General features: G+C 34.9%; 4 non-coding genes across 4 annotated transcripts; all 4 read left to right on the top strand.

Annotated features, from left to right (window-relative positions):
• The first annotated feature begins 45,567 nt into the window (after positions 1-45,567).
• Positions 45,568-45,686, top strand: LOC149408791 (5S ribosomal RNA). Its single transcript, XR_016305384.1, has one exon. It is a non-coding gene; the product is annotated as a 5S ribosomal RNA (ribosomal RNA).
• A 518-nt stretch (positions 45,687-46,204) lies between these two features.
• On the top strand, positions 46,205-46,323 carry LOC149408790 (5S ribosomal RNA). Its single transcript, XR_016305383.1, has one exon. It is a non-coding gene; the product is annotated as a 5S ribosomal RNA (ribosomal RNA).
• Positions 46,324-46,645: 322 nt separating this feature from the next.
• On the top strand, positions 46,646-46,764 carry LOC149408789 (5S ribosomal RNA). The gene has a single exon (XR_016305386.1). It is a non-coding gene; the product is annotated as a 5S ribosomal RNA (ribosomal RNA).
• A 1,103-nt stretch (positions 46,765-47,867) lies between these two features.
• On the top strand, positions 47,868-47,986 carry LOC149408788 (5S ribosomal RNA). Its single transcript, XR_016305385.1, has one exon. It is a non-coding gene; the product is annotated as a 5S ribosomal RNA (ribosomal RNA).
• The last annotated feature ends 24,103 nt before the right edge of the window (positions 47,987-72,089 follow it).

The following is a 72,089-nucleotide window of genomic DNA, read 5'->3' as shown; positions in this document are numbered from 1 at the left end:
ACAGTGATGAGAATAATGATCCAAATCGAAATCAGTCAGAAAATCTCACTTAGTTTGATTCTTAGAAAAATAATGATTTTTATGGACGCTCATTTCAGACTTGGGTTCGAACTTGCGAAACTGTTTTTTCGGGCTCTATGGTACCAAACGGGCTGAAATTTCGGAACAGTGATAAGAATCATGCTCAAAATCGAAATCAGTCACAAAATCTCCATAAATTTTGATTCATAGAAATATAATGATTTTTATGGACGTTCATTTCAGACTTGGGTTCGAACTTTGAAAGCTGTTTTTTCAGGCTATATGGGACCAAACGGGCCAAAATTTTTGAATAGTGATAAGATTCGTGGTACAAATCGCTTTCCTCCACATAATCTCCATAAAGTTTGATTTTTCGAAAAATCATGATTTTTATGGACGCTAATTTCAGACTTGGGTTCGAACTTGGGAAGCTGTTTTTTCGGGCTCTATGGTACCAAATGGGCTGAAATTTGGGAACAGTGATGAGAATAATGATCCAAATCGAAATCAGTCAGAAAATCTCACTTAGTTTGATTCTTAGAAAAATAATGATTTTTATGGAAGCTAATTTCAGACTTGGGTTCGAACTTGGGAAGCTGTTTTTTTGGGCTCTATGGTACCAAATGGGCTGAAATTTCGGAGCAGTGATAAGAATCATACTCCACATCGAAATCAGTCACAAAATCTCCATAAAGTTTGATTCTTAGAAATATAATGATTTTTATGGACGTTCATTTCAAACATGGGTTCGATCTTGGGAAGCAGTTTTTTCGGGCTGTATGGTACCAAATGGGCTGAAATTTGGGAACAGTGATGAGAATAATGATTAAAATCGAAATCAATCAGAAAATCTCCATCAAGTTTGATTCTTAGAAAAATAATGATTTTTATGGACGCTAATTTCAGACTTGGGTTCGAACTTGGGAAGCTGTTTTTTCGGGCTCTTTGGTACCAAATGGGCTGAAATTTCGGAGCAGTGATAAGAATCATACTCCAAATCGAAATCAGTCTTAAAATCTCCATAAAGTTTGATTCTAAGAATAATCATGATTTTTATGGACGTTCATTTCAGACTTGGGTTCGAACTTTGGAAGCAGTTTTCACAGGCTCTATGGGACCAAATGGGCTGAAATTTTGGAACAGTGATAAGAATCATACTCCACATCGAAATCAGTCACAAAATCTCCATAAAAATTGATTCTAAGAATAATCATGATTTTAATGGACGTTCATTTCAAACATGGGTTCGAACTTGGGAAGCAGTTTTTTCGGGATGTATGGTACCAAATGGGCTGAAATTTGGGAACAGTGATGAGAATAATGATTAAAATCGAAATCAATCAGAAAATCTCCATCAAGTTTGATTCTTAGAAAAATAATGATTTTTATGGAAGCTAATTTCAGACTTGGGTTCGAACTTGGGAAGCTGTTTTTTTGGGCTCTATGGTACCAAATGGGCTGAAATTTCGGAGCAGTGATAAGAATCATACTCCAAATCGAAATCAGTCACAAAATCTCCATAAAGTTTGATTCTAAGAATAATCATGATTTTTATGGACGTTCATTTCAAACTTGGGTTCGAACATTGGAAGCTGTTTTTTTCAGGCTCTATAGTACCAAATAGGCTGAAATTTTGGAAAAGTGTTACGAGTTTTGGTACGTAACGAATTCAGTCACAAAATCTCCATAAATTTTGATTCTTAGATAAATCATGGTTTTAATGGACGTTCATTTCAAACTTTGTTTCGAACTGGGGAAGCAGTTTTTTCGGGCTCTATGGTACCAAATGGGCTGAAATTTGGGAACAGTGATGAGAATAATGATCCAAATCGAAACCAGTCAGAAAATCTCACTTAGTTTGATTCTTAGAAAAATAATGATTTTTATGGACGCTCATTTCAGACTTGGGTTCGAACTTGCGAAACTGTTTTTTCGGGCTCTATGGTACCAAATGGGCTGAAATTTCGGAACAGTGATAAGAATCATGCTCAAAATCGAAATCAGTCACAAAATCTCCATAAATTTTGATTCATAGAAATATAATGATTTTTATGGACGTTCATTTCAGACTTGGGTTCGAACTTTGAAAGCTGTTTTTTCAGGCTATATGGGACCAAACGGGCCAAAATTTTTGAATAGTGATAAGATTCGTGGTACAAATCGCTTTCCTCCACATAATCTCCATAAAGTTTGATTTTTCGAAAAATCATGATTTTTATGGACGCTAATTTCAGACTTGGGTTCGAACTTGGGAAGCTGTTTTTTCGGGCTCTATGGTACCAAATGGGCTGAAATTTTGGAACAGTGATGAGAATAATGATCCAAATCGAAATCAGTCAGAAAATCTCCATATAGTTTGATTCTTAGAAAAATAATGATTTTTATGGACGCTACTTTCAGACTTGGGTTCGAACTTGGGAAGCTGTTTTTTCGGGCTCTATGGTACCAAATGGGCTGAAATTTCGGAACAGTGATAAGAATCATACTCCTAATCGAAATCAGTCACAAAATCTCCATAAAGTTTGATTCTAAGAATAATCATGATTTTTATGGACGTTCATTTACGACTTGGGTTCGAACTTGGGAAGCTGTTTTTTCGGGCTCTATGGGACCAAACGGGCTGAAATTTTGGAACAGTGATAATAATCATACTCCAAAACGAAATCAGTCACAAAATCTCCATAAAGTTTGATTCTAAGAATAATCATGATTTTTATGGACGTTCATTTACGACTTGGGTTCGAACTTGGGAAGCTGTTTTTTCGGGCTCTATGGGACCAAACGGGCTGAAATTTTGGAACAGTGATAATAATCATACTCCAAATCGAAATCAGTCACAAAATCTCCATAAAGTTTGATTCTAAGAATAATCATGATTTTTATGGACGTTCATTTCAAACATGGGTTCGAACTTGGGAAGCAGTTTTTTCGGGCTGTATGGTACCAAATGGGCTGAAATTTGGGAACAGTGATGAGAATAATGATTAAAATCGAAATCAATCAGAAAATCTCCATCAAGTTTGATTCTTAGAAAAATAATGATTTTTATGGACGCTAATTTCAGACTTGGGTTCGAACTTGGGAAGCTGTTTTTTCGGGCTCTATGGTACCAAATGGGCTGAAATTTCGGAGCAGTGATAAGAATCATACTCCAAATCGAAATCAGTCTTAAAATCTCCATAAAGTTTGATTCTAAGAATAATCATGATTTTTATGGACGTTCATTTCAGACTTGGGTTCGAACTTTGGAAGCAGTTTTCACAGGCTCTATGGGACCAAATGGGCTGAAATTTTGGAACAGTGATAAGAATCATACTCCACATCGAAATCAGTCACAAAATCTCCATAAAAATTGATTCTCAGAATAATCATGATTTTAATGGACGTTCATTTCAAACATGGGTTCGAACTTGGGAAGCAGTTTTTTCGGGATGTATGGTACCAAATGGGCTGAAATTTGGGAACGGTGATGAGAATAATGATTAAAATCGAAATCAATCAGAAAATCTCCATCAAGTTTGATTCTTAGAAAAATAATGATTTTTATGGAAGCTAATTTCAGACTTGGGTTCGAACTTGGGAAGCTGTTTTTTTGGGCTCTATGGTACCAAATGGGCTGAAATTTCGGAGCAGTGATAAGAATCATACTCCACATCGAAATCAGTCACAAAATCTCCATAAAGTTTGATTCTTAGAAATATAATGATTTTTATGGACGTTCATTTCAGACTTGGGTTCGAACTTAGGAAATTGTTTTTTCAGGCTCTATGGTACCGAACGGGCTAAAATTTTTGAATAGTGATAAAATTCGTGGTAGATATCGCTTTCCTACACATAATCTCCATAAAGTTTGATTTTTAGAAAAATCATGATTTTTATGGACGCTTATTTCAGATTTGGGTTCGAACTCTTGGAGCAGTTTTCTCAGGCCCTATGGTACCAAATGGGCTGAAATTTGGGAACAGTGATGAGAATAATGATCCAAATCGAAATCAGTCAGAAAATCGCCATAAAGTTTGATTCTTAGAAAAATAATGATTTTTATGGACGCTTATTTCAGACTTGGGTTCCGAACTTGGGAAGCTGTTTTTTCGGGCACTATGGTACCAAATGGGCTGAAATTTCGGAACAGTGATAAGAATTATACTCAAAATCGAAATCAGTCACAAAATTCCCATAAAGTTTGATTCGAAGAATAATCATGATTTTTATGGACGTTCATTTGCGACTTGGGTTCGAACATTGGAAGCTGTTTTTTTCAGGCTCTATAGTACCAAATAGGCTGAAATTTTGGAAAAGTGTTACGAGTTTTGGTACGAAACGAATTCAGTCACAAAATCTCCATAAATTTTGATGCTTAGATAAATCATGGTTTTAATGGACGTTCATTTCAAACTTTGGTTCGAATTGGGGAAGCACGTTTTTCGGGCTCTATGGTACCAAATGGGCTGAAATTTGGGAACAGTGATGAGAATAATGATCCAAATCGAAATCAGTCAGAAAATCTCACTTAGTTTGATTCTTAGAAAAATAAAGATTTTTATGGACGCTAATTTCAGACTTGGGTTCGAACTTGGGAAGCTGTTTTTTCGGGCTCTATGGTACCAAATGGGCTGAAATTTCGGAACAGTGATAGGAATCATACTCCAAATCGAAATCAGTCACAAAATCTCCATAAAAATTGATTCTAAGAATAATCATGATTTTTATGGACGTTCATATCAAACATGGGTTCGAACTTGGGAAGCAGTTTTTTCGGGCTGTATGGTACCAAATGGGCTGAAATTTGGGAACAGTGATGAGAATAATGATTAAAATCGAAATCAATCAGAAAATCTCCATCAAGTTTGATTCTTAGAAAAATAATTATTTTTATGGAAGCTAATTTCAGACTTGGGTTCGAACTTGGGAAGCTGTTTTTTTGGGCTCTATGGTACCAAATGGGCTGAAATTTCGGAGCAGTGATAAGAATCATACTCCAAATCGAAATCAGTCACAAAATCTCCATAAAGTTTGATTCTAAGAATAATCATGATTTTTATGGACGTTCATTTCAAACTTGGGTTTGAACATTGGAAGCTGTTTTTTTCAGGCTCTATAGTACCAAATAGGCTGAAATTTTGGAAAAGTGTTACGAATTTTGGTACGTAACGAATTCAGTCACAAAATCTCCATAAATTTTGATTCTTAGATAAATCATGGTTTTAATGGACGTTCATTTCAAACTTTGTTTCGAACTGGGGAAGCAGTTTTTTCGGGCTCTATGGTACCAAATGGGCTGAAATTTGGGAACAGTGATGAGAATAATGATCCAAATCGAAATCAGTAAGAAAATCTCCATTAAGTTTGATTCTTAGAAAAATAATGATTTTTATGGACGCTAATTTCAGACTTGGGTTCGAATTTGGGAAGCTGTTTTTTCGGGCTCCATTGTACCAAATGGGCTGAAATTTCGGAACAGTGATAAAAATCATGCTCAAAATCGAAATCAGTCACAAAATCTCCATAAATTTTGATTCATAGATAAATCATTATTTTTATGGACGTTCATTTCAGACTTGGGTTCGAACTTTTGAAGCTGTTTTTTCAGGCTATATGGGACCAAACTGGCTGAATTTTTTTAATAATTATACGATTCGTGGAACAATCCGAATTCCTTTCCAAAATCTCCATAACGTTGGATTTTGAGAAATTTCACGATTTTTATGGACGTTCATTTCAGACTTGGGTTCGATCTTTGGAAGCTGTTTTTTCAGGCTCTATGGTACCGAATAGGCTGAAATTTCGGAAAAGTGTTAGGAATCGTGGTATAAATCGAACTCCTTCACAAAATCTCCATAAAGTTGGAGTTTGAGAAAAATCACGATTTTTATAGAAGTTCATTTCAGACTTGGGTTCGAACTTTGGAAGCTGTTTTTTCAGGCTATATGGGACCAAACGGGCCAAAATTTTTGAATAGTGATAAGATTCGTGGTTTAAATCGCTTTCCTCCACATAATTTCCATAAAGTTTGATTTTTAGAAAAATCATGATTTTTATGGACGCTTATTTCAGACTTGGGTTCGAACTTTTGGAGCAGTTTTCTCAGGCTTTATGGTACCAAATGGGCTGAAATTTGGGAACAGTGATGAGAATAATGATCCAAATCGAAATCAGTCAGAAAATCTCACTTAGTTTGATTCTTAGAAAAATAATGATTTTTATGGACGCTCATTTCAGACTTGGGTTCGAACTTGGGAAGCTGTTTTTTCGGGCTCTATGGTACCAAATGGGCTGAAATTTCGGAACAGTGATAAGAATCATACTCCAAATCAAAATCAGTCACAAAATCTCCATAAATTTTGATTCATAGAAATATAATGATTTTTAATGACGTTCATTTCAGACTTGGGTTCGAACTTTGAAAGCTGTTTTTTCAGGCTATATGGGACCAAACGGGCCAAAATTTTTGAATAGTGATAAGATTCGTGGTACAAATCGCTTTCCTCCACATAATCTCCATAAAGTTTGATTTTTCGAAAAATCATGATTTTTATGGACGCTTATTTCAGACTTGGGTTCGAACTTTTGGAGCAGTTTTCTCAGGCTTTCCATAAAGCCTGAGAAAACTGAACCATTACCAAATGGGCTGAAATTTGGGAACAGTGATGAGACTAATGATCCAAATCGAAATCAGTCAGAAAATCTCCATAAAGTTTGATTCTTAGAAAAATAATGATTTTTATGGACGCTTATTTCAGACTTGGGTTCGAACTTGGGAAGCTGTTTTTTCGGGCTCTATGGTACCAAATGGGCTGAAATTTCGGAACAGTGATAAGAATCATACTCCAAATCAAAATTAGTCACAAAATCTCCATAAAGTTTGATTCTTAGAAATATAATGATTTTTATGGACGTTCATTTCAGACTTGGGTTCGAACTTAGGAAATTGTTTTTTCAGGCTTTATGGTACCAAATGGGCTGAAATTTGGGAACAGTGATGAGAATAATGATCCAAATCGAAATCAGTCAGAAAATCTCACTTAGTTTGATTCTTAGAAAAATAATGATTTTTATGGACGCTCATTTCAGACTTGGATTCGAACTTGCGAAACTGTTTTTTCGGGCTCTATGGTACCAAATGGGCTGAAATTTCGGAACAGTGATAAGAATCATGCTCAAAATCGAAATCAGTCACAAAATCTCCATAAATTTTGATTCATAGAAATATAATGATTTTTATGGACGTTCATTTCAGACTTGGGTTCGAACTTTGAAAGCTGTTTTTTCAGGCTATATGGGACCAAACGGGCCAAAATTTTTGAATAGTGATAAGATTCGTGGTACAAATCGCTTTCCTCCACATAATCTCCATAAAGTTTGATTTTTCGAAAAATCATGATTTTTATGGACGCTTATTTCAGACTTGGGTTCGAACTTTTGGAGCAGTTTTCTTAGGCTTTCCATAAAGCCTGAGAAAACTGTACCATTACCAAATGGGCTGAAATTTGGGAACAGTGATGAGACTAATGATCCAAATCGAAATCAGTCAGAAAATCTCACTTAGTTTGATTCTTAGAAAAATAATGATTTTTATGGACGCTCATTTCAGACTTGGGTTCGAACTTTTGGAGCAGTTTTCTCAGGCTTTATGGTACCAAATGGGCTGAAATTTGGGAACAGTGATGAGAATAATGATCCAAATCGAAATCAGTCAGAAAATCTCACTTAGTTTGATTCTTAGAAAAATAATGATTTTTATGGACGCTCATTTCAGACTTGGGTTCGAACTTGCGAAACTGTTTTTTCGGGCTCTATGGTACCAAATGGGCTGAAATTTCGGAACAGTGATAAGAATCATGCTCAAAATCGAAATCAGTCACAAAATCTCCATAAAGTTTGATTCTTAGAAAAATAATGATTTTTATGGACGCTTATTTCAGACTTGGGTTCGAACTTGGGAAGCTGTTTTTTCGGGCTCTATGGTACCAAATGGGCTGAAATTTCGGAACAGTGATAAGAATCATACTCCAAATCAAAATCAGTCACAAAATCTCCATAAAGTTTGATTCTTAGAAATATAATGATTTTTATGGACGTTCATTTCAGACTTGGGTTCGAACTTAGGAAATTGTTTTTTCAGGCTTTATGGTACCAAATGGGCTGAAATTTGGGAACAGTGATGAGAATAATGATCCAAATCGAAATCAGTCAGAAAATCTCACTTAGTTTGATTCTTAGAAAAATAATGATTTTTATGGACGCTCATTTCAGACTTGGATTCGAACTTGCGAAACTGTTTTTTCGGGCTCTATGGTACCAAATGGGCTGAAATTTCGGAACAGTGATAAGAATCATGCTCAAAATCGAAATCAGTCACAAAATCTCCATAAATTTTGATTCATAGAAATATAATGATTTTTATGGACGTTCATTTCAGACTTGGGTTCGAACTTTGAAAGCTGTTTTTTCAGGCTATATGGGACCAAACGGGCCAAAATTTTTGAATAGTGAGAAGATTCGTGGTACAAATCGCTTTCCTCCACATAATCTCCATAAAGTTTGATTTTTCGAAAAATCATGATTTTTATGGACGCTTATTTCAGACTTGGGTTCGAACTTTTGGAGCAGTTTTCTCAGGCTTTCCATAACGCCTGAGAAAACTGTACCATTACCAAATGGGCTGAAATTTGGGAACAGTGATGAGACTAATGATCCAAATCGAAATCAGTCAGAAAATCTCCATAAAGTTTGATTCTTAGAAAAGTAATGATTTTTATGGACGCTTATTTCAGACTTGGGTTCGAACTTGGGAAGCTGTTTTTTCGGGCTCTATGGTACCAAATGGGCTGAAATTTCGGAACAGTGATAAGAATCATACTCCAAATCAAAATCAGTCACAAAATCTCCATAAAGTTTGATTCTTAGAAATATAATGATTTTTATGGACGTTCATTTCAGACTTGGGTTCGAACTTAGGAAATTGTTTTTTCAGGCTCTATGGTACCGAACGGGCTAAAATTTTTGAATAGTGATAAAATTCGTGGTACAAATCGCTTTCCTACACATAATCTCCATAAAGTTTGATTTTTAGAAAAATCATGATTTTTATGGACGCTTATTTCAGATTTGGGTTCGAACTTTTGGAGCTGTTTTCTCAGGCTCTATGGTACCAAATGGGCTGAAATTTGGGAACAGTGATGAGAATAATGATCCAAATCGAAATCAGTCAGAAAATCTCCATAAAGTTTGATTCTAAGAAAAATAATGATTTTTATGGACGCTAATTTCAGACTTGGGTTCGAACTTGGGAAGCTGTTTTTTCGGGCTCTATGGTACCAAATGGGCTGAAATTTCGGAGCAGTGATAAGAATCATACTCCAAATCGAAATCAGTCTTAAAATCTCCATAAAGTTTGATTCTAAGAATAATCATGATTTTTATGGACGTTCATTTCAGACTTGGTTCGAACTTTGGAAGCAGTTTTCACAGGCCATAAGGGACCAAATGGGCTGAAATTTCGGAGCAGTGATAAGAATCATACTCCAAATCGAAATCAGTCTTAAAATCTCCATAAAGTTTGATTCTAAGAATAATCATGATTTTTATGGACGTTCATTTCAGACTTGGGTTCGAACTTTGGAAGCAGTTTTCACAGGCTCTATGGGACCAAATGGGCTGAAATTTTGGAACAGTGATAAGAATCATACTCCACATCGAAATCAGTCACAAAATCTCCATAAAAATTGATTCTAAGAATAATCATGATTTTAATGGACGTTCATTTCAGACTTGGGTTCGAACTTTGGAAGCAGTTTTCACAGGCTCTATGGGACCAAATGGGCTGAAATTTTGGAACAGTGATAAGAATCATACTCCACATCGAAATCAGTCACAAAATCTCCATAAAAATTGATTCTCAGAATAATCATGATTTTAATGGACGTTCATTTCAAACATGGGTTCGAACTTGGGAAGCAGTTTTTTCGGGATGTATGGTACCAAATGGGCTGAAATTTGGGAACAGTGATGAGAATAATGATTAAAATCGAAATCAATCAGAAAATCTCCATCAAGTTTGATTCTTAGAAAAATAATGATTTTTATGGACGCTAATTTCAGACTTGGGTTCGAACTTGGGAAGCTGTTTTTCCGGGCTCTATGGTACCAAATGGTTTGAAATTTCGGAGCAGTGATAAGAATCATACTCCAAATCGAATTCAGTCTTAAAATCTCCATAATGTTTGATTCTAAGAATAATCATGATTTTTATGGACGTTCATTTCAGACTTGGGTTCGAACTTTGGAAGCAGTTTTCACATGCTCTATGGGACCAAATGGGCTGAAATTTTGAAACAGTGATAAGAATCATACTCCACATCGAAATCAGTCACAAAATCTCCATAAAAATTGATTCTCAGAATAATCATGATTTTAATGGACGTTCATTTCAAACATGGGTTCGAACTTGGGAAGCAGTTTTTTCGGGATGTATGGTACCAAATGGGCTGAAATTTGGGAACGGTGATGAGAATAATGATTAAAATCGAAATCAATCAGAAAATCTCCATCAAGTTTGATTCTTAGAAAAATAATGATTTTTATGGAAGCTAATTTCAGACTTGGGTTCGAACTTAAGAAGCTGTTTTTTTGGGCTCTATGGTACCAAATGGGCTGAAATTTCGGAGCAGTGATAAGAATCATACTCCACATCGAAATCAGTCACAAAATCTCCATAAAGTTTGATTCTTAGAAATATAATGATTTTTATGGACGTTCATTTCAGACTTGGGTTCGAACTTAGGAAATTGTTTTTTCAGGCTCTATGGTACCGAACGGGCTAAAATTTTTGAATAGTGATAAAATTCGTGGTAGAAATCGCTTTCCTACACATAATCTCCATAAAGTTTGATTTTTAGAAAAATCATGATTTTTATGGACGCTTATTTCAGATTTGGGTTCGAACTTTTGGAGCAGTTTTCTCAGGCTCTATGGTACCAAATGGGCTGAAATTTGGGAACAGTGATGAGAATAATGATTAAAATCGAAATCAATCAGAAAATCTCCATCAAGTTTGATTCTTAGAAAAATAAAGATTTTTATGGACGCTAATTTCAGACTTGGGTTCGAACTTGGGAAGCTGTTTTTTCGGGCTCTATGGTACCAAATGGGCTGAAATTTCGGAACAGTGATAAGAATCATACTCCAAATCGAAATCAGTCACAAAATCTCCATAAAGTTTGATTCTAAGAATAATCATGATTTTTATGGACGTTCATTTCAAACATGGGTTCGAACTTGGGAAGCAGTTTTTTCGGGCTGTATGGTACCAAATGGGCTGAAATTTGAAAACAGTGATGAGAATAATGATTAAAATCGAAATCAATCAGAAAATCTCCATCAAGTTTGATTCTTAGAAAAATAATGATTTTTATGGACGCTAATTTCAGACTTGGGTTCGAATTTGGGAAGCTGTTTTTTCGGGCTCCATTGTACCAAATGGGCTGAAACTCCGGAACAGTGATAAAAATCATGCTCAAAATCGAAATCAGTCACAAAATCTCCATAAATTTTGATTCATAGATAAATCATTATTTTTATGGACGTTCATTTCAGACTTGGGTTCGAACTTTTGAAGCTGTTTTTTCAGGCTATATGGGACCAAACTGGCTGAAATTTTTGAATAATTATACGATTCGTGGAACAATCCGAATTCCTTTCCAAAATCTCCATAACGTTGGATTTTGAGAAATTTCACGATTTTTATGGACGTTCATTTCAGACTTGGGTTCGATCTTTGGAAGCTGTTTTTTCAGGCTCTATGGTACCGAATAGGCTGAAATTTCGGAAAAGTGTTAGGAATCGTGGTATAAATCGAACTCCTTCACAAAATCTCCATAAAGTTGGAGTTTGAGAAAAATCACGATTTTTATAGAAGTTCATTTCAGACTTGGGTTCGAACTTTGGAAGCTGTTTTTTCAGGCTATATGGGACCAAACGGGCCAAAATTTTTGAATAGTGATAAGATTCGTGGTTTAAATCGCTTTCCTCCACATAATTTCCATAAAGTTTGATTTTAAGAAAAATCATGATTTTTATGGACGCTTATTTCAGACTTGGGTTCGAACTTTTGGAGCAGTTTTCTCAGGCTTTATGGTACCAAATGGGCTGAAATTTGGGAACAGTGATGAGAATAATGATCCAAATCGAAATCAGTCAGAAAATCTCACTTAGTTTGATTCTTAGAAAAATAATGATTTTTATGGACGCTCATTTCAGACTTGGGTTCGAACTTGCGAAACTGTTTTTTCGGGCTCTATGGTACCAAATGGGCTGAAATTTCGGAACAGTGATAAGAATCATGCTCAAAATCGAAATCAGTCACAAAATCTCCATAAATTTTGATTCATAGAAATATAATGATTTTTATGGACGTTCATTTCAGACTTGGGTTCGAATTTTGAAAGCTGTTTTTTCAGGCTATATGGGACCAAACGGGCCAAAATTTTTGAATAGTGATAAGATTCGTGGTACAAATCGCTTTCCTCCACATAATCTCCATAAAGTTTGATTTTTCGAAAAATCATGATTTTTATGGACGCTTATTTCAGACTTGGGTTCGAACTTTTGGAGCAGTTTTCTCAGGCTTTCCATAAAGCCTGAGAAAACTGTACCATTACCAAATGGGCTGAAATTTGGGAACAGTGATGAGACTAATGATCCAAATCGAAATCAGTCAGAAAATCTCCATAAAGTTTGATTCTTAGAAAAATAATGATTTTTATGGACGCTTATTTCAGACTTGGGTTCGAACTTGGGAAGCTGTTTTTTCGGGCTCTATGGTACCAAATGGGCTGAAATTTCGGAACAGTGATAAGAATCATACTCCAAATAGAAATCAGTCACAAAATCTCCATAAAGTTTGATTCTTAGAAATATAATGATTTTTATGGACGTTCATTTCAGACTTGGGTTCGAACTTAGGAAATTGTTTTTTCAGGCTTTATGGTACCAAATGGGCTGAAATTTGGGAACAGTGATGAGAATAATGATCCAAATCGAAATCAGTCAGAAAATCTCACTTAGTTTGATTCTTAGAAAAATAATGATTTTTATGGACGCTCATTTCAGACTTGGATTCGAACTTGCAAAACTGTTTTTTCGGGCTCTATGGTACCAAATGGGCTGAAATTTCGGAACAGTGATAAGAATCATGCTCAAAATCGAAATCAGTCACAAAATCTCCATAAATTTTTATTCATAGAAATATAATGATTTTTATGGACGTTCATTTCAGACTTGGGTTCGAACTTTGAAAGCTGTTTTTTCAGGCTATATGGGACCAAACGGGCCAAAATTTTTGAATAGTGATAAGATTCGTGGTACAAATCGCTTTCCTCCACATAATCTCCATAAAGTTTGATTTTTCGAAAAATCATGATTTTTATGGACGCTTATTTCAGACTTGGGTTCGAACTTTTGGAGCAGTTTTCTCAGGCTTTCCATAAAGCCTGAGAAAACTGTACCATAGCCAAATGGGCTGAAATTTGGGAACAGTGATGAGACTAATGATCCAAATCGAAATCAGTCAGAAAATCTCCATAAAGTTTGATTCTTAGAAAAGTAATGATTTTTATGGACGCTTATTTCAGACTTGGGTTCGAACTTGGGAAGCTGTTTTTTCGGGCTCTATGGTACCAAATGGGCTGAAATTTCGGAACAGTGATAAGAATCATACTCCAAATCAAAATCAGTCACAAAATCTCCATAAAGTTTGATTCTTAGAAATATAATGATTTTTATGGACGTTCATTTCAGACTTGGGTTCGAACTTAGGAAATTGTTTTTTCAGGCTCTATGGTACCGAACGGGCTAAAATTTTTGAATAGTGATAAAATTCGTGGTACAAATCGCTTTCCTACACATAATCTCCATAAAGTTTGATTTTTAGAAAAATCATGATTTTTATGGACGCTTATTTCAGATTTGGGTTCGAACTTTTGGAGCAGTTTTCTCAGGCTCTATGGTACCAAATGGGCTGAAATTTGGGAATAGTGATGAGAATAATGATCCAAATCGAAATCAGTCAGAAAATCTCCATAAAGTTTGATTCTTAGAAAAATAATGATTTTTATGGACGCTAATTTCAGACTTGGGTTCGAACTTGGGAAGCTGTTTTTTCGGGCTCTATGGTACCAAATGGGCTGAAATTTCGGAGCAGTGATAAGAATCATACTCCAAATCGAAATCAGTCTTAAAATCTCCATAAAGTTTGATTCTAAGAATAATCATGATTTTTATGGACGTTCATTTCAGACTTGGGTTCGAACTTTGGAAGCAGTTTTCACAGGCTCTATGGGACCAAATGGGCTGAAATTTCGGAGCAGTGATAAGAATCATACTCCAAATCGAAATCAGTCTTAAAATCTCCATAAAGTTTGATTCTAAGAATAATCATGATTTTTATGGACGTTCATTTCAGACTTGGGTTCGAACTTTGGAAGCAGTTTTCACAGGCTCTATGGGACCAAATGGGCTGAAATTTTGGAACAGTGATAAGAATCATACTCCACATCGAAATCAGTCACAAAATCTCCATAAAAATTGATTCTAAGAATAATCATGATTTTAATGGACGTTCATTTCAAACATGGGTTCGAACTTGGGAAGCAGTTTTTTCGGGATGTATGGTACCAAATGGGCTGAAATTTGGGAACAGTGATGAGAATAATGATTAAAATCGAAATCAATCAGAAAATCTCCATCAAGTTTGATTCTTAGAAAAATAATGATTTTTATGGAAGCTAATTTCAGACTTGGGTTCGAACTTGGGAAGCTGTTTTTTTGGGCTCTATGGTACCAAATGGGCTGAAATTTCGGAGCAGTGATAAGAATCATACTCCAAATCGAAATCAGTCACAAAATCTCCATTAAGTTTGATTCTAAGAATAATCATGATTTTTATGGACGTTCATTTCAAACTTGGGTTCGAACATTGGAAGCTGTTTTTTTCAGGCTCTATAGTACCAAATAGGCTGAAATTTTGGAACAGTGATAAAAATCATGCTCAAAATCGAAATCAGTCACAAAATCTCCATAAATGTTGATTCTTAGATAAATCATGGTTTTAATGGACGTTCATTTCAAACTTTGTTTCGAACTGGGGAAGCAGTTTTTTCGGGCTCTATGGTACCAAATGGGCTGAAATTTGGGAACAGTGATGAGAATAATGATCCAAATCGAAATCAGTCAGAAAATCTCCATTAAGTTTGATTCTTAGAAAAATAATGATTTTTATGGACGCTAATTTCAGACTTGGGTTCGAATTTGGGAAGCTGTTTTTTCGGGCTCCATGGTACCAAATGGGCTGAAATTTCGGAACAGTGATAAAAATCATGCTCAAAATCGAAATCAGTCACAAAATCTCCATAAATTTTGATTCATAGAAAAATCATTATTTTTATGGACGTTCATTTCAGACTTGGGTTCGAACTTTTGAAGCTGTTTTTTCAGGCTATATGGGACCAAACTGGCTGAAATTTTTGAATAATTATACGATTCGTGGAACAATCCGAATTCCTTTCCAAAATCTCCATAACGTTGGATTTTGAGAAATTTCACGATTTTTATAGACGTTCATTTCAGACTTGGGTTCGATCTTTGGAAGCTGTTTTTTCAGGCTCTATGGTACCGAATAGGCTGAAATTTCGGAAAAGTGTTAGGAATCGTGGTATAAATCGAACTCCTTCACAAAATCTCCATAAAGTTGGAGTTTGAGAAAAATCACGATTTTTATAGAAGTTCATTTCAGACTTGGGTTCGAACTTTGGAAGCTGTTTTTTCAGGCTATATGGGACCAAACGGGCCAAAATTTTTGAATAGTGATAAGATTCGTGGTTTAAATCGCTTTCCTCCACATAATTTCGATAAAGTTTGATTTTTAGAAAAATCATGATTTTTATGGACGCTTATTTCAGACTTGGGTTCGTACTTTTGGAGCAGTTTTCTCAGGCTTTATGGTACCAAATGGGCTGAAATTTGGGAACAGTGATGAGAATAATGATCCAAATCGAAATCAGTCAGAAAATCTCACTTAGTTTGATTCTTAGAAAAATAATGATTTTTATGGACGCTCATTTCAGACTTGGGTTCGAACTTGCGAAACTGTTTTTTCGGGCTCTATGGTACCAAATGGGCTGAAATTTCGGAACAGTGATAAGAATCATGCTCAAAATCGAAATCAGTCACAAAATCTCCATAAATTTTGATTCATAGAAATATAATGATTTTTATGGACGTTCATTTCAGACTTGGGTTCGAACTTTGAAAGCTGTTTTTTCAAGCTATATGGGACCAAACGGGCCAAAATTTTTGAATAGTGATAAGATTCGTTGTACAAATCGCTTTCCTCCACATAATCTCCATAAAGTTTGATTTTTCGAAAAATCATGATTTTTAAGGACGCTAATTTCAGACTTGGGTTCGAACTTGGGAAGCTGTTTTTTCGGGCTCAATGGTACCAAATGGGCTGAAATTTCTGAAAAGTGATAAGAATTATACTCCAAATCGAAATCAGTCACAAAATTCCCATAAAGTTTGATTCTAAGAATAATAATGATTTTTATGGACGTTCATTTCCGACTTGGGTTCGAACATTGGAAGCTGTTTTTTTCAGGCTCTATTGTACCAAATTGGCTGAAATTTTGGAAAAGTGTTACGAGTTTTGGTACGAAACGAATTCAGTTACAAAATCTCCATAAATTTCGATTTTTAGATAAATCGTGGTTTTAATGGACGTTCATTTCAAACTTTGGTTCGAATTGGGGAAGCAGTTTTTTCGGGCTCTATGGTACCAAATGGGCTGAAATTTGGGAAAAGTGATGAGAATAATGATCCAAATCGAAATCAGTCAGAAAATCTCACTTTGTTTGGTTCTTAGAAAAATAATGATTTTTATGGACGCTCATTTCAGACTTGGGTTCGAACTTGGGAAACTGTTTTTTCGGGCTCTATGGTACCAAATGGGCTGAAATTTGGGAACAGTGATGAGAATAATGATCCAAATCGAAATCAGTCAGAAAATCTCACTTAGTTTGATTCTTAGAAAAATAATGATTTTTATGGACGTTCATTTACGACTTGGGTTCGATCTTTGGAAACTGTTTTTTTCAGGCTCTATAGTACCAAATAGGCTGAAATTTTGGAAAAGTGTTACGAGTTTTGGTACGAAACGAATTCAGTCACATAATCTCCATAAATTTTGATTCTTAGATAAATCATGATTTTAATGGACGTTCATTTCAAACTTTGGTTCGAACTGGGGAAGCAGTTTTTTCGGGCTCTATGGTACCAAATGGGCTGAAATTTGGGAACAGTGATGAGAATAATGATCCAAATCGAAATCAGTCAGAAAATCTCACTTAGTTTGATTCTTAGAAAAATAATGATTTTTATGGACGCTCATTTCAGACTTGGGTTCGAACTTGCGAAACTGTTTTTTCGGGCTCTATGGTACCAAATGGGCTGAAATTTCGGAACAGTGATAAGAATCATGCTCAAAATCGAAATCAGTCACAAAATCTCCATAAATTTTGATTCATAGAAATATAATGATTTTTATGGACGTTCATTTCAGACTTGGGTTCGAACTTTGAAAGCTGTTTTTTCAAGCTATATGGGACCAAACGGGCCAAAATTTTTGAATAGTGATAAGATTCGTTGTACAAATCGCTTTCCTCCACATAATCTCCATAAAGTTTGATTTTTCGAAAAATCATGATTTTTATGGACGCTTATTTCAGACTTGGGTTCGAACTTTTGGAGCAGTTTTCTAGGGCTTTCCATAAAGCCTGAGAAAACTGTACCATTACCAAATGGGCTGAAATTTGGGAACAGTGATGAGACTAATGATCCAAATCGAAATCAGTCAGAAAATCTCCATAAAGTTTGATTCTTAGAAAAATAATGATTTTTATGGACGCTTATTTCAGACTTGGGTTCGAACTTGGGAAGCTGTTTTTTCGGGCTCTATGGTACCAAATGGGCTGAAATTTCGGAACAGTGATAAGAATCATACTCCAAATCAAAATCAGTCACAAAATCTCCATAAAGTTTGATTCTTAGAAATATAATGATTTTTATGGACGTTCATTTCAGACTTGGGTTCGAACTTAGGAAATTGTTTTTTCAGGCTTTATGGTACCAAATGGGCTGAAATTTGGGAACAGTGATGAGAATAATGATCCAAATCGAAATCAGTCAGAAAATCTCACTTAGTTTGATTCTTAGAAAAATAATGATTTTTATGGACGCTCATTTCAGACTTGGATTCGAACTTGCGAAACTGTTTTTTCGGGCTCTATGGTACCAAATGGGCTGAAATTTCGGAACAGTGATAAGAATCATGCTCAAAATCGAAATCAGTCACAAAATCTCCATAAATTTTGATTCATAGAAATATAATGATTTTTATGGACGTTCATTTCAGACTTGGGTTCGAACTTTGAAAGCTGTTTTTTCAGGCTATATGGGACCAAACGGGCCAAAATTTTTGAATAGTGATAAGATTCGTGGTACAAATCGCTTTCCTCCACATAATCTCCATAAAGTTTGATTTTTCGAAAAATCATGATTTTTATGGACGCTTATTTCAGACTTGGGTTCGAACTTGGGAAGCTGTTTTTTCGGGCACTATGGTACCAAATGGGCTGAAATTTCGGAACAGTGATAAGAATTATACTCAAAATCGAAATCAGTCTTAAAATTCCCATAAAGTTTGATTCGAAGAATAATCATGATTTTTATGGACGTTCATTTGCGACTTGGGTTCGAACATTGGAAGCTGTTTTTTTCAGGCTCTATAGTACCAAATAGGCTGAAATTTTGGAAAAGTGTTACGAGTTTTGGTACGAAACGAATTCAGTCACAAAATCTCCATAAATTTTGATTCTTAGATAAATCATGGTTTAAATGGACGTTCATTTCAAACTTTGGTTCGAATTGGGGAAGCAGTTTTTTCGGGCTCTATGGTACCAAATGGGCTGAAATTTGGGAACAGTGATGAGAATAATGATCCAAATCGAAATCAGTCAGAAAATCTCACTTAGTTTGATTCTTAGAAAAATAATGATTTTTATGGACGCTCATTTCAGACTTGGGTTCGAACTTGCGAAACTGTTTTTTCGGGCTCTATGGTACCAAATGGGCTGAAATTTCGGAACAGTGATAAGAATCATGCTCAAAATCGAAATCAGTCACAAAATCTCCATAAATTTTGATTCATAGAAAAATCATGATTTTTATGGACGTTCATTTCAGACTTGGGTTCGAACTTTGGAAGCTGTTTTTTCAGGCTATATGGGACCAAACGGGCCAAAATTTTTGTATAGTGATAAGATTCGTGGTACAAATCGCTTTCCTCCACATAATCTCCATAAAGTTTGATTTTAAGAAAAATCATGATTTTTATGGACGCTTATTTCAGACTTGGGTTCGAACTTTTGGAGCAGTTTTCTCAGGCTTTATGGTACCAAATGGGCTGAAATTTGGGAACAGTGATGAGAATAATGATCAAAATCGAAATCAATCAGAAAATCTCCATAAAGTTTGATTCTTAGAAAAATAATGATTTTTATGGACGCTAATTTCAGACTTGGGTTCGAACTTGGGAAGCTGTTTTTTCGGGCTCTATGGTACCAAATGGGCTGAAATTTCGGAACAGTGATAAGAATCATACTCCAAATCGAAATCAGTCACAAAATCTCCATAAAGTTTGATTCTAAGAATAATCATGATTTTTATGGACGTTCATTTCAAACATGGGTTCGAACTTGGGAAGCAGTTTTTTCGGGCTGAATGGTACCAAATGGGCTGAAATTTGGGAACAGTGATGAGAATAATGATTAAAATCGAAACCAATCAGAAAATCTCCATAAAGTTTGATTCTTAGAAAAATAATGATTTTTATGGACGCTAATTTCAGACTTGGGTTCGAACTTGGGAAGCTGTTTTTTCGGGCACTATGGTACCAAATGGGCTGAAATTTCGGAACAGTGATAAGAATTATACTCAAAATCGAAATCAGTCACAAAATTCCCATAAAGTTTGATTCGAAGAATAATCATGATTTTTATGGACGTTCATTTGCGACTTGGGTTCGAACATTGGAAGCTGTTTTTTTCAGGCTCTATAGTACCAAATAGGCTGAAATTTTGGAAAAGTGTTACGAGTTTTGGTACGAAACGAATTCAGTCACCAAATCTCCATAAATTTTGATTCTTAGATAAATCATGGTTTTAATGGACGTTCATTTCAAACTTTGGTTTGAATTGGGGAAGCAGTTTTTTCGAGCTCTATGGTACCAAATGGGCTGAAATTTGGGAACAGTAATGAGAATAATGATCCAAATCGAAATCAGTCAGAAAATCTCACTTAGTTTGATTCTTAGAAAAATAATGATTTTTATGGACGCTCATTTCAGACTTGGGTTCGAACTTGCGAAACTGTTTTTTCGGGCTCTATGGTACCAAATGGGCTGAAATTTCGGAACAGTGATAAGAATCATGCTCAAAATCGAAATCAGTCACAAAATCTCCATAAATTTTGATTCATAGAAAAATCATGATTTTTATGGACGTTCATTTCAGACTTGGGTTCGAACTTTGGAAGCTGTTTTTTCAGGCTATATGGGACCAAACGGGCCAAAATTTTTGAATAGTGATAAGATTCGTGGTACAAATCGCTTTCCTCCACATAATCTCCATAAAGTTTGATTTTAAGAAAAATCATGATTTTTATGGACGCTTATTTCAGACTTGGGTTCGAACTTTTGGAGCAGTTTTCTCAGGCTTTATGGTACCAAATGGGCTGAAATTTGGGAACAGTGATGAGAATAATGATCAAAATCGAAATCAATCAGAAAATCTCCATAAAGTTTGATTCTTAGAAAAATAATGATTTTTATGGACGCTAATTTCAGACTTGGGTTCGAACTTGGGAAGCTGTTTTTTCGGGCTCTATGGTACCAAATGGGCTGAAATTTCGGAACAGTGATAAGAATCATACTCCAAATCGAAATCAGTCACAAAATCTCCATAAAGTTAGATTCTAAGAATAATCATGATTTATATGGACGTTCATTTCAGACTTGGGTTCGAAATTTGGAAGCAGTTTTCACAGGCTCTATGGGACCAAACGGGCTGAATTTTTGGAACAGTGATAAGAATCATGATCAAAATTTAAATAAGTCAAAAAATCTCCATTTATTTTGATTCTTAGAAAAATCATGATTTTTTTGGACTCTCATTTCAGACTCTCATTTCAGAATAATGATCCAAATCGAAACCACCAATCAACTCTATGGTACCGAATAGGCTGAAATTTCGGAAAAGTGTTAGGAATCGTGGTATCAATCGAACTCCTTCTAAAAATCTCCATAATTTTGGATTTTGAGAAAAATCACGATTTTTATGGAAGTTCATTTCAGACTTGGGTTCTAACTTTGGAAGATGTTTTTTCAAACGGGCCAAAATTTTTGAATAGTGATAAGATTCGTGGTACAAATCGCTTTCCTACACATAATCTCCATAAAGTTTGATTTTTAGAACTATTAGATTTGGGTTCTTACTTTTGGAGCTGTTTTCTCAGGCTCTATGGTACCAAATGGGCAGAAATTTGGGAACAGTGATGAGAATAATGATCCAAATCGAAATCAGTCAGAAAATCTCCATAAAGTTTGATTCTTAGAAAAATAATGATTTTTATGGACGCTAATTTCAGACTTGGGATCGAACTTGGGAAGCTGTTTTTTCGGGCTCTATGGTACCAAATGGGCTGAAATTTCGGAACAGTGATAAGAATCATACTCCAAATCAAAATCAGTCACAAAATCTCCATAAAGTTTGATTCTAAGAATAATCATGATTTTTATGGACGTTCATTTCAGACTTGGGTTCGAACTTTGGAAGCAGTTTTCACAGGCTCTATGGGACCAAACGGGCTGAATTTTTGGAACAGTGATAAGAATCATGATCAAAATTCAAATAAGTCAAAAAATCTCCATTTATTTTGATTCTTAGAAAAATCATGATTTTTTTGGACTCTCATTTCAGACTTGGGTTCGAATTTTTGGAGCAGTTTTTTCGGGCTCTATGGTACCAAATGAGCTGAAATATCGGAACAGTGATAAGAATCATTCTCAAAATCGAAATCAGTCACAAAATCTCCATAAAGTTTGATTCTTAGAAATATAATGATTTTTATGGACGTTCATTTCAGACTTGGGTTCGATCTTAGGAAATTGTTTTTTCAGGCTCTATGGTACCGAACGGGCTAAAATTTTTGAATAGTGATAAAATTCGTGGTACAAATCGCTTTCCTACACATAATCTCCATAAAGTTTGATTTTTAGAAAAATCATGATTTTTATGGACGCTAATTTCAGACTTGGGTTCGAACTTGGGAAGCTGTTTTCTCAGGCTCTATGGTACCAAATGGGCTGAAATTTGGGAACAGTGATGAGAATAATGATCCAAATCGAAATCAGTCAGAAAATCTCACTTAGTTTGATTCTTAGAAAAATAATGATTTTTATGGACGCTCATTTCAGACTTGGGTTCGAACTTGCGAAACTGTTTTTTCGGGCTCTATGGTACCAAATGGGCTGAAATTTCGGAACAGTGATAAGAATCATGCTCAAAATCGAAATCAGTCACAAAATCTCCATAAATTTTGATTCATAGAAAAATCATGATTTTTATGGACGTTCATTTCAGACTTGGGTTCGAACTTTGGAAGCTGTTTTTTCAGGCTATATGGGACCAAACGGGCCAAAATTTTTGAATAGTGATAAGATTCGTGGTACAAATCGCTTTCCTCCACATAATCTCCATAAAGTTTGATTTTAAGAAAAATCATGATTTTTATGGACGCTTATTTCAGACTTGGGTTCGAACTTTTGGAGCAGTTTTCTCAGGCTTTATGGTACCAAATGGGCTGAAATTTGGGAACAGTGATGAGAATAATGATCAAAATCGAAATCAATCAGAAAATCTCCATAAAGTTTGATTCTTAGAAAAATAATGATTTTTATGGACGCTAATTTCAGACTTGGGATCGAACTTGGGAAGCTGTTTTTTCGGGCTCCATGGTACCAAATGGGCTGAAATTTCGGAACAGTGATAAAAATCATGCTCAAAATCGAAATCAGTCACAAAATCTCCATAAATTTTGATTCATAGAAAAATCATTATTTTTATGGACGTTCATTTCAGACTTGGGTTCGAACTTTTGAAGCTGTTTTTTCAGGCTATATGGGACCAAACTGGCTGAAATTTTTGAATAATTATACGATTCGTGGAACAATCCGAATTCCTTTCCAAAATCTCCATAACGTTGGATTTTGAGAAATTTCACGATTTTTATGGACGTTCATTTCAGACTTGGGTTCGATCTTTGGAAGCTGTTTTTTCAGGCTCTATGGTACCGAATAGGCTGAAATTTCGGAAAAGTGTTAGGAATCGTGGTATAAATCGAACTCCATCACAAAATCTCCATAAAGTTGGAGTTTGAGAAAAATGACGATTTTTATGGAAGTTCATTTCAGACTTGGGTTCAAACTTTGGAAGCTGTTTTTTCAGGCTATATGGGACCAAACGGGCCAAAATTTTTGAATAGTGATAAGATTCGTGGTTTAAATCGCTTTCCTCCACATAATCTCCATAAAGTTTGATTTTTAGAAAAATCATGATTTTTATGGACGCTTATTTCAGACTTGGGTTCGAACTTTTGGAGCAGTTTTCTCAGGCTTTATGGTACCAAATGGGCTGAAATTTGGGAACAGTGATGAGAATAATGATCCAAATCGAAATCAGTCAGAAAATCTCACTTAGTTTGATTCTTAGAAAAATAATGATTTTTATGGACGCTCATTTCAGACTTGGGTTCGAACTTGGGAAACTGTTTTTTCGGGCTCTATGGTACCAAATGGGCTGAAATTTCGGAACAGTGATAAGAATCATGCTCAAAATCGAAATCAGTCACAAAATCTCCATAAATTTTGATTCATAGAAAAATCATGATTTTTATGGACGTTCATTTCAGACTTGGGTTCGAACTTTTGAAGCTGTTTTTTCTGGCTATATGGGACCAAACTGGCTGAAATTTTTGAATAATGATATTATTCGTGGAACAAACCGAATTCCTTGACAAAATCTCCATAAAGTTGGATTTTGAGAAAAATCACGATTTTTATGGACGTTTATTTCAGACTTGGGTTCGATCTTTGGAAGCTGTTTTTTCAGGCTCTATGGTACCGAATAGGCTGAAATTTCGGAAAGGTGTTAGGAATCGTGGTATCAATCGAACTCCTTCTAAAAATCTCCATAATTTTGGATTTTGAGAAAAATCACGATTTTTATGGAAGTTCATTTCAGACTTGGGTTCTAACTTTGGAAGATGTTTTTTCAAACGGGCCAAAATTTTTGAATAGTGATAAGATTCGTGGTACAAATCGCTTTCCTACACATAATCTCCATAAAGTTTGATTTTTAGAACTATTAGATTTGGGTTCTTACTTTTGGAGCAGTTTTCTCAGGCTCTATGGTACCAAATGGGCTGAAATTTGGGAACAGTGATGAGAATAATGATCCAAATCGAAATCAGTCAGAAAATCTCCATAAAGTTTGATTCTTAGAAAAATAATGATTTTTATGGACGCTAATTTCAGACTTGGGATCGAACTTGGGAAGCTGTTTTTTCGGGCTCTATGGTACCAAATGGGCTGAAATTATGGAACAGTGATAAGAATCATACTCCACATCGAAATCAGACACAAAATCTCCATAAAGTTTGATTCTAAGAATAATCATGATTTTTATGGACGTTCATTTACGACTTGGGTTCGATCTTTGGAAACTGTTTTTTTCAGGCTCTATAGTACCAAACAGGCTGAAATTTTGGAAAAGTGTTACGAGTTTTGGTACGAAACGAATTCAGTCACAAAATCTCCATAAATTTTGATTCTTAGATAAATCATGATTTTAATGGACGTTCATTTCAAACTTTGGTTCGAACTGGGGAAGCAGTTTTTTCGGGCTCTATGGTACCAAATGGGCTGAAATTTGGGAACAGTGATGAGAATAATGATCCAAATCGAAATCAGTCAGAAAATCTCCATTAAGTTTGATTCTTAGAAAAATAATGATTTTAATGGACGCTAATTTCAGACTTGAGTTCGAACTTGGGAAGCTGTTTTTTCGGGCTCTATGGTACCAAATGGGCTGAAATTTTGGAACAGTGATAAAAATCATGCTCAAAATCGAAATCAGTCACAAAATCTCCATAAATTTTGAATCATAGAAAAATCATGATTTTTATGGACGTTCATTTCAAACTTGGGTTCGAACTTTTGAAGCTGTTTTTTCAGGCTATATGGGACCAAACTGGCTGAAATTTTTGAATAACTATACGATTCGTGGAACAATCCGAATTCCTTCACAAAATCTCCATAAAGTTGGATTTTGAGAAATATCAAGATTTTTATGGACGTTCATTTCAGACTTGGGTTCGATCTTTGGAAGCTGTTTTTTCAGGCTCTATGGTACCGAATAGGCTGAAATTTCGGAAAAGTGTTAGGAATCGTGGTATAAATCGAACTCCTTCACAAAATCTCCATAAAGTTGGATTTTGAGAAAAATTACGATTTTTATGGAAGTTCATTTCAGACTTGGGTTCGAACTTTGGAAGCTGTTTTTTCAGGCTATATGGGACCAAACGGGCCAAAATTTTTGAATAGTGATAAAATTCGTGGTACAAATCGCTTTCCTCCACATAATCTCCATAAAGTTTGATTTTAAGAAAAATCATGATTTTTATGGACGCTTATTTCAGACTTGGGTTCGAACTTTTGGAGCAGTTTTCTCAGGCTTTATGGTACCAAATGGGCTGAAATTTGGGAACAGTGATGAGAATAATGATCAAAATCGAAATCAATCAGAAAATCTCCATAAAGTTTGATTCTTAGAAAAATAATGATTTTTATGGACGCTAATTTCAGACTTGGGTTCGAACTTGGGAAGCTGTTTTTTCGGGCTCTATGGTACCAAATGGGCTGAAATTTCGGAACAGTGATAAGAATCATACTCCAAATCGAAATCAGTCACAAAATCTCCATAAAGTTAGATTCTAAGAATAATCATGATTTTTATGGACGTTCATTTCAGACTTGGGTTCGAAATTTGGAAGCAGTTTTCACAGGCTCTATGGGACCAAACGGGCTGAATTTTTGGAACAGTGATAAGAATCATGATCAAAATTTAAATAAGTCAAAAAATCTCCATTTATTTTGATTCTTAGAAAAATCATGATTTTTTTGGACTCTCATTTCAGACTCTCATTTCAGAATAATGATCCAAATCGAAACCACCAATCAACTCTATGGTACCGAATAGGCTGAAATTTCGGAAAAGTGTTAGGAATCGTGGTATCAATCGAACTCCTTCTAAAAATCTCCATAATTTTGGATTTTGAGAAAAATCACGATTTTTATGGAAGTTCATTTCAGACTTGGGTTCTAACTTTGGAAGATGTTTTTTCAAACGGGCCAAAATTTTTGAATAGTGATAAGATTCGTGGTACAAATCGCTTTCCTACACATAATCTCCATAAAGTTTGATTTTTAGAAATATTAGATTTGGGTTCTTACTTTTGGAGCAGTTTTCTCAGGCTCTATGGTACCAAATGGGCTGAAATTTGGGAACAGTGATGAGAATAATGATCCAAATCGAAATCAGTCAGAAAATCTCCATAAAGTTTGATTCTTAGAAAAATAATGATTTTTATGGACGCTAATTTCAGACTTGGGATCGAACTTGGGAAGCTGTTTTTTCGGGCTCTATGGTACCAAATGGGCTGAAATTTTGGAACAGTGATAAGAATCATACTCCACATCGAAATCAGTCACAAAATCTCCATAAAGTTTGATTCTAAGAATAATCATGATTTTTATGGACGTTCATTTACGACTTGGGTTCGATCTTTGGAAACTGTTTTTTTCAGGCTCTATAGTACCAAACAGGCTGAAATTTTGGAAAAGTGTTACGAGTTTTGGTACGAAACGAATTCAGTCACAAAATCTCCATAAATTTTGATTCTTAGATAAATCATGATTTTAATGGACGTTCATTTCAAACTTTGGTTCGAACTGGGGAAGCAGTTTTTTCGGGCTCTATGGTACCAAATGGGCTGAAATTTGGGAACAGTGATGAGAATAATGATCCAAATCGAAATCAGTCAGAAAATCTCCATTAAGTTTGATTCTTAGAAAAATAATGATTTTAATGGACGCTAATTTCAGACTTGAGTTCGAACTTGGGAAGCTGTTTTTTCGGGCTCTATGGTACCAAATGGGCTGAAATTTCGGAACAGTGATAAAAATCATGCTCAAAATCGAAATCAGTCACAAAATCTCCATAAATTTTGATTCATAGAAAAATCATGATTTTTATGGACGTTCATTTCAAACTTGGGTTCGAACTTTTGAAGCTGTTTTTTCAGGCTATATGGGACCAAACTGGCTGAAATTTTTGAATAACTATACGATTCGTGGAACAATCCGAATTCCTTCACAAAATCTCCATAAAGTTGGATTTTGAGAAATATCACGATTTTTATGGACGTTCATTTCAGACTTGGGTTCGATCTTTGGAAGCTGTTTTTTCAGGCTCTATGGTACCGAATAGGCTGAAATTTCGGAAAAGTGTTAGGAATCGTGGTATTAATCGAACTCCTTCACAAAATCTCCATAAAGTTGGATTTTGAGAAAAATCACGATTTTTATGGAAGTTCATTTCAGACTTGGGTTCGAACTTTGGAAGCTGTTTTTTCAGGCTATATGGGACCAAACGGGCCAAAATTTTTGAATAGTGATAAGATTCGTGGTTTAAATCGCTTTCCTCCACATAATCTCCATAAAGTTTGATTTTTAGAAAAATCATGTTTTTTATGGACGCTTATTTCAGACTTGGGTTCGAACTTTTGGAGCAGTTTTCTCAGGCTTTATGGTACCAAATGGGCTGAAATTCGGGAACAGTGATAAGAATAATGATCCAAATCGAAATCAGTCAGAAAATCTCCATAAAGTTTGATTCTTAGAAAAATAATGATTTTCATGGACGCTAATTTCAGACTTGGGTTCGAACTTGGGAAGCTGTTTTTTCGGGCTCTATGGTACCAAATGGGCTGAAATTTCGGATCAGTGATAAGAATCATACTCCAAATCGAAATCAGTCACAAAATCTCCATAAAGTTTGATTCTAAGAATAATCATGATTTTTATGGACGTTCATTTCAGACTTGGGTTCGAACTTTGGAAGCAGTTTTCATAGGCTCTATGGGACCAAACGGGCTGAATTTTTGGAACAGTGATAAGAATCATGATCAAAATTCAAATAAGTCAAAAAATCTCCATTTATTTTTGATTTTTTTGGACCCTCATTTCAGACTTGGTTTCGAACTTTTGGAGCAGTTTTTCCGGGCTCTATGGTACCAAATGAGCTGAAATATCGGAACAGTGATAAGAATCATTCTCAAAATTTAAATCAGTCACAAAATCTCCATTAAGTTTGATTTTTTAGAAATATAATGATTTTTATGGACGTTCATTTCAGACTTGGGTTCTAAAATTTTTGAATAGTGATAAAATTCGTGGTACAAATCGCTTTCCTACACATAATCTCCATAAAGTTTGATTTTTAGAAAAATCATGATTTTTATGGACGCTTATTTCAGATTTGGGTTCGAACTTTTGGAGCAGTTTTCTCAGGCTCTATGGTACCAAATGGGCTGAAATTTGGGAACAGTGATGAGAATAATGATCCAAATCGAAATCAGTCAGAAAATCTCCATAAAGTTTGATTCTTAGAAAAATAATGATTTTTATGGACGCTAATTTCAGACTTGGGTTCGAACTTGGGAAGCTGTTTTTTCGGGCTCTATGGTACCAAATGGGCTGAAATTTTGTAACAGTGATAAGAATTATACTCCAAATCGAAATCAGTCACAAAATTCCCATAAAGTTTGATTCTAAGAATAATCATGATTTTTATGGACGTTCATTTCCGACTTGGGTTCGATCTTTGGAAGCTGTTTTTTTCAGGCTCTATAGTAAAAATAGGCTGAAATTTTGGAAAAGTGTTACGAGTTTTGGTACGTAACGAATTCAGTCACAAAATCTCCATAAATTTTGATTCATAGAAAAATCATGATTTTTATGGACGTTCATTTCAGACTTGGGTTCGAACTTTGGAAGCAGTTTTCACAGGCTCTATGGGACCAAACGGGCTGAATTTTTGGAACAGTGATAAGAATCATGATCAAAATTCAAATAAGTCAAAAAATCTCCATTTATTTTGATTCTTAGAAAAATCATGATTTTTTTGGACTCTCATTTCAGACTTGGGTTCGAATTTTTGGAGCAGTTTTTTCGGGCTCTATGGTACCAAATGGGCTGAAATTTCGGAACAGTGATAAGAATCATGCTCAAAATCGAAATCAGTCACAAAATCTCCATAAATTTTGATTCATAGAAAAATCATGATTTTTATGGACGTTCATTTCAGACTTGGGTTCGAACTTTGGAAGCTGTTTTTTCAGGCTATATGGGACCAAACGGGCCAAAATTTTTGAATAGTGATAAGATTCGTGGTACAAATCGCTTTCCTCCACATAATCTCCATAAAGTTTGATTTTAAGAAAAATCATGATTTTTATGGACGCTTATTTCAGACTTGGGTTCGAACTTTTGGAGCAGTTTTCTCAGGCTTTATGGTACCAAATGGGCTGAAATTTGGGAACAGTGATGAGAATAATGATCAAAATCGAAATCAATCAGAAAATCTCCATAAAGTTTGATTCTTAGAAAAATAATGATTTTTATGGACGCTAATTTCAGACTTGGGTTCGAACTTGGGAAGCTGTTTTTTCGGGCTCTATGGTACCAAATGGGCTGAAATTTCGGAACAGTGATAAGAATCATACTCCAAATCGAAATCAGTCACAAAATCTCCATAAAGTTAGATTCTAAGAATAATCATGATTTTTATGGACGTTCATTTCAGACTTGGGTTCGAAATTTGGAAGCAGTTTTCACAGGCTCTATGGGACCAAACGGGCTGAATTTTTGGAACAGTGATAAGAATCATGATCAAAATTTAAATAAGTCAAAAAATCTCCATTTATTTTGATTCTTAGAAAAATCATGATTTTTTTGGACTCTCATTTCAGACTTGGGTTCGAATTTTTTGAGCAGTTTTTACGGGCTCTATGGTACCAAATGAGCTGAAATATCGGAACAGTGATAAGAATCATTCTCAAAATCGAAATCAGTCACAAAATCTCCATAAAGTTTGATTCTTAGAAATATAATGATTTTTATGGACGCTTATTTCAGACTTGGGTTCGAACTTTTGGAGCAGTTTTCTCAGGCTTTATGGTACCAAATGGGCTGAAATTTGGGAACAGTGATGAGAATAATGATCCAAATCGAAATCAGTCAGAAAATCTCACTTAGTTTGATTCTTAGAAAAATAATGATTTTTATGGACGCTCATTTCAGACTTGGGTTCGAACTTGCGAAACTGTTTTTTCGGGCTCTATGGTACCAAATGGGCTGAAATTTGGGAACAGTGATGAGACTAATGATCCAAATCGAAATCAGTCAGAAAATCTCCATAAAGTTTGATTCTTAGAAAAATAATGATTTTTATGGACGTTCATTTCAGACTTGGGTTCGAACTTTTGAAGCTGTTTTTTCTGGCTATATGGGACCAAACTGGCTGAAATTTTTGAATAGTGATATTATTCGTGGAACAAACCGAATTCCTTGACAAAATCTCCATAAAGTTGGATTTTGAGAAAAATCACGATTTTTATGGACGTTCATTTCAGACTTGGGTTCGATCTTTGGAAGCTGTTTTTTCAGGCTCTATGGTACCGAATAGGCTGAAATTTCGGAAAAGTGTTAGGAATCGTGGTATCAATCGAACTCCTTCTAAAAATCTCCATAATTTTGGATTTTGAGAAAAATCACGATTTTTATGGAAGTTCATTTCAGACTTGGGTTCGAATTTGGGAAGCTGTTTTTTCGGGCTCCATGGTACCAAATGGGCTGAAATTACGGAACAGTGATAAAAATCATGCTCAAAATCGAAATCAGTCACAAAATCTCCATAAATTTTGATTCATAGAAAAATCATTATTTTTATGGACGTTCATTTCAGACTTGGGTTCGAACTTTTGAAGCTGTTTTTTCAGGCTATATGGGACCAAACTGGCTGAAATTTTTGAATAATTATACGATTCGTGGAACAATCCGAATTCCTTTCCAAAATCTCCATAACGTTGGATTTTGAGAAATTTCACGATTTTTATGGACGTTCATTTCAGACTTGGGTTCGATCTTTGGAAGCTGTTTTTTCAGGCTCTATGGTACCGAATAGGCTGAAATTTCGGAAAAGTGTTAGGAATCGTGGTATAAATCGAACTCCATCACAAAATCTCCATAAAGTTGGAGTTTGAGAAAAATGACGATTTTTATGGAAGTTCATTTCAGACTTGGGTTCAAACTTTGGAAGCTGTTTTTTCAGGCTATATGGGACCAAACGGGCCAAAATTTTTGAATAGTGATAAGATTCGTGGTTTAAATCGCTTTCCTCCACATAATCTCCATAAAGTTTGATTTTTAGAAAAATCATGATTTTTATGGACGCTTATTTCAGACTTGGGTTCGAACTTTTGGAGCAGTTTTCTCAGGCTTTATGGTACCAAATGGGCTGAAATTTGGGAACAGTGATGAGAATAATGATCCAAATCGAAATCAGTCAGAAAATCTCACTTAGTTTGATTCTTAGAAAAATAATGATTTTTATGGACGCTCATTTCAGACTTGGGTTCGAACTTGGGAAACTGTTTTTTCGGGCTCTATGGTACCAAATGGGCTGAAATTTCGGAACAGTGATAAGAATCATGCTCAAAATCGAAATCAGTCACAAAATCTCCATAAATTTTGATTCTAAGAAAAATCACGATTTTTATGGAAGTTCATTTCAGACTTGGGTTCTAACTTTGGAAGATGTTTTTTCAAACGGGCCAAAATTTTTGAATAGTGATAAGATTCGTGGTACAAATCGCTTTCCTACACATAATCTCCATAAAGTTTGATTTTTAGAACTATTAGATTTGGGTTCTTACTTTTGGAGCAGTTTTCTCAGGCTCTATGGTACCAAATGGGCTGAAATTTGGGAACAGTGATGAGAATAATGATCCAAATCGAAATCAGTCAGAAAATCTCCATAAAGTTTGATTCTTAGAAAAATAATGATTTTTATGGACGCTAATTTCAGACTTGGGATCGAACTTGGGAAGCTGTTTTTTCGGGCTCTATGGTACCAAATGGGCTGAAATTTTGGAACAGTGATAAGAATCATACTCCACATCGAAATCGGTCACAAAATCTCCATAAAGTTTGATTCTAAGAATAATCATGATTTTTATGGGCGTTCATTTACGACTTGGGTTCGATCTTTGGAAACTGTTTTTTTCAGGCTCTATAGTACCAAACAGGCTGAAATTTTGGAAAAGTGTTACGAGTTTTGGTACGAAACGAATTCAGTCACAAAATCTCCATAAATTTTGATTCTTAGATAAATCATGATTTTAATGGACGTTCATTTCAAACTTTGGTTCGAACTGGGGAAGCAGTTTTTTCGGGCTCTATGGTACCAAATGGGCTGAAATTTGGGAACAGTGATGAGAATAATGATCCAAATCGAAATCAGTCAGAAAATCTCCATTAAGTTTGATTCTTAGAAAAATAATGATTTTAATGGACGCTAATTTCAGACTTGAGTTCGAACTTGGGAAGCTGTTTTTTCGGGCTCTATGGTACCAAATGGGCTGAAATTTCGGAACAGTGATAAAAATCATGCTCAAAATCGAAATCAGTCACAAAATCTCCATAAATTTTGATTCATAGAAAAATCATGATTTTTATGGACGTTCATTTCAAACTTGGGTTCGAACTTTTGAAGCTGTTTTTTCAGGCTATATGGGACCAAACTGGCTGAAATTTTTGAATAACTATACGATTCGTGGAACAATCCGAATTCCTTCACAAAATCTCCATAAAGTTGGATTTTGAGAAATATCACGATTTTTATGGACGTTCATTTCAGACTTGGGTTCGATCTTTGGAAGCTGTTTTTTCAGGCTCTATGGTACCGAATAGGCTGAAATTTCGGAAAAGTGTTAGGAATCGTGGTATAAATCGAACTCCTTCACAAAATCTCCATAAAGTTGGATTTTGAGAAAAATCACGATTTTTATGGAAGTTCATTTCAGACTTGGGTTCGAACTTTGGAAGCTGTTTTTTCAGGCTATATGGGACCAAACGGGCCAAAATTTTTGAATAGTGATAAGATTCGTGGTTTAAATCGCTTTCCTCCACATAATCTCCATAAAGTTTGATTTTTAGAAAAATCATGTTTTTTATGGACGCTTATTTCAGACTTGGGTTCGAACTTTTGGAGCAGTTTTCTCAGGCTTTATGGTACCAAATGGGCTGAAATTCGGGAACAGTGATAAGAATAATGATCCAAATCGAAATCAGTCAGAAAATCTCCATAAAGTTTGATTCTTAGAAAAATAATGATTTTCATGGACGCTAATTTCAGACTTGGGTTCGAACTTGTGAAGCTGTTTTTTCGGGCTCTATGGTACCAAATGGGCTGAAATTTCGGATCAGTGATAAGAATCATACTCCAAATCGAAATCAGTCACAAAATCTCCATAAAGTTTGATTCTAAGAATAATCATGATTTTTATGGACGTTCATTTCAGACTTGGGTTCGAACTTTGGAAGCAGTTTTCATAGGCTCTATGGGACCAAACGGGCTGAATTTTTGGAACAGTGATAAGAATCATGATCAAAATTCAAATAAGTCAAAAAATCTCCATTTATTTTTGATTTTTTTGGACTCTCATTTCAGACTTGGTTTCGAACTTTTGGAGCAGTTTTTTCGGGCTCTATGGTACCAAATGAGCTGAAATATCGGAACAGTGATAAGAATCATTCTCAAAATTTAAATCAGTCACAAAATCTCCATTAAGTTTGATTTTTTAGAAATATAATGATTTTTATGGACGTTCATTTCAGACTTGGGTTCTAAAATTTTTGAATAGTGATAAAATTCGTGGTACAAATCGCTTTCCTACACATAATCTCCATAAAGTTTGATTTTTAGAAAAATCATGATTTTTATGGACGCTTATTTCAGATTTGGGTTCGAACTTTTGGAGCAGTTTTCTCAGGCTCTATGGTACCAAATGGGCTGAAATTTGGGAACAGTGATGAGAATAATGATCCAAATCGAAATCAGTCAGAAAATCTCCATAAAGTTTGATTCTTAGAAAAATAATGATTTTAATGGACGCTAATTTCAGACTTGAGTTCGAACTTGGGAAGCTGTTTTTTCGGGCTCTATGGTACCAAATGGGCTGAAATTTCGGAACAGTGATAAAAATCATGCTCAAAATCGAAATCAGTCACAAAATCTCCATAAATTTTGATTCATAGAAAAATCATGATTTTTATGGACGTTCATTTCAAACTTGGGTTCGAACTTTTGAAGCTGTTTTTTCAGGCTATATGGGACCAAACTGGCTGAAATTTTTGAATAACTATACGATTCGTGGAACAATCCGAATTCCTTCACAAAATCTCCATAAAGTTGGATTTTGAGAAATATCACGATTTTTATGGACGTTCATTTCAGACTTGGGTTCGATCTTTGGAAGCTGTTTTTTCAGGCTCTATGGTACCGAATAGGCTGAAATTTCGGAAAAGTGTTAGGAATCGTGGTATAAATCGAACTCCTTCACAAAATCTCCATAAAGTTGGATTTTGAGAAAAATCACGATTTTTATGGAAGTTCATTTCAGACTTGGGTTCGAACTTTGGAAGCTGTTTTTTCAGGCTATATGGGACCAAACGGGCCAAAATTTTTGAATAGTGATAAGATTCGTGGTTTAAATCGCTTTCCTCCACATAATCTCCATAAAGTTTGATTTTTAGAAAAATCATGTTTTTTATGGACGCTTATTTCAGACTTGGGTTCGAACTTTTGGAGCAGTTTTCTCAGGCTTTATGGTACCAAATGGGCTGAAATTCGGGAACAGTGATAAGAATAATGATCCAAATCGAAATCAGTCAGAAAATCTCCATAAAGTTTGATTCTTAGAAAAATAATGATTTTCATGGACGCTAATTTCAGACTTGGGTTCGAACTTGTGAAGCTGTTTTTTCGGGCTCTATGGTACCAAATGGGCTGAAATTTCGGATCAGTGATAAGAATCATACTCCAAATCGAAATCAGTCACAAAATCTCCATAAAGTTTGATTCTAAGAATAATCATGATTTTTATGGACGTTCATTTCAGACTTGGGTTTGAACTTTGGAAGCAGTTTTCATAGGCTCTATGGGACCAAACGGGCTGAATTTTTGGAACAGTGATAAGAATCATGATCAAAATTCAAATAAGTCAAAAAATCTCCATTTATTTTTGATTTTTTTGGACTCTCATTTCAGACTTGGTTTCGAACTTTTGGAGCAGTTTTTTCGGGCTCTATGGTACCAAATGAGCTGAAATATCGGAACAGTGATAAGAATCATTCTCAAAATTTAAATCAGTCACAAAATCTCCATTAAGTTTGATTTTTTAGAAATATAATGATTTTTATGGACGTTCATTTCAGACTTGGGTTCTAAAATTTTTGAATAGTGATAAAATTCGTGGTACAAATCGCTTTCCTACACATAATCTCCATAAAGTTTGATTTTTAGAAAAATCATGATTTTTATGGACGCTTATTTCAGATTTGGGTTCGAACTTTTGGAGCAGTTTTCTCAGGCTCTATGGTACCAAATGGGCTGAAATTTGGGAACAGTGATGAGAATAATGATCCAAATCGAAATCAGTCAGAAAATCTCCATAAAGTTTGATTCTTAGAAAAATAATGATTTTTATGGACGCTAATTTCAGACTTGGGTTCGAACTTGGGAAGCTGTTTTTTCGGGCTCTATGGGACCAAACGGGCCAAAATTTTTGAATAGTGATAAGATTCGTGGTTTAAATCGCTTTCCTCCACATAATCTCCATAAAGTTTGATTCTAAGAAAAATCATGATTTTTATGGACGCTTATTTCAGATTTGGGTTCGAACTTTTGGAGCAGTTTTCTCAGGCTTTATGGTACCAAATGGGCTGAAATTTGGGAACAGTGATGAGAATAATGATCCAAATCGAAATCATTCAGAAAATCTCCATAAAGTTTGATTCTTAGAAAAATAATGATTTTTATGGACGCTAATTTCAGACTTGGGTTCGAACTTGGGAAGCTGTTTTTTCGGGCTCTATGGTAACAAATGGGCTGAAATTTTGGAACAGTGATAAGAATCATACTCCAAATCGAAATCCGTCACAAAATCTCCATAAAGTTTGATTCTAAGAATAATCATGATTTTTATGGACGTTCATTTACGACTTGGGTTCGATCTTTGGAAGATGTTTTTTTCAGGCACTATAGTACCAAATAGGCTGAAATTTTGGAAAAGTGTTACGAGTTTTGGTACGAAACGAATTCAGTCACAAAATCTCCATAAATTTTGATTCTTAGATAAATCATGGTTTTAATGGACGTTCATTTCAAACTTTGGTTCGAATTGGGGAAGCAGTTTTTTCGGGCTCTATGGTACCAAATGGGCTGAAATTTGGGAACAGTGATGAGAATAATGATCCAAATCGAAATCAGTCAGAAAATCTCACTTAGTTTGATTCTTAGAAAAATAATGATTTTTATGGACGCTCATTTCAGACTTGGGTTCGAACTTGGGAAACTGTTTTTTCGGGCTCTATGGTACCAAATGGGCTGAAATTTGGGAACAGTGATGAGAATAATGATCCAAATCGAAATCAGTCAGAAAATCTCCATTAAGTTTGATTCTTAGAAAAATAATGATTTTTATGGACGCTAATTTCAGACTTGGGTTCGAACTTGGGAAGCTGTTTTTTCGGGCTCTATGGTACCAAATGGGCTGAAATTTCGGAACAGTGATAAGAATTATACTCCGAATCGAAATCAGTCACAAAATCTCCATAAAGTTTGATTCTAAGAATAATCATTGTTTTTATGGACGTTCATTTCCGACTTGGGTTCGAACATTGGAAGCTGTTTTTTTCAGGCTCTATAGTACCAAATAGGCTGAAATTTTGGAAAAGTGTTACGAGTTTTGGTACGGAATGAATTCAGTCACAAAATCTCCATAAATTTTGATTCTTAGATAAATCATGGTTTTAATGGACGTTCATTTCAAACTTTGGTTCGAATTGGGGAAGCAGTTTTTTCGGGCTAGAGCCCGAATTTTTCAGCCCATTTGGTACCATAGATGGTACCAAATGGGCTGAAATTTCGGATCAGTGATAAGAATTATACTCCAAATCGAAATCAGTCACAAAATCTCCATAAAGTTTGATTCTAATAATAATCATGGTTTTTATGGACGTTCATTTCCGACTTGGGTTCGAACATTGGAAGCTGTTTTTTTCAGGCTCTATAGTACCAAATAGGCTGAAATTTTGGAAAAGTGTTACGAGTTTTGGTACGGAACGAATTCAGTCACAAAATCTCCATAAATTTTGATTCTTAGATAAATCATGGTTTTAATGGACGTTCATTTCAAACTTGGGTTCGAATTGGGGAAGCAGTTTTTTCGGGCTCTATGGTACCGAATAGGCTGAAATTTCGGAAAAGTGTAAGGAATCGTGGTATAAATCGAACTCCTTCTAAAAATCTCCATAATTTTGGATTTTGAGAAAAATCACGATTTTTATGGAAGTTCATTTCAGACTTGGGTTCGAACTTTGGAAGATGTTATTTCAGGCTATATGGGACCAAACGGGCCAAAATTTTTGAATAGTGATAAGATTCGTGGTACAAATCGCTTTCCTACACATAATCTCCATAAAGTTTGATTTTTACAAATATTAGATTTGGGTTCTTACTTTTGGAGCAGTTTTCTCAGGCTCTATGGTACCAAATGGGCTGAAATTTGGGAACAGTGATGAGAATAATGATCCAAATCGAAATCAGTCAGAAAATCTCCATTAAGTGTGATTCTTAGAAAAATAATGATTTTTATGGACGCTAATTTCAGACTTGGGTTCGAACTTGGGAAGCTGTTTTTTCGGGCTCTATTGTACCAAATGGGCTGAAATTTGGGAACAGTGATGAGAATAATGATCCAAATCGAAATCAGTCAGAAAATCTCCATAAAGTTTGATTCTTAGAAAAATAATGATTTTTAAGGACGCTAATTTCAGACTTGGGTTCGAACTTGGGAATCTGTTTTTTCGGGCTCAATGGTACAAAATGGGCTGAAATTTCGGAACAGTGATAAGAATTATACTCCAAATCGAAATCAGTCACAAAATTCCCATAAAGTTTGATTCTAAGAATAATCATGATTTTTATGGACGTTCATTTCCGACTTGGGTTCGAACATTGGAAGCTGTTTTTTTCAGGCTCTATAGTACCAAATTGGCTGAAATTTTGGAAAAGTTTTACGAGTTTTGGTACAAAACGAATTCAGTCACAAAATCTCCATAAATTTTGATTCTTAGATAAATCGTGGTTTTAATGGACGTTCATTTCAAACTTTGGTTCGAATTGGGGAACAGTTTTTTCGGGCTCTATGGTACCAAATGGGCTGAAATTTCGGAACAGTGATAAGAATTATACGCCAAATCGAAATCAGTCACAAAATCTCCATAAAGTTTGATTCTAATAATAATCATGGTTTTTATGGACATTCATTTCCGACTTGGGTTCGAACATTGGAAGCTGTTTTTTTCAGGCTCTATAGTACCAAATAGGCTGAAATTTTGGAAAAGTGTTACGAGTTTTGGTACGGAACGAATTCAGTCACAAAATCTCCATAAATTTTGATTCTTAGATAAATCATGGTTTTAATGGACGTTCATTTCAAACTTTGGTTCGAATTGGGGAAGCAGTTTTTTCGGGCTCTATGGTACCAAATGGGCTGAAATTTGGGAACAGTGATGAGAATAATGATCCAAATCGAAATCAGTCAGAAAATCTCACTTAGTTTGATTCTTAGAAAAATAATGATGTTTATGGACGCTCATTTCAGACTTGGGTTCGAACTTGGGAAACTGTTTTTTCGGGCTCTATGGTACCAAATGGGCTGAAATTTCGGAACAGTGATAAGAATCATGCTCAAAATCGAAATCAGTCACAAAATCTCCATAAATTTTGATTCATAGAAAAATCATGATTTTTATGGACGTTCATTTCAGACTTGGGTTCGAACTTTTGAAGCTGGTTTTTCTGGCTATATGGGACCAAACTGGCTGAAATTTTTTAATAATGATACGATTCGTGAAACAAACCTAATTCCTTGACAAAATCTCCATAAAGTTGGATTTTGAGAAAAATCACGATTTTTATGGACGTTCAATTCAGACTTGGGTTCGATCTTTGCAAGCTGTTTTTTCAGGCTCTATGGTACCGAATAGGCTGAAATTTCGGAAAAGTGTAAGGAATCGTGGTATAAATCGAACTCCTTCTAAAAATCTCGATAATTTTGGATTTTGAGAAAAATCACGATTTTTATGGAAGTTCATTTCAGACTTGGGTTCGAACTTTGGAAGATGTTTTTTCAGGCTATATGGGACCAGACGGGCCAAAATTTTTGAATAATGATAAGATTCGTGGTACAAATCGCTTTCCTACACATAATCTCCATAAAGTTTGATTTTTAGAAATATTAGATTTGGGTTCTTACTTTTGGAGCAGTTTTCTCAGGCTCTATGGTACCAAATGGGCTGAAATTTGGGAACAGTGATGAGAATAATGATCCAAATCGAAATCAGTCAGAAAATCTCCATTAAGTGTGATTCTTAGAAAAATAATGATTTTTATGGACGCTAATTTCAGACTTGGGTTCGAACTTGGGAAGCTGTTTTTTCGGGCTCTATGGTACCAAATGGGCTGAAATTTGGGAACAGTGATGAGAATAATGATCCAAATCGAAATCAGTCAGAAAATCTCCATAAAGTTTGATTCTTAGAAAAATAATGATTTTTATGGACGCTAATTTCAGACTTGGGTTCGAACTTGGGAAGCTGTTTTTTCGGGCTCTACGGTACCAAATGGGCTGAAATTTGGGAACAGTGATGAGAATAATGATCCAAATCGAAATCAGTCAGAAAATCTCCATAAAGTTTGATTCTAAGAATAATCATGATTTTTATGGACGTTCATTTCCGACTTGGGTTCGAACATTGGAAGCTGTTTTTTTCAGGCTCTATAGTACCAAATTGGCTGAAATTTTGGAAAAGTGTTACGAGTTTTGGTACAAAACGAATTCAGTCACAAAATCTCCATAAATTTTGATTCTTAGATAAATCGTGGTTTTAATGGACGTTCATTTCAAACTTTGGTTCGAATTGGGGAACAGTTTTTTCGGGCTCTATGGTACCAAATGGGCTGAAATTTCGGAACAGTGATAAGAATTATACGCCAAATCGAAATCAGTCACAAAATCTCCATAAAGTTTGATTCTAATAATAATCATGGTTTTTATGGACATTCATTTCCGACTTGGGTTCGAACATTGGAAGCTGTTTTTTTCAGGCTCTATAGTACCAAATAGGCTGAAATTTTGGAAAAGTGTTACGAGTTTTGGTACGGAACGAATTCAGTCACAAAATCTCCATAAATTTTGATTCTTAGATAAATCATGGTTTTAATGGACGTTCATTTCAAACTTTGGTTCGAATTGGGGAAGCAGTTTTTTCGGGCTCTATGGTACCAAATGGGCTGAAATTTGGGAACAGTGATGAGAATAATGATCCAAATCGAAATCAGTCAGAAAATCTCACTTAGTTTGATTCTTAGAAAAATAATGATGTTTATGGACGCTCATTTCAGACTTGGGTTCGAACTTGGGAAACTGTTTTTTCGGGCTCTATGGTACCAAATGGGCTGAAATTTCGGAACAGTGATAAGAATCATGCTCAAAATCGAAATCAGTCACAAAATCTCCATAAATTTTGATTCATAGAAAAATCATGATTTTTATGGACGTTCATTTCAGACTTGGGTTCGAACTTTTGAAGCTGGTTTTTCTGGCTATATGGGACCAAACTGGCTGAAATTTTTTAATAATGATACGATTCGTGAAACAAACCTAATTCCTTGACAAAATCTCCATAAAGTTGGATTTTGAGAAAAATCACGATTTTTATGGACGTTCAATTCAGACTTGGGTTCGATCTTTGCAAGCTGTTTTTTCAGGCTCTATGGTACCGAATAGGCTGAAATTTCGGAAAAGTGTAAGGAATCGTGGTATAAATCGAACTCCTTCTAAAAATCTCGATAATTTTGGATTTTGAGAAAAATCACGATTTTTATGGAAGTTCATTTCAGACTTGGGTTCGAACTTTGGAAGATGTTTTTTCAGGCTATATGGGACCAGACGGGCCAAAATTTTTGAATAATGATAAGATTCGTGGTACAAATCGCTTTCCTACACATAATCTCCATAAAGTTTGATTTTTAGAAATATTAGATTTGGGTTCTTACTTTTGGAGCAGTTTTCTCAGGCTCTATGGTACCAAATGGGCTGAAATTTGGGAACAGTGATGAGAATAATGATCCAAATCGAAATCAGTCAGAAAATCTCCATTAAGTGTGATTCTTAGAAAAATAATGATTTTTATGGACGCTAATTTCAGACTTGGGTTCGAACTTGGGAAGCTGTTTTTTCGGGCTCTATGGTACCAAATGGGCTGAAATTTGGGAACAGTGATGAGAATAATGATCCAAATCGAAATCAGTCAGAAAATCTCCATAAAGTTTGATTCTTAGAAAAATAATGATTTTTATGGACGCTAATTTCAGACTTGGGTTCGAACTTGGGAAGCTGTTTTTTCGGGCTCTACGGTACCAAATGGGCTGAAATTTGGGAACAGTGATGAGAATAATGATCCAAATCGAAATCAGTCAGAAAATCTCCATAAAGTTTGATTCTAAGAATAATCATGATTTTTATGGACGTTCATTTCCGACTTGGGTTCGAACATTGGAAGCTGTTTTTTTCAGGCTCAGTACCAAATTGGCTGAAATTTTGGAAAAGTGTTACGAGTTTTGGTACGAAACGAATTCAGTCACAAAATCTCCTGGAACAGTGATAAGAATCATACTCCACATCGAAATCAGTCACAAAATCTCCATAAAGTTTCATTCTAAGAATAATCATGATTTTTATGGACGTTCATTTCAGACTTGGGTTCGAACTTTGGAAGCAGTTTTCACAGGCTCTATGGCACCAAACGGGCTGAATTTTTGGAACAGTGATAAGAATCATGATCAAAATTCAAATTAGTCAAAAAATCTCCATTTATTTTGATTCTTAGAAAAATCATGATTTTTTTGGACTCTCATTTCAGACTTGGGTTCGAACTTTTGGAGCAGTTTTTTCGGGCTCTATTGCTGAAATATCGGAACAATGATAAGAATCATTCTCAAAATCGAAATCAGTCACAAAATCTCCATTAAGTTTGATTGTTAGAAATATAATGATTTTTATGGACGTTCATTTCAGACTTGGGTTCTTACTTAAGAAATTGTTTTTTCAGGCTCTATGGTACCGAACGGGCTAAAATTTTTGAATAGTGATAAAATTCGTGGTACAAATCGCTTTCCTACACATAATCTCCATAAAGTTTGATTCTTAGAAAAATAATGATTTTTAAGGACGCTAATTTCAGACTTGGGTTCGAACTTGGGAAGCTGTTTTTTCGGGCTCAATGGTACCAAATGGGCTGAAATTTCTGAACAGTGATAAGAATTATACTCCAAATCGAAATCAGTCACAAAATTCCCATAAAGTTTGATTCTAAGAATAATAATGATTTTTATGGACGTTCATTTCCGACTTGGGTTCGAACATTGGAAGCTGTTTTTTTCAGGCTCTATTGTACCAAATTGGCTGAAATTTTGGAAAAGTGTTACGAGTTTTGGTACGAAACGAATTCAGTTACAAAATCTCCATAAATTTCGATTTTTAGATAAATCGTGGTTTTAATGGACGTTCATTTCAAACTTTGGTTCGAATTGGGGAAGCAGTTTTTTCGGGCTCTATGGTACCAAATGGGCTGAAATTTGGGAAAAGTGATGAGAATAATGATCCAAATCGAAATCAGTCAGAAAATCTCACTTTGTTTGGTTCTTAGAAAAATAATGATTTTTATGGACGCTCATTTCAGACTTGGGTTCGAACTTGGGAAACTGTTTTTTCGGGCTCTATGGTACCAAATGGGCTGAAATTTGGGAACAGTGATGAGAATAATGATCCAAATCGAAATCAGTCAGAAAATCTCACTTAGTTTGATTCTTAGAAAAATAATGATTTTTATGGACGTTCATTTACGACTTGGGTTCGATCTTTGGAAACTGTTTTTTTCAGGCTCTATAGTACCAAATAGGCTGAAATTTTGGAAAAGTGTTACGAGTTTTGGTACGAAACGAATTCAGTCACATAATCTCCATAAATTTTGATTCTTAGATAAATCATGATTTTAATGGACGTTCATTTCAAACTTTGGTTCGAACTGGGGAAGCAGTTTTTTCGGGCTCTATGGTACCAAATGGGCTGAAATTTGGGAACAGTGATGAGAATAATGATCAAAATCGAAATCAGTCAGAAAATCTCCATTAAGTTTGATTCTTAGAAAAATAATGATTTTTATGGACGCTCATTTCAGACTTGGGTTCGAACTTGGGAAACTGTTTTTTCGGGCTCTATGGTACCAAATGGGCTGAAATTTGGGAACAGTGATGAGAATAATGATCCAAATCGAAATCAGTCAGAAAATCTCCATAAAGTTTGATTCTTAGAAAAATAATGATTTTTATGGACGCTAATTTCAGACTTGGGTTCGAACTTGGGAAGCTGTTTTTTCGGGCTCTATGGTACCAAATGGGCTGAAATTTCGGAACAGTGATAAGAATCATACTCCAAATCGAAATCAGTCACAAAATCTCCAAAAAGTTTGATTCTAAGAATAATCATGATTTTTATGGACGTTCATTTCAGACTTGGGTTCGAATTTTTGGAGCAGTTTTTTCGGGCTCTATGGTACCAAATGAGCTGAAATATCGGATCAGTGGTAAGAATCATTCTCAAAATCGAAATCAGTCACAAAATCTCCATAAAGTTTGATTCTTAGAAATATAATGATTTTTATGGACGTTCATTTCAGACTTGGGTTCGAACTTAGGAAATTGTTTTTTCAGGCTCTATGGTACCGAACGAGCTTAAATTTTTGAATAGTGATAAAATTCGTGGTACAAATCGCTTTCCTACACATAATCTCCATATAGTTTGATTTTTAGAAAAATCATGATTTTTATGGACGCTTATTTCAGATTTGGGTTCGAACTTTTGGAGCAGTTTTCTCAGGCTCTATGGTACCAAATGGGCTGAAATTTGGAAACAGTGATGAGAATAATGATCCAAATCGAAATCAGTCAGAAAATCTCCATAAAGTTTGATTCTTAGATAAATAATGATTTTTAAGGACGCTAATTTCAGACTTGGGTTCGAACTTGGGAAGCTGTTTTTTCGGGCTCAATGGTACCAAATGGGCTGAAATTTCGGAACAGTGATAAGAATTACACTCCAAATCGAAATCAGTCACAAAATTCCCATAAAGTTTGATTCTAAGAATAATCATGATTTTTATGGACGTTCATTTCCGACTTGGGTTCGAACATTGGAAGCTGTTTTTTTCAGGCTCTATAGTACCAAATTGGCTGAAATTTTGGAAAAGTGTTACGAGTTTTGGTACGAAACGAATTCAGTCACAAAATCTCCATAAATTTTGATTCTTAGATAAATCGTGGTTTTAATGGACGTTCATTTCAAACTTTGGTTCGAATTGGGGAAGCAGTTTTTTCGGGCTCTATGGTACCAAATGGGCTGAAATTTGGGAACAGTGATGAGAATAATGATCCAAATCGAAATCAGTCAGAAAATCTCCATAAAGTTTGATTCTTAGAAAAAAAAATGGGTGTGTCAAGCCTACGCAAGACAGAAGTGAAACTTCTAGTATTCTTCTCTCTCTCTCTTTTCATTTCATTCTCTCTTTTTTTCTGTCTATTGACATATTTATAAGTAGCATGTGATAAAAAAAATTAAAAGTTATAAAAAAAGAAAAAAAAAATTAGTTAAAGCGGGGATCGAACCTCGGTTCTTCACGACCACAGTCGTGCGCTCTGCCTGTAGACAGCGAAGATGAGTTAGGAGAGTGAGTTAAACTAGGTATATAATATTTACACCTTGCTAATGTTTTCAGTATTATTAGGGCTTTTTTATACTAATTTTCATATATTTATTGGCAGGTAGAGTAGAAATTAATATTGTTTAGCGTTTGCCAACGACCATACCATGTTGAACACACCGGTTCTCGTCCGATCACCGAAGTTAAGCAACATTGGGCGCGGTCAGTACTTGGATGGGTGACCGCTTGGGAACACCGCGTGCCGTTGGCCTATTTTTTATTTTAATTTCATGTTTTTTTTATTTTTTTATCATTACTATAATTAATAATATCATAAAATTCTTTAACTTTTCAAGTATGCTACAGGCCTAAAATATTACTTAGTGGATTGATATTATGGTCAACCATTGAAAAAAAAAAAAAATGGGTGTGTCAAGCCTACGCAAGACAGAAGTGAAACTTCTAGTATTCTTCTCTCTCTCTCTTTTCATTTCATTCTCTCTTTTTTTCTGTCTATTGACATATTTATAAGTAGCATGTGATAAAAAAAATTAAAAGTTATAAAAAAAGAAAAAAAAAATTAGTTAAAGCGGGGATCGAACCTCGGTTCTTCACGACCACAGTCGTGCGCTCTGCCTGTAGACAGCGAAGATGAGTTAGGAGAGTGAGTTAAACTAGGTATATAATATTTACACCTTGCTAATGTTTTCAGTATTATTAGGGCTTTTTTATACTAATTTTCATATATTTATTGGCAGGTAGAGTAGAAATTAATATTGTTTAGCGTTTGCCAACGACCATACCATGTTGAACACACCGGTTCTCGTCCGATCACCGAAGTTAAGCAACATTGGGCGCGGTCAGTACTTGGATGGGTGACCGCTTGGGAACACCGCGTGCCGTTGGCCTATTTTTTATTTTAATTTCATGTTTTTTTTATTTTTTTATCATTACTATAATTAATAATATCATAAAATTCTTTAACTTTTCAAGTATGCTACAGGCCTAAAATATTACTTAGTGGATTGATATTATGGTCAACCATTGAAAAAAAAAATTCCTACAAACTTATTAATGTAATTACGATCTTTTTCAAGCGCGTATGTAATGATTATTTTTATCAACCTCGCACACACCTTGCTAATTTTTTCAATATTATTAGGGCTTTTTTATACTAATTTTCATATATTTATTGGCAGGTAGAATAGAAATTAATATTGTTTAACTTTTGCCAACGACCATACCATTTTGAACACACCGGTTCTCGTCCGATCACCGAAGTTAAGCAACATTGGGCGCGGTCAGTACTTGGATGGGTGACCGCTTGGGAACACCGCGTGCCGTTGGCCCATTTTTTATTTTAATTTTATGTTTTTTTTCATTTTTTTATCGTTAACATCATAAAAAATTTTATATCATTCTTTAACTTTTCAATTATGCTACAGGCCTAAAATATTACTTAGTGGATTGATATTATGGTCAACCATTAAAAAAAAAAAATTCCTTAAAAACAAAAAAATAATATTCCATGGCCGAGAATCGAACTCGGATCAACTGCTTCGAAAGCAACTATGCTGACCATTACACCACCAACGCCAGTTGTCGAGATGAGCTAAGAAGCATTTATATTTTACTTCAAAACTTTTACTACATCAAATGAACTTTAATCGGTCCCGCATTTTCGTTTCGGTCATGAGTTGGTTTTACTCCTCGAAATTGCATGACGCGCGTAAAGAAGTTTCACTTCAATAATGATTCTCCATAAAAAAGGAGTGCACTGCCCGGGAATCGAACCCGGGTCGCAAGAATGGGAATCTTGCATGATGTGCTTCCGCATTCCTAAAATAATTGTGAAATTATAAATACATCCCGGCTGCCAAAAGTCCATATTGAAAAATTAACAATTTTATGATTTTTTTCAAGTCACTGCTTGTATTTAATAAAATGAATTCTTAAAAATATCACCTGAAATAATCAAAACACAAATTAAATAAAACAGTATCTCAGAAAATTGACCAAAAATAATTTCCGGTACCGGGAATCGAACCCGAGCCTCCTGGGTGAGAGCCAGGTATCCTAGCCACTAGACCATACTGGACTTGCGAAATTGTGCGAAAATACGTTATTTAACTTGTTTAATAATTACAACGAATTTTGTACACCATTTTTCTGAACGGTGAGCGGTGGTGGGGGTACCCGCTTTTTCGTTTCGATCTTGACTCGGTTTTACTACGTTCCCGAAAATTCATTACGCGGCTAAAGAAGTTTCACTTCAAAAATTCCTACAAACTTATTAATGTAATTACGATCTTTTTCAAGCGCGTATGTAATGATTATTTTTATCAACCTCGCACACACCTTGCTAATTTTTTCAATATTATTAGGGCTTTTTTATACTAATTTTCATATATTTATTGGCAGGTAGAATAGAAATTAATATTGTTTAACTTTTGCCAACGACCATACCATTTTGAACACACCGGTTCTCGTCCGATCACCGAAGTTAAGCAACATTGGGCGCGGTCAGTACTTGGATGGGTGACCGCTTGGGAACACCGCGTGCCGTTGGCCCATTTTTTATTTTAATTTTATGTTTTTTTTCATTTTTTTATCGTTAACATCATAAAAAATTTTATATCATTCTTTAACTTTTCAATTATGCTACAGGCCTAAAATATTACTTAGTGGATTGATATTATGGTCAACCATTAAAAAAAAAAAATTCCTTAAAAACAAAAAAATAATATTCCATGGCCGAGAATCGAACTCGGATCAACTGCTTCGAAAGCAACTATGCTGACCATTACACCACCAACGCCAGTTGTCGAGATGAGCTAAGAAGCATTTATATTTTACTTCAAAACTTTTACTACATCAAATGAACTTTAATCGGTCCCGCATTTTCGTTTCGGTCATGAGTTGGTTTTACTCCTCGAAATTGCATGACGCGCGTAAAGAAGTTTCACTTCAATAATGATTCTCCATAAAAAAGGAGTGCACTGCCCGGGAATCGAACCCGGGTCGCAAGAATGGGAATCTTGCATGATGTGCTTCCGCATTCCTAAAATAATTGTGAAATTATAAATACATCCCGGCTGCCAAAAGTCCATATTGAAAAATTAACAATTTTATGATTTTTTTCAAGTCACTGCTTGTATTTAATAAAATGAATTCTTAAAAATATCACCTGAAATAATCAAAACACAAATTAAATAAAACAGTATCTCAGAAAATTGACCAAAAATAATTTCCGGTACCGGGAATCGAACCCGAGCCTCCTGGGTGAGAGCCAGGTATCCTAGCCACTAGACCATACTGGACTTGCGAAATTGTGCGAAAATACGTTATTTAACTTGTTTAATAATTACAACGAATTTTGTACACCATTTTTCTGAACGGTGAGCGGTGGTGGGGGTACCCGCTTTTTCGTTTCGATCTTGACTCGGTTTTACTACGTTCCCGAAAATTCATTACGCGGCTAAAGAAGTTTCACTTCAATAATGATTTTTATGGACGCTAATTTCAGACTTGGGTTCGAACTTGGGAAGCTGTTTTTTCGGGCTCTATGGTACCAAATGGGCTGAAATTGGGGAACAGTGATGAGAATAATGATCCAAATCGAAATCAGTCAGAAAATCTCCATAAAGTTTGATTCTTAGAAAAATAATGATTTTTATGGACGCTAATTTCAGACTTGGGTTCGAACTTGGGAAGCTGTTTTTTCGGGCTCTATGGTAACAAATGGGCTGAAATTTGGGAACAGTGATGAGAATAATGATCGAAATCGAAATCAGTCAGAAAATCTCCATAAAGTTTGATTCTAAGAATAATCATTATTTTTATGGACGTTCATTTCCGACTTGGGTTCGAACATTGGAAGCTGTTTTTTTCAGGCTCTATAGTACCAAATGGGCTGAAATTTCGGAACAGTGATAAGAATCATGCTAAAAATCGAAATCAGTCACAAAATCTCCATAAATTTTGATTCATAGAAAAATCATGATTTTTATGGACGTTCATTTCAGACTTGGGTTCGAACTTTTGAAGCTGGTTTTTCTGGCTATATGGGACCAAACTGGCTGAAATTTTTGAATAATGATACGATTCGTGGAACAAACCGAATTCCTTGACAAAATCTCCATAAAGTTGGATTTTGAGAAAAATCACGATTTTTATGGACGTTCAATTCAGACTTGGGTTCGATCTTTGGAAGCTGTTTTTTCAGGCTCTATGGTACCGAATAGGCTGAAATTTCGGAAAAGTGTAAGGAATCGTGGTATAAATCGAACTCCTTCTAAAAATCTCGATAATTTTGGATTTTGAGAAAAATCACGATTTTTATGGAAGTTCATTTCAGACTTGGGTTCGAACTTTGGAAGATGTTTTTTCAGGCTATATGGGACCAAACGGGCCAAAATTTTTGAATAGTGATAAGATTCGTGGTACAAATCGCTTTCCTACACATAATCTCCATAAAGTTTGATTTTTAGAAATATTAGATTTGGGTTCTTACTTTTGGAGCAGTTTTCTCAGGCTCTATGGTACCAAATGCGCTGAAATTTGGGAACAGTGATGAGAATAATGATCCAAATCGAAATCAGTCAGAAAATCTCCATTAAGTGTGATTCTTAGAAAAATAATGATTTTTATGGACGCTAATTTCAGACTTGGGTTCGAACTTGGGAAGCTGTTTTTTCGGGCTCTATGGTACCAAATGGGCTGAAATTTGGGAACAGTGATGAGAATAATGATCCAAATCGAAATCAGTCAGAAAATCTCACTTAGTTTGATTCTTAGAAAAATAATGATTTTTATGGACGCTCATTTCAGACTTGGGTTCGAACTTGCGAAACTGTTTTTTCGGGCTCTATGGTACCAAATGGGCTGAAATTTCGGAGTAGTGATAAGAATCATGCTCAAAATCGAAATCAGTCACAAAATCTCAATAAATTTTTATTCATAGAAAAATCATGATTTTTATGGACGTTCATTTCAGACTTGGGTTCGAACTTTGGAAGCTGTTTTTTCAGGCTATATGGGACCAAACGGGCCAAAATTTTTGAATAGTGATAAGATTCGTGGTACAAATCGCTTTCCTCCACAAAATCTCCATAAAGTTTGATTTTTAGAAAAATCATGATTTTTATGGACGCTTATTTCAGACTTGGGTTCGAACTTTTGGAGCAGTTTTCTCAGGCTTTATGGTACCAAATGGGCTGAAATTTGGGAACAGTGATGAGAATAATGATCCAAATCGAAATCAGTCAGAAAATCTCCATAAAGTTTGATTCTTAGAAAAATAATGATTTTTATGGACGCTAATTTCAGACTTGGGTTCGATTTTGGGAAGCTGTTTTTTCGGGCTCTATGGTACCAAATGGGCTGAAATTTCGGAACAGTGATAAGAATCATACTCCAAATCGAAATCAGTCACAAAATCTCCATAAAGTTTGATTCTAAGAATAATTATGATTTTTATGGACGTTCATTTCAGACTTGGGTTCGAACTTTGGAAGCAGTTTTCACAGGCTCTATGGGACCAAACGGGCTGAATTTTTGGAACAGTGATAAGAATCATGATCAAAATTTAAATAAGTCAAAAAATCTCCATTTATTTTGATTCTTAGAAAAATCATGATTTTTTTGGACTCTCATTTCAGACTTGGGTTCGAATTTTTGGAGCAGTTTTTTCGGGCTCTATGGTACCAAATGAGCTGAAATATCGGAACAGTGATAAGAATCATTCTCAAAATCGAAATCAGTCACAAAATCTCCATAAAGTTTGATTCTTAGAAATATAATGATTTTTATGGACGTTCATTTCAGACTTGGGTTCGAACTTAGGAAACTGTTTTTTCAGGCTCTATGGTACCGAACGGGCTAAAATTTTTGAATTGTGATAAAATTCGTGGTACAAATCGCTTTCCTACACATAATCTCCATAAAGTTTGATTTTTAGAAAAATCATTATTTTTATGGACGCTTATTTCAGATTTGGGTTCGAACTTTTGGAGCAGTTTTCTCAGGCTCTATGGTACCAAATGGGCTGAAATTTGGGAACAGTGATGAGAATACTGATCCAAATCGAAATCAGTCTTAAAATCTCCATAAAGTTTGATTCTTCGAAAAATAATGATTTTTATGGACGCTAATTTCAGACTTGGGTTCGAACTTGGGAAGCTGTTTTTTCGGGCTCTATGGTACCAAAGGGCTGAAATTTCGGAACAGTGATAAGAATTATACTCCAAATCGAAATCAGTCACAAAATTCCCATAAAGTTTGATTCTAAGAATAATCATGATTTTTATGGACGTTCATTTCCGACTTGGGTTCGAACGTTGGAAGCTGTTTTTTTCAGGCTCTATAGTACCAAATAGGCTGAAATTTCGGAAAAGTGTTTCGAGTTTTGGTACGTAACGAATTCAGTCAAAAAATCTCCATAAATTTTGATTCTTAGATATTTCATTGTTTTAATGGACGTTTGAAATGTCAAACTTTGGTTCGAATTGGTGAAGCAGTATTTTCGGGCTCTATGGTACCAAATGGGCTGAAATTTAGGAACAGTGATAAGAATCATGCTCAAAATCGAAATCAGTCACAAAATCTCCATAAATTTTGATTCATAGAAAAATCATGATTTTTATGGACGTTCATTTCAGACTTGGGTTCGAACTTTTGAAGCTGTTTTTTCTGGCTATATGGGACCAAACTGGCTGAAATTTTTGAATAATGATACGATTCGTGGAACAAACCGAATTCCTTGACAAAATCTCCATAAAGTTGGATTTTGAGAAAAATCACGATTTTTATGGACGTTCATTTCAGACTTGGGTTCGATCTTTGGAAGCTGTTTTTTCAGGCTCTATGGTACCGAAAAGGCTGAAATTTCGGAAAAAGTGTTAGGAATCGTGGTTTAAATCGAACTCCTTCTAAAAATCTCCATAATTTTGGATTTTGAGAAAAATCACGATTTTCATGGAAGTTCATTTCAGACTTGGGTTCGAACTTTGGAAGCTGTTTTTTCAGGCTATATGGGACCAAACGGGCCAAAATTTTTGAATAGTGATAAGATTCGTGGTACAAATCGCTTTCCTCCACAAAATCTCCATAAAGTTTGATTCTTAGAAAAATAATGATTTTTATGGACGCTTATTTCAGACTTGGGTTCGAACTTTTGGAGCAGTTTTCTCAGGCTTTATGGTACCAAATGGGCTGAAATTTAGGAACAGTGATGAGAATATTAATTCTTAAATTATAAAATGGGGGCCTCAGCACGGGTAAACAACCCAGTGAGGCCAACATTACTAAATTGAAATATGAAATATTGTAAAAAAAATGTATCAACAATAAAAAAAAAAAAAAAAAATAATGATCCAAATCGAAATCAGTCAGAAAATCTCCATAAAGTTTGATTCTTAGAAAAATAATGATTTTTATGGACGCTAATTTCAGACTTGGGTTCGATTTTGGGAAGCTGTTTTTTCGGGCTCTATGGTACCAAATGGGCTGAAATTTCGGAACAGTGATAAGAATCATACTCCAAATCGAAATCAGTCACAAAATCTCCATAAAGTTTGATTCTAAGAATAATTATGATTTTTATGGACGTTCATTTCAGACTTGGGTTCGAACTTTGGAAGCAGTTTTCACAGGCTCTATGGGACCAAACGGGCTGAATTTTTGGAACATTGATAAGAATCATGATCAAAATTTAAATAAGTCAAAAAATCTCCATTTATTTTGATTCTTAGAAAAATCATGATTTTTATGGACGCTTATTTCAGATTTGGGTTCGAACTTTTGGAGCAGTTTTCTCAGGCTCTATGGTACCAAATGGGCTGAAATTTGGGAACAGTGATGAGAATAATGATCCAAATCGAAATCAGTCTTAAAATCTCCATAAAGTTTGATTCTTCGAAAAATAATGATTTTTATGGACGCTAATTTCAGACTTGGGTTCGAACTTGGGAAGCTGTTTTTTCGGGCTCTATGGTACCAAAGGGCTGAAATTTCGGAACAGTGATAAGAATTATACTCCAAATCGAAATCAGTCACAAAATTCCCATAAAGTTTGATTCTAAGAATAATCATGATTTTTATGGACGTTCATTTCCGACTTGGGTTCGAACGTTGGAAGCTGTTTTTTTCAGGCTCTATAGTACCAAATAGGCTGAAATTTCGGAAAAGTGTTACGAGTTTTGGTACGTAACGAATTCAGTCAAAAAATCTCCATAAATTTTGATTCTTAGATATTTCATTGTTTTAATGGACGTTCATTTCAAACTTTGGTTCGAATTGGGGAAGCAGTATTTTCGGGCTCTATGGTACCAAATGGGCTGAAATTTAGGAACAGTGATAAGAATCATGCTCAAAATCGAAATCAGTCACAAAATCTCCATAAATTTTGATTCATAGAAAAATCATGATTTTTATGGACGTTCATTTCAGACTTGGGTTCGAACTTTTGAAGCTGTTTTTTCTGGCTATATGGGACCAAACTGGCTGAAATTTTTGAATAATGATACGATTCGTGGAACAAACCGAATTCCTTGACAAAATCTCCATAAAGTTGGATTTTGAGAAAAATCACGATTTTTATGGACGTTCATTTCAGACTTGTGTTCGATCTTTGGAAGCTGTTTTTTCAGGCTCTATGGTACCGAAAAGGCTGAAATTTCAAAAAAGTGTTAGGAATCGTGGTTTAAATCGAACTCCTTCTAAAAATCTCCATAATTTTGGATTTTGAGAAAAATCACGATTTTCATGGAAGTTCATTTCAGACTTGGGTTCGAACTTTGGAAGCTGTTTTTTCAGGCTATATGGGACCAAACGGGCCAAAATTTTTGAATAGTGATAAGATTCGTGGTACAAATCGCTTTCCTACAAAAAATCTCCATAAAGTTTGATTCTTAGAAAAATAATGATTATTATGGAAGCTAATTTCAGACTTGGGTTCGAACTTGGGAAGCTGTTTTTTCGGGCTCTATGGTACCAAATGGGCTAAAATTTCGGAACAGTGATAAGAATCATACTCCAAATCGAAATCAGTCACAAAATCTCCATAAATTTTGATTCTAAGAATAATCATGATTTTTATGGACGTTCATTTCAGACTTGGGTTCGAACTTTGGAAGCAGTTTTCACAGGCTTTATGGGACCAAACGGGCTGAAATTTTGGAACAGTGATAAGAATCATACTCCAAATCCAAATCAGTCACAAAATCTCCATAAAGTTTGATTCTTCGAAAAATAATGATTTTTATGGACGCTAATTTCAGACTTGGGTTCGAACTTGGGAAGCTGTTTTTTCGGGTTCTATGGTACCAAACTGGCTGAAATTTCGGAAAAGTGTTAGGAAACGTGGTATAAATCGAACTCCTTCACAAAATCTCCATTAAATTGGATTTTGAGAAAAATCACGATTTTTATGGACGGTCATTTCAGACTTGGGTTTGAACTTTGGAAACTGTTTTTTCAGGCCCTATGGTACCGAACGGGCTAAAATTTTTGAATAGTGATAAGATTCGTGGTACAAATCGCTTTCCTCCACATAATCTCCATAAAGTTTGATTTTTCAGAAAAATCATGATTTTTATGGACGCTTATTTCAGACTTGGGTTCAAACTTTTGGAGCAGTTTTCTCAGGCTCTATGGTACCAAACGGGCTGAATTTTTGGAACTGTGATAAGAATCATGCTCAAAATCGAAATCAGTCACAAAATCTCCATAAAGTTTGATTCTTAGAAAAATAATGATTTTTATGGACGTTCATTTCAGACTTGGGTTCGAACTTAGGAAACTGTTTTTTCAGGCTCTATGGTACCGAACGGGCTAAAATTTTTGAATAGTGATAAGATTCGTGGTACAAATCGCTTTCCTCCACATAATCTCCATAAAGTTTGATTTTTAGAAAAATCATGATTTTTATGGACGCTTATTTCAGACTTGGGTTAGAACTTTTGGAGCAGTTTTCTCAGGCTCTATGGTACCAAATGGGCTGAAATTAAGGAACAGTGATAAGAATTATGCTCCAAATCGAAATCAGTCACGAAATCTCCATAAAAATTGATTTTGAGAAAAATAATGATTTTTTTGGACGTTCATTTCAGACTTCGGTTCGAACTTTGGAAGGAGTTTTCACAGGCTCTATGGGACCAAACGGGCTGAAATTTTGGAAAAGTGTTACGAATTTTGTAACGAAACGAATTCAGTCGCAAAATCTCCATAAAGTTTGATTCTTAGAAAAATAATGATTTTTATGGACGCTAATTTCTGACTTGGGTTCGATTTTAGTAAGCCGTTTTTTCGGGCTCTATGGTACCAAATGGGCTGAAATTTGGGAACAGTGATGAGAATAATGATCCAAATCGAAATCAGTCAGAAAATCTCACTTAGTTTGATTCTTAGAAAAATAATGATTTTTATGGACGCTCATTTCAGACTTGGGTTCGAACTTGGGAAACTGTTTTTTCGTGCTCTATGGTACCAAATGGGCTGAAATTTCGGAACAGTGATAAGAATCATGCTCAAAATCGAAATCAGTCACAAAATTTCCATAAATTTTGATTCATAGAAAAATCATGATTTTTATGGACGTTCATTTCAGACTTGGGTTCGAACTTTTGAAGCTGTTTTTTCTGGCTATATGGGACCAAACTGGCTTAAATTTTTGAATAATGATACGATTCGTGGAACAAACCGAATTCCTTGACAAAATCTCCATAAAGTTGGATTTTGAGAAAAATCACGATTTTTATGGACGTTCATTTCAGACTTCGGTTCGAACTTTGGAAGCAGTTTTCACAGGCTCTATGGTACCAAATGGGCTGAAATTTTGGAGCAGTGATAAGAATCATACTCCAAATCGAAATCAGTCACAAAATCTCCATAAAGTTTGATTCAAAAAATAATCATGATTTTTATGGACGCTAATTTCAGACATTGGTTCGAACTTTGGAAGATGTTTTTTCAGGCTATATGGAACCAAAGGGGCTTAAATTTTTGAATAAGGATAAAATTCGTGGTACAAATCGAATTCCTCCACAAAATCTCCAATAAGTTTGATTCTTAGAAAAATCATGATTTTTTTGGACTCTCATTTCAGACTTGGGTTCGAACTTTTGAAGCACTTTTCTCAGGCTCTATGGTAGAAAATAGGCTAAAATTTTGGAAAAGTGTTACGAATTTTGGTACAAAACGAATTCAGTCACCAAATCTACATAAATTTATATTCTAAGATAAATAATGATTTTTTTGGACGTTCATTTCAAACTTGGGTTCGAACTTGGGAAGCAGTTTTTTCGGGTCCTATGGTACCAAATGGGCTGAAATTTGGGATAAGTGATGAGAATTATGCTCCAAATCGAAATCAGTCACAAAATCTCCGTAAAGTTTGATTCTGAGAAAAATTATGATTTTTATGGACGTTCATTTCAGACTTCGGTTCGAACTTTGGAATGAGTTTTCACAGGCTCTATGGGACCAAACGGGCTGAAATTTTGGAAAAGTGTTACGAATTTTGGTTCAAAGCGAATTCAGTCATAAAATCTACATAAATTTATATTCTTAGATAAATCATGATTTTATTGGACGTTCATTTCAAACTTGGGTTCGAACTTGGGAAGCAGTTTTTTCGGGCTGTATGGTACCAAAAGGGCTGTTATTTGGGAACAGTGATAAGAATAATGATCCAAATCGAAATCAGTCAGAAAATCTCCATAAAGTTTGATTCTTAGAAAAATAATGATTTTTATGGACGCTAATTTCAGACTTGGGTTCGAACTTGGGAAGCTGTTTTTTCGGGCTCTATGGTACCAAATGGGCTGAAATATCGGAACAGTGATAAGAATCATGCTCAAAATCGAAATCAGTCACAAAATCTCCATAAAGTTTGATTCTTAGAAAAATAATGATTTATATGGACGTTCATTTCAGACTTGGGTTCGAACTAAGGAAACTGTTTTTTCAGGCTCTATGGTACCGAACGGGCTAAAATTTTTGAATAGTGATAAGATTCGTGGTACAAATCGCTTTCCTCCACATAATCTCCATAAAGTTTGATTTTTAGAAAAATCATGATTTTTATGGACGCTTATTTCAGACTTGGGTTAGAACTTTTGGAGCAGTTTTCTCAGGCTCTTCTGGACCAAACGGGCTGAAATTTTGGAAAAGTGTTACGAATTTTGGTACAAAACGAATTCAGTCACCAAATCTACATAAATTTATATTCTCAGATAAATCACGATTTTTTTGGACGTTCATTTCAAACTTGGGTTCGAACTTGGGAAGCAGTTTTTTCGGGCCCTATGGTACCAAATGGGCTGAAATTTGGGATAAGTGATGAGAATTATGCTCCAAATCGAAATCAGTCACATAATCTCCATAAAGTTTGATTCTGAGAAAAATAATGATTTTTATGGACGTTCATTTCAGACTTCGGTTCGAACTTTGGAAGGAGTTTTCACAGGCTCTATGGGACCAAACGGGCTGAAATTTTGGAAAAGTGTTACGAATTTTGGTTCAAAGCGAATTCAGTCACAAAATCTACATAAATTTATATTCTTAGATAAATCATGAATTTATTGGACGTTCATTCCAAACTTGGGTTCGAACTTGGGAAGCAGTTTTTTCGGGCTGTATGGTACCAAATTGGCTGAAATTTGGGAACAGTGATAAGAATAATGATCCAAATCGAGATCAGTCAGAAAATCTCTATAAATTTTGATTCTTAGAAAAATAATGATTTTTATATGGGACCAAATGGGCTGAAATTTGGGAACAGTGATGAGAATAAAGCTCAAAATCCAAATCAGTCACAAAATCTCCATAGAGTTTGATTCTTAGAAAAATCATGATTTTTATGGACGCTAATTTCAGACTTTGTTTCGAACTTTGGAAGCTGTTTTTTCAGGCTATATGGAACCAATCGGGCTTAAATTTTTGAATAAGGATAAACTTCGTGGTACAAAACGAATTCCTCCACAAAATCTCCATTAATTTTGATTCTTAGAAAAATCATGATTTTTTTGGACTCACATTTCAGAGTTGGGTTCGAACTTTTGAAGCACTTTTCTCAGGCTCTATGGTACCAAATAGGCTAAAATTTTGGAAAAGTGTTACGAATTTTGGTACAAAACGAATTCAGTCACCAAATCTACATAAATTTATATTCTAATTTAAATAATGATTTTTTTGGACGTTCATTTCAAACTTGGGTTCGAACTTGGGAAGCAGTTTTTTCGGGCCCTATGGTACCAAATGGGCTGAAATTTGGGATAAGTGATGAGAATTATGCTCCAAATCGAAATCAGTCACAAAATCTCCGTAAAGTTTGATTCTGAGAAAAATTATGATTTTTATGGACGTTCATTTCAGACTTCGGTTCGAACTTTGGAATGAGTTTTCACAGGCTCTATGGGACCAAACGGGCTGAAATTTTGGAAAAGTGTTACGAATTTTGTAACGAAACGAATTCAGTCGCAAAATCTCCATAAAATTTGATTCTTAGAAAAATAATGATTTTTATGGACGCTAATTTCTGACTTGTGTTCGATTTTAGTAAGCCGTTTTTTCGGGCTCTATGGTACCAAATGGGCTGAAATTCGGGATCAGTGAAGAAAATTATGCTCCAAATCGAAATCAGTCACAAAATCTCCATTTAGTTTGATTCTGAGAAAAATAATTATTTTCCTGGACGTTCATTTCAGACTTCGGTTCGAACTTTGGAAGCTGTTTTTTTCTGGTTATATGGGACCAAATGGGCTGAAATTTGGGAACAGTGATGAAAATAAAGCTCAAAATCCAAATCAGTCACAAAATCTCCATTTAGTTTGATTCTTAGAAAAATCATGATTTTTTTGCCCCCTTATTTCAGACTTGGGTTCGATGTTTTGAAGCAGTTTTCTCAGGCTCTATGGTACCAAATAGTCTGAAATTTTGAAAAAGTGTTACGAATTTTGTAACGAAACGAATTCAGTTGCAAAATCTCCATAAATTTTGATTTTTCGATAAATCATGATTTTTATGGACGTTCATTTCAAATTTTGGTTCGAACTGGGGAAGCAGTTTTTTCGGGCTCTATGGTACCAAATTGGCTGAAATTTGGGATCAGTGATGAGAATTATGCTCCAAATCGAAATCAGTCACAAAATCTCCATAAAGTTTGATTCTGAGAAAAATAGTGATTTTTTTGGACGTTCATTTCAAACGTGGGTTCGAACTTGGGAAGCAGTTTTTTCGGGCTCTATGGTACCAAATGGGCTGAAATTTGGGATCAGTGATGAGAATTATGCTCAAAATCGAAATCAGTCACAAAATCTCCATAAAGTTTGATTCTTAGAAAAATAATTATTTTTATGGACGTTCATTTCAGACTTGGGTTCGAACTTTGGAAGGAGTTTTCACAGGCTCTATGGGACCAAACGGGCTGAAATTTTGGAAAAGTGTTAGGAATTTTGGTTCTAAGCGAATTCAGTCACAAAATCTACATAAATTTATATTCTTAGATAAATCATGATTTTATTGGACGTTCATTTCAAACTTGGGTTCGAACTTGGGAAGCAGTTTTTTCGGGCTGTATGGTACCAAATGGGCTGAAATTTGGGAACAGTGATAAGAATAATGAATCAAATCGAAATCAGTCAGAAAATCTCCATAAAGTTTGATTCTTAGAAAAATTAGGATTTTTATGGACGCTAATTTCAGACTTGGGTTCGAACTTTGGAAGCAGTTTTCACAGGCTTTATGTGACCAAACGGGCTGAATTTTTGGAACAGTGATAAGAATCATGATCAAAATTTAAATGAGTCAAAAAATCTCCATTTACTTTGATTCTTAGAAAAATCATGATTTTTTTGGACTCTCATTTCAGACTTGGGTTCGAATTTTTGGAGCAGTTTTTTCGGGCTCTATGGTACCAAATGAGCTGAAATATCGGAACAGTGATAAGAATCATTCTCAAAATCGAAATCAGTCACAAAATCTCCATAAAGTTTGATTCTTAGAAATATAATGATTTTTATGGACGTTCATTTCAGACTTGGGTTCGAACTTAGGAAACTGTTTTTTCAGGCTCTATGGTACCGAACGGGCTAAAATTTTTGAATAGTGATAAAATTCGTGGTACAAATCGATTTCCTACACATAATCTCCATAAAGTTTGATTTTTAGAAAAATCATGATTTTTATGGACGCTTATTTCAGATTTGGGTTCGAACTTTTGGAGTAATTTTCTCAGGCTCTATGGTAGAAAATAGGCTAAAATTTTGGAAAAGTGTTACGAATTTTGGTACAAAACGAATTCAGTCACCAAATCTACATAAATTTATATTCTAAGATAAATAATGATTTTTTTGGACGTTCATTTCAAACTTGGGTTCGAACTTGGGAAGCAGTTTTTTCGGGTCCTATGGTACCAAATGGGCTGAAATTTGGGAACAGTGATGAGAATAATGATCCAAATCGAAATCAGTCAGAAAATCTCCATAAAGTTTGATTTTTAGAAAAATAATGATTTTTATGGACGCTAATTTCAGACTTGGGTTCGAACTTGGGAAGCTGTTTTTTCGGGCTCTATGGTACCAAATGGGCTGAAATATCGGAACAGTGATAAGAATCATGCTCAAAATCGAAATCAGTCACAAAATCTCCATAAATTTTGATTCATAGAAAAATCATGATTTTTATGGACGTTCATTTCAGACTTGGGTTCGAACTTTGGAAGGAGTTTTCACAGGCTCTATGGGACCAAACGGGCTGAAATTTTGGAAAAGTGTTAGGAATTTTGGTTCGGAGCGAATTCAGTCACAAAATCTACATTAATTTATATTCTTAGATAAATCATGATTTTATTGGACGTTCATTTCAAACTTGGGTTCGAACTTGGGAAGCAGTTTTTTCGGGCTGTATGGTACCAAATGGGCTGAAATTTGGGAACAGTGATAAGAATAATGAATCAAATCGAAATCAGTCAGAAAATCTCCATAAAGTTTGATTCTTAGAAAAATAATGATTTTTATGGACGTTAATTTCTGACTTGGGTTCGATTTTAGTAAGCCGTTTTTTCGGGCTCTATGGTACCAAATGGGCTGAAATTTGGGAACAGTGATGAGAATAATGATCCAAATCGAAATCAGTCAGAAAATCTCACTTAGTTTGATTCTTAGAAAAATAATGATTTTTATGGACGCTCATTTCAGACTTGGGTTCGAACTTGGGAAACTGTTTTTTCGTGCTCTATGGTACCAAATGGGCTGAAATTTCGGAACAGTGATAAGAATCATGCTCAAAATCGAAATCAGTCACAAAATTTCCATAAATTTTGATTCATAGAAAAATCATGATTTTTATGGACGTTCATTTCAGACTTGGGTTCGAACTTTTGAAGCTGTTTTTTCTGGCTATATGGGACCAAACTGGCTGAAATTTTTGAATAATGATACGATTCGTGGAACAAACCGAATTCCTTGACAAAATCTCCATAAAGTTGGATTTTGAGAAAAATCACGATTTTTATGGACGTTCATTTCAGACTTCGGTTCGAACTTTGGAAGCAGTTTTCACAGGCTCTATGGTACCAAATGGGCTGAAATTTTGGAGCAGTGATAAGAATCATACTCCAAATCGAAATCAGTCACAAAATCTCCATAAAGTTTGATTCAAAGAATAATCATGATTTTTATGGACGCTAATTTCAGACTTGGGTTCGAACTTGGGAAGCTGTTTTTTCGGGCTCTATGGTACCAAATGGGCTGAAATATCGGAACAGTGATAAGAATCATGCTCAAAATCGAAATCAGTCACAAAATCTCCATAAATTTTGATTCTTAGAAAAATCATGATTTTTTTGGACTCTCATTTCAGACTTGGGTTCGAACTTTTGAAGCACTTTTCTCAGGCTCTATGGTAGAAAATAGGCTAAAATTTTGGAAAAGTGTTACGAATTTTGGTTCAAAGCGAATTCAGTCATAAAATCTACATAAATTTATATTCTTAGATAAATCATGATTTTATTGGACGTTCATTTCAAACTTGGGTTCGAACTTGGGAAGCAGTTTTTTCGGGCTGTATGGTACCAAAAGGGCTGTTATTTGGGAACAGTGATAAGAATAATGATCCAAATCGAAATCAGTCAGAAAATCTCCATAAAGTTTGATTCTTAGAAAAATAATGATTTTTATGGACGCTAATTTCAGACTTGGGTTCGAACTTGGGAAGCTGTTTTTTCGGGCTCTATGGTACCAAATGGGCTGAAATATCGGAACAGTGATAAGAATCATGCTCAAAATCGAAATCAGTCACAAAATCTCCATAAAGTTTGATTCTTAGAAAAATAATGATTTATATGGACGTTCATTTCAGACTTGGGTTCGAACTAAGGAAACTGTTTTTTCAGGCTCTATGGTACCGAACGGGCTAAAATTTTTTGAATAGTGATAAGATTCGTGGTACAAATCGCTTTCCTCCACATAATCTCCATAAAGTTTGATTTTTAGAAAAATCATGATTTTTATGGACGCTTATTTCAGACTTGGGTTAGAACTTTTGGAGCAGTTTTCTCAGGCTCTTCTGGACCAAACGGGCTGAAATTTTGGAAAAGTGTTACGAATTTTGGTACAAAACGAATTCAGTCACCAAATCTACATAAATTTATATTCTCAGATAAATCACGATTTTTTTGGACGTTCATTTCAAACTTGGGTTCGAACTTGGGAAGCAGTTTTTTCGGGCCCTATGGTACCAAATGGGCTGAAATTTGGGATAAGTGATGAGAATTATGCTCAAAATCGAAATCAGTCACATAATCTCCATAAAGTTTGATTCTGAGAAAAATAATGATTTTTATGGACGTTCATTTCAGACTTCGGTTCGAACTTTGGAAGGAGTTTTCACTGGCTCAATGGGACCAAACGGGCTGAAATTTTGGAAAAGTGTTACGAATTTTGGTTCAAAGCGAATTCAGTCACAAAATCTACATAAATTTATATTCTTAGATAAATCATGAATTTATTGGACGTTCATTCCAAACTTGGGTTCGAACTTGGGAAGCAGTTTTTTCGGGCTGTATGGTACCAAATGGGCTGAAATTTGGGAACAGTGATAAGAATAATGATCCAAATCGAGATCAGTCAGAAAATCTCTATAAAGTTTGATTCTTAGAAAAATAATGATTTTTATATGGGACCAAATGGGCTGAAATTTGGGAACAGTGATGAGAATAAAGCTCAAAATCCAAATCAGTCACAAAATCTCCATAAAGTTTGATTCTTAGAAAAATCATGATTTTTATGGACGCTAATTTCAGACTTTGTTTCGAACTTTGGAAGCTGTTTTTTCAGGCTATATGGAACCAATCGGGCTTAAATTTTTGAATAAGGATAAACTTCGTGGTACAAAACGAATTCCTCCACAAAATCTCCATTAATTTTGATTCTTAGAAAAATCATGATTTTTTTGGACTCACATTTCAGAGTTGGGTTCGAACTTTTGAAGCACTTTTCTCAGGCTCTATGGTACCAAATAGGCTAAAATTTTGGAAAAGTGTTACGAATTTTGGTACAAAACGAATTCAGTCACCAAATCTACATAAATTTATATTCTAATTTAAATAATGATTTTTTTGGACGTTCATTTCAAACTTGGGTTCGAACTTGGGAAGCAGTTTTTTCGGGCCCTATGGTACCAAATGGGCTGAAATTTGGGATAAGTGATGAGAATTATGCTCCAAATCGAAATCAGTCACAAAATCTCCGTAAAGTTTGATTCTGAGAAAAATTATGATTTTTATGGACGTTCATTTCAGAATTCGGTTCGAACTTTGGAATGAGTTTTCACAGGCTCTATGGGACCAAACGGGCTGAAATTTTGGAAAAGTGTTACGAATTTTGGTTCAAAGCGAATTCAGTCACAAAATCTACATAAATTTATATTCTTAGATGAATCAAGATTTTATTGGACGTTCATTTTAAACTAGGGTTTGAACTTTGGAAGCTGTTTTTTCAGGCTATATGGAACCAAACGGGCTTAAATTTTTGAATAAGGATAAAATTCGTGGTACAAATTGAATTCCTCCACAAAATCTCCACAAAGTTTGATTTTTACAAAAATCATTTTTTAAATGAACGCTTATTTCAGACTTGGGTTTGAACTTTTGGAGCAGTTTTCTCAGGCTCTATGGTACCAAATGGGCTGAAATTTGGGAACAGTGATGAGAATAAAGCTCAAAATCCAAATCAGTCACAAAATCTCCATTTAGTTTGATTCTTAGAAAAATCATGATTTTTTTTGCCCCCTTATTTCAGACTTGGGTTCGATGTTTTGAAGCAGTTTTCTCAGGCTCTATGGTACCAAATAGGCTAAAATTTTGGAAAAGTGTTACGAATTTTGGTACAAAACGAATTCAGTCACCAAATCTACATAAATTTATATTCTAAGATAAATCATGATTTTTTTGGACGTTCATTTCAAACTTGGGTTCGAATTTGGGAAGCAGTTTTTTCGGGCTCTATGGTACCAAATGGGCTGAAATTTGGGATCAGTGAATAGATTTATGCTCCAAAACGAAATCAGTCACAAAATCTCCATTTAGTTTGATTCTGAGAAAAATAATTATTTTTCTGGACGTTCATTTCAGACTTCGGTTCGAACTTTGGAAGCTGTTTTTTTCAGGTTATATGGGACCAAATGGGCTGAAATTGGGAGCAGTGATGAGAATAAAGCTCAAAATCCAAATCAGTCACAAAATCTCCATAAAGTTTGATTCTTAGAAAAATAATGATTTTTATGGACGTTCATTTCAGACTTGGGTTCGAACTTGGGAAGCAGTTTTTTCGGGCCCTATGGTACCAAATGGGCTGAAATTTGGGAAAAGTGATGAGAATTATGTTCCAAATCGAAATCAGTCACAAAATCTCCATAAAGTTTGATTCTGAGAAAAATAATGATTTTTATGGACGTTCATTTCAGACTTCGGTTCGAACATTGGAATGAGTTTTCACAGGCTCTATGGGACCAAACGGGCTGAAATTTTGGAAAAGTGTTACGAATTTTGGTTCAAAGCGAGTTCAGTCATAAAATCTACATAAATTTATATTCTAAGATAAATCATGATTTTATTGGACGTTCATTTCAAACATGGGTTCGAACTTGGGAAGCAGTTTTTTCGGGCTGTATGGTACCAAAAGGGCTGACATTTGGGAACAGTGATAAGAATAATGATCCAAATTGAAATCAGTCAGAAAATCTCCTTAAAGTTTGATTCTTAGAAAAATAATGATTTTTATGGACGCTAATTTCAGACTTGGGTTCGAACTTGGGAAGCTGTTTTTTCGGGCTCGATGGTACCAAATGGGCTGAAATATCGGAACAGTGATAAGAATCATGCTCAAAATCGAAATCAGTCACAAAATCTCCATAAAGTTTGATTCATAGAAAAATAATGATTTTTATGGACGTTCATTTCAGACTTGGGTTCGAACAAAGGAAACTGTTTTTTCAGGCTCTATGGTACCGAACGGGCTAAAATTTTTGAATAGTGATAAGATTCGTGGTACAAATCGCTTTCCTCCACATAATCTCCATAAAGTTTGATTTTTAGAAAAATCATGATTTTTATGGACGCTTATTTCAGACTTGGATTAGAACTTTTGGAGCAGTTTTCTCAGGCTCTTCTGGACCAAACGGGCTGAAATTTTGAAAAAGTGTTACGAATTTCGGTTCAAAGCGAATTCATTCACAAAATCTACATAAATTTATATTCTTAGATAAATCATGATTTCATTGGACGTTCATTTCAAACTTGGGTTCGAACTTTGGAAGCTGTTTTTTCAGGCTATATGGAACCAAACGGGCTTAAATTTTTGAATAAGGATAAAATTCGTGGTACAAATTGAATTCCTCCACAAAATCTCCACAAAGTTTGATTTTTAGAAAAATCATTTTTTAAATGGACGCTTATTTCAGACTTGGGTTTGAACTTTTGGAGCAGTTTTCTCAGGCTCTATGGTACCAAATGGGCTGAAATTTGGGAACAGTGATGAGAATAAAGCTCAAAATCCAAATCAGTCACAAAATCTCCATTTAGTTTGATTCTTAGAAAAATCATGATTTTTTTTGCCCCCTTATTTCAGACTTGGGTTCGATGTTTTGAAGCAGTTTTCTCAGGCTTTATGGTACCAAATAGGCTGAAATTTTGGAAAAGTGTTACGAATTTTGTAACAAAACGAATTCAGTCGCAAAATCTCCATAAATTTTGATTCTTAGATAAATCATGATTTTTATGGACGTTCATTTCAAATTTTGGTTCGAACTGGGGAAGCAATTTTTTCGGGTTCTATGCTACCAAATTGGCTGAAATTTGGGATCAGTGATGAGAAGTATGCTCCAAATCGAAATCAGTCACAAAATCTCCATAAAGTTTGATTTTGAGAAAAATAATGATTTTTTTGGACGTTCATTTCAAACTTGGGTTCGAACTTGGGAAGCAGTTTTTTCAGGCTATATGGAACCAAACGGGCTGAAATTTTTGAATAAGTATAGGATTCGTTGTACAAATCGAATTCCTCCACATAATCTCCATTTAGTTTGATTCTTAGAAATATCATGATTTTTTTGACTCTCATTTCAGACTTGGGTTCGAACTTTTGAAGCAGTTTTCTCAGGCTCTATGGTACCAAATAGGCTAAAATTTTGGAAAAGTGTTTCGAATTTTGGTACAAAACGAATTCAGTCACAAAATCTACATAAATTTATATTCTTAGATGAATCATGATTTTATTGGACGCTTATTTCAGACTTGGGTTCGAACTTTGGAAGCTGTTTTTTCAGGCTATATGGAACCAAACGGGCTTAAATTTTTGAATAAGGATAAAATTCGTGGTACAAATCGAATTCCTCCACAAAATCTCCATTAAGTTTGATTCTTAGAAAAATCATGATTTTTTTGGACTCTCATTTCAGACTTCGGTTCGAACTTTGGAAGCAGTTTTCACAGGCTCTATGGTACCAAATGGGCTGAAATTTTGGAACAGTGATGAGAATCATACTCCAAATCGAAATCAGTCACAAAATCTACATAAAGTTCTATTCTAAGAATAATCATGATTTTTATGGACGCTAATTTCAGACTTGGGTTCGAACTTTGGAAGCTGTTTTTTCAGGCTATATGGAACCAAACGGGCTTAAATTTTTGAATAAGGATAAAATTCGTGGTACAAATCGAATTCCTCCACAAAATCTACATTAAGTTTGATTCTTAGAAAAATCATGATTTTTTTTGCCCCCTTATTTCAGACTTGGGTTCGATGTTTTGAAGCAGTTTTCTCAGGCTCTATGATACCAAAGAGGCTGAAATTTTGGAAATTTGAAAATTTTGGAACAGTGATAAGAATCATACTCCAAATCGAAATCAGTCACAAAATCTCCATAATGTTTGATTCTAAGAATAATAATGAATTTTATGGACGCTAATTTCAGACTTGGGTTCGAACTTTGGAATCTGTTTTTTCAGGCTATATGGAACCAAACGGGCTGAAATTTTTGAATAAGGATAGGATTCGTTGTACAAATCGAATTCCTCCACATAATCTCCATTAAGTTTGATTCTTAGAAATATCATGATTTTTTTGACTCTCATTTCAGACTTGGGTTCGAACTTTTGAAGCAGTTTTCTCAGGCTCTATGGTACCAAATAGGCTAAAATTTTGGAAAAGTGTTACGAATTTTGGTACAAAACGAATTCAGTCACCAAATCTAAATAAATTTATATTCTAAGATAAATCATGATTTTTTTGGACGTTCATTTCAAACTTGGGTTCGAACTTGGGAAGCAGTTTTTTCGGGCTCTATGGTACCAAATGGGCTGAAATTTGGGATAAGTGATGAGAATTATGCTCCAAATCGAAATCAGTCACAAAATCTCCATAAAGTTTGATTCTGAGAAAAATAATGATTTCTATGGACGTTCATTTCAGACTTCGGTTCGAACTTTGGAAGCAGTTTTTACAGGCTCTATGTTACCAAATGGGCTGAAATTTTGGAACAGAGATAAGAATCATACTCCAAATCGAAATCAGTCACAAAATCTCCATAAAGTTCTATTCTAAGAATAATCATGATTTTTATGGACGCTAATTTCAGACTTGGGTTTGAACTTTGGAAGCTGTTTTTTAAGGCTATATGGAACCAAACGGGCTTAAATTTTTGAATAAGGATAAAATTCGTGGTACAAATCGAATTCCTCCACAAAATCTCCATTAAGTTTGATTCTTAGAAAAATCATGATTTTTTTTGCCCCCTTATTTCAGACTTGGGTACGATGTTTTGAAGCAGTTTTCTCAGGCTCTATGGTACCAAATAGGCTGAAATTTTGGAAATTTGAAAATTTTGGAACAGTGATAAGAATCATGCTCCAAATCAAAATCAGTCACAAAATCTCCATAAATTTTGATTCTTAGAATAATCATGATTTTTATGCACGTTCATTTCAAACTTGGGTTCGAACTTGGGAAGCAGTTTTTTCGGGCATGACATGGGCAAACGTCCATAAAAATCATGATTTATCTAAGAATCAAAATTTATGGAGATTTTGTGAATGCATTCGTTTTGAATCAAAATTCGTAACAATTTTCCAAAATTTCAGCCTATTTGGTACCACAGAGCTTGAGAAAACTGCTTCAAAAGTCATTAGATTCGTGGTATAAATCGAGTTCCTTCACATAAATTCGATCAAGTTTGATTTTTTGAAAAATCATGATTTTTATTGACGCCTATTTCAGACTTGGGTTCGAACTTTGGAAGCAGTTTTGATAGGCTCTATGGTACCAAATGGGCTGAAATTTTGGAAAAGTGTTACGAATTTTGGTACAAAACGAATTCAGTCACCAAATCTAAATAAATTTATATTCTAAGATAAATCATGATTTTTTTGGACGTTCATTTCAAACTTGGGTTCGAACTTGGGAAGCAGTTTTTTCGGGCTCTATGGTACCAAATGGGCTGAAATTTGGGATAAGTGATGAGAATTATGCTCCAAATCGAAATCAGTCACAAAATCTCCATAAAGTTTGATTCTGAGAAAAATAATGATTTCTATGGACGTTCATTTCAGACTTGGGTTCGAACTTGGGAAGCAGTTTTTTCAGGCTATATTGGACCAAACGGGCAGAAATTTTTGAATAAGGATAAGATTCGTGGTACAAATCGAATTCCTCCACATAATCTCCATCAAGTTTGATTTTTAGAAAAATCATGATTTTTTTGGACTCTCATTTCAGACTTAGGTTCGAAATTTGGAAGCTGTTTTTTTAGGCTATATGGTACCAAACTGGCTGAAATTTTTGAATAATGATACGATTCAGTTTGTTCACAAAATCTCCATAAAGTTTGATTCTTAGAAAAATCGTGATTTTTATGGACGTTCATTTCAGACTTGGGTTCGAACTTTGGAAGCAGTTTTCACAGGCTCTATGGGACCATGTGGGCTGAAATTTTTGAATAGTGATAAGATTCGTGGTATAAATCGAGTTCCTTCACATAATCTCCATAAAGTTTGATTTTTAGAAAAATCACGATTTTTATGGACGCCTATTTCAGGTTCAAAACGAATTCAGTCACAAAATCTCCTTAAAGTTTGATTCTTAGAAAAATCGTGATTTTTATGGACGTTCATTTCAGACTTGGGTTCGAACTTTGGAAGCAGTTTTCACAGGCTCTATGGGACCAATGGGGCTGAAATTTGGGAACAGTGATGGGAATAATGCTTCAAATCGAAATCAGTCACAACATCTTCATCAAGTTTGATTCTCAGAAAAATCATGATTTTTATAGACAATCATTTCAGACTTGGGTTCGAACTTTGGAAGCTGTTTTTTCTGGCTATATGGGACCAAACGGGCTGAAATTTTTGAATAAAGATTAGATTCGTGGTATAAATCGAGTTCCTTCACATAAATTCGATAAAGTTTGATTTTTTGAAAAATCATGATTTTTATTGACGCCTATTTCAGACTTGGGTTCGAACTTTGGAAGCAGTTTTGATAGGCTCTATGGTACCAAATGGGCTGAAATTTTTGAACAGTGATAAGAATCATGCTCCAAATCAAAATCAGTCACAAAATCTCCATAAATTTTGATTCTTAGAAAAATCATAATTTTTATGCACGTTCATTTCAAACTTGGGTTCGAACTTGGGAAGCAGTTTTTTCGGGCATGACATGGGCAAACGTCCATAAAAATCATGATTTATCTAAGAATCAAAATTTATGGAGATTTTGTGACTGAATTCGTTTCGAACCAAAATTCGTAACAATTTTCCAAAATTTCAGCCTATTTGGTACCCCAGAGCTTGAGAAAACTGCTTCAAAAGTTCGAACCCAAGTCTGAAATAAGGGGGCCAAAAAAATCATGATTTTTCTAAGAATAAAACTGATGGAAATTTTGTGACTGATTTCGATTTAAATCATGATTCTTATCATTGTTCCAAAATTTCGGCCTTTTTTGGTCCCATAGAGCCTGTGAAAACTGCTTCCAAAGTTCGAACCCAAGTCTGAAAAAAGGGGGCAGAAAAAATCTTGATTTTTCTAAGAATCAAACTAAATGGAGATTTTGTGACTGATTTGGATTTTCAGCATGATTCTTATCACTGTTCCAAAATTTCAGCCCATTTGATACCATAGAGCCCGAATTAACAGTTTCCCAATTTCGAACCCAAGTCTGAATTTATGAGCGTCCATAAAAATCATTATTTTTCAGAGAATTTTTTCTAAGACTCAAACTTTATTGAGATTTTCTGACTGATTTCGATTTGGATCATTATTTTCATCACTGTTCCCAAATTTCAGCCCATTTGGGACCATAGACCCCGAAAAAACTGCTTCCCCAGTTCGAACCAAAGTTTGAAATGAACGTCCATAAAAATCATGATTTATCTAAGAATCAAACTTTATAAAGATTTTGTGACAGATTTCGATTTGGATCATTATTCTCATCACTGTTTCCAAATTTCAGCCCGTTTGGTCCCATAGAGCCTGAAAAAAACAGCTTCCAAAGTTCGAACCCAAGTCTGAAATGAACGTCAATAAAAATCATGATTTATCTAGGAAACAAAATTTTTGGAGATTTTGTGACTGAATTCGTTTTGTACTAAAATTCGTTACACTTTTCCAAAATTTCAGCCTATTTGGTACCATAAAGCCTGAAAAAACTGCTTCAAAAGTTCGAACCCACGTCTGAAATAAGGGGGCCAAAAAAATCATGATTTTTCTAAGAATAAAACTGATGGAAATTTTGTGACTGATTTCGATTTAAATCATGATTCTTATCATTGTTCCAAAATTTCGGCCTTTTTTGGTGCCATAGAGCCTGTGAAAACTGCTTCCAAAGTTCGAACCCAAGTCTGAAAAATGGGGGCAGAAAAAATCTTGATTTTTCTAAGAATCAAACTAAATGGAGATTTTGTGACTGATTTGGATTTTGAGCATAATTCTCATCACTGATCCCAAATTTCAGCCCACTTGGTACCATAGAGCCCGAAAAAACAGCTAACCAATTTCGAACCCAAGTCTGAAATTAGCGTCCATAAAAATCATTATTTTTCTAAGAATCAAACTTTATGGAGATTTTGTGACTGAATTCGATTTATACCACGATTCTTATTGCTTTTCCAAAATATCAGCCCGTT

Source organism: Hesperophylax consimilis, unplaced genomic scaffold (assembly GCF_061612785.1).
Source record: "Hesperophylax consimilis isolate HC1 unplaced genomic scaffold, BYU_Hcon_1.0 scaffold_68, whole genome shotgun sequence".
Taxonomy (NCBI): domain Eukaryota; kingdom Metazoa; phylum Arthropoda; class Insecta; order Trichoptera; family Limnephilidae; genus Hesperophylax; species Hesperophylax consimilis.
The sequence above is the reverse complement of the archived record's forward strand: the minus strand, read 5'-3'. Positions and strand labels throughout refer to the sequence as shown.